Source organism: Gobio gobio (assembly GCF_949357685.1).
Source record: "Gobio gobio genome assembly, chromosome: 4".
Taxonomy (NCBI): domain Eukaryota; kingdom Metazoa; phylum Chordata; class Actinopteri; order Cypriniformes; family Gobionidae; genus Gobio; species Gobio gobio.
Genome location: NC_137100.1, coordinates 30,726,234 through 30,791,234, shown reverse-complemented (window position 1 = coordinate 30,791,234; position 65,001 = coordinate 30,726,234). Strand labels below are relative to the sequence as shown.

Sequence of the window (65,001 nt, the reverse complement as noted above, 5' to 3'; positions counted from 1 at the left end):
GTCTAATCCTTGAATAATCTGTCTGTGAAACCAGGCCACAGATTACTAGTATTCAAAAACTATTTTGACACTTTTGGTTGACAAACATAGCTGTGATAAACTTCTCTGCTGAGACACCATTGTGAATTTGAGGGGAAGAATCTAAGAAGACCCACTAAAATGACATTTGTTTTTCTTTAGCTTTTTTTATCTAACAAAGTTGGCTTTAAAAATGAATGTAGGCAATACACATTTTTCTGTGAGATTATTTACAGGATATGCTATATTTTCTGTCCTGTCAAGACTTCTTAGTACTTTTTCAGCTAAATTGTATAGAAAAATCAATGGTTTCAGGAAATGGTTGGGATTAAAAGTTTAATTACATGTAAAAAAATAAAATAAAATAAAAAGTTCCCATAATGAGGATTTCAAAATGAAATCATCACCAGCATACCAACAGTAAAACAATAGCAAACATTTGAGCCTGTCTCATTGCACCATAACAATTGCACCGGATGTAGGCCTCTTCGACATTGACATTGTGCCACATCAAAACCATCAAAGTGGCTGCCAGTGGAAAGTTATTCATCTGTCCAGAGAATGCAAAGTTCATTGACACCTTTTGAGTGCAAAAGCAGGACATGTTGGTGCATGATTTGAAGACAACTGACCAAAGAAATACAAAGTTGAGAAAGAAATTGTGTTTTGAAAGTTAATGTCAAGAGGTTCTTCTGCTTGACATATTGATGACAGCTATTAAGGGGTGATACATTTAGACCCTCGGCACAATACAGCCAATTAGTGCAATTCAGCTTTTGAACAACAAATTCTACGCTGAAGAATAAAGGGCTCTAATGAAATCAATATAACTGCAATATACCTGAATGGCTTTTGAATTGTGGATTGATTGTTGTTTCAGACAAACTATTGCCCTCCATACCAGACTAAACACTTTCAGAAACAAATAATGAAGACAGGGAATCAGTGGTCAATACACAATATGACCAGTTGGGAATGAAGCCATTTAAGTGTGTAGATTATTACTCTTTTCTAAGAGATGTGGATAATCTTGACAGTCTATATGGGCACAGGACAGAGAGAGATTTAACAAAGAAGCCCTCCTGCCTGATTTCACATTAATTTTAGGATTATACAGCAAAACTACCTTTGTTTATTTCCCAAAACGTTTTAAAAGTTTGAAGTACTGTGATTGATGTTTATCAGCCAGTCTGTTTCCTGCATCTGAATGAGGTCTGAATAATTAGGAACTGTCAAAATTTTGGCTCTATTATTAATCTCTGACACAAAGCTGTCAAGGAACTATAATGTGTCACATGCCTGTCCTGTCGCGTGTAGCACATGTGGTGTTTTTGTTATTTTCCTGTCTCTGTCTAGATCCCACCCCCCTTGTTATCTCTTTATTGGGTTCATTTGCCCCCCCCTGTGTTCCCTCATTCCCTGCTTGATTTGTCCCCTTTATAAGTTCCTTTGTGTGTTCAGTCTTCGTCTGATTGTTGTCTTGTCTACGTCTCCTGGTTTCCTATGATTCCTTTGTGGTATGTTTGAGTTTGAGTTTGAGTTTGAGTTTGAGTTTGAGTTTATGTGTTTTGCCCCCTCGTGGGTTTTGTTTTATGTTCATTTTTATGTTAAATAAATCACTTTTCTCCTGCTCATGAGTCCTCACCTCAGTTTTCATTTAAGTAACGTGACAGAACGATCAGACCAAGACAGGACTCAGCAGGAGGAGTTTTTTTTATTTTGTGTACCGTGACTATGGAGCTTGGCACAGTTACAGGTGATGCGGCAGGTAAACTCTAAATACATCCGTCAGCAGGGGGCGGGTGTAAGAGAGTTTGCCTGCCAATTCCTCAAGGAGGTGCATCACCTGTTCCTCAACGAGATGTAGAAGGAGAGGTCTTCAACCTCTGCCTTGATATGCCCCTCAGTCCGAAGGAGATCGAGAAGATGGGGACTCCGGGTTTCGGGGAGTTTGTGGACCGTCTGGACTCCAGTCCTCCAATGACCATGGTACCAATTGTTCCGGTGGTCCCCGTTGTGAAAGGGAGGAGGAGGAGGAGGAGGAGGAGGAGGAGAAGAAGAAGTAGAAGTAGAAGGTTCAACACACACAATCTGACAAAAAAATTGTTTTTAAAGGGGTCATAGAATGCCATTTTTGTACAAGTTAATATGATTCTTTAGTGTCTAGATGAAAAGTTTGTAATATACTTTAATTCAAAATTCTCATTAGTATTGTAAGAAAACAACACTAATTTTACCTGGTCAAAAACAGCTCTGTTTTCAGCAAGACATTTCAGTGCATGTGACTTTAAATGATAATGAGCTTTGCTCACCCCGCCCCTCTGCTCTGTGGGCCGTTCGGTTCGACAACACCACAACACACGTGGAGTGTTGCCTTGACAACAGTTGAGGGTATATTTTTGAGAAATAATGGCAACGGGAGTCTCTGAGGACACATCTGAGCAACCTTATCATTTTGAACCGGAGTCGGACCAGGAACAAGATGACGAACCCAACCGTTTCTGAATGGTTGGTTAACGTCATGTCACTTTGATCTATCTTTGTACTGGCAGAGTAGCGTAGTGAGATACGAATGCTATGTGTTTACTGATGTATACGTTAGTTCACTGACAGATTGATGTTATGTTATAAGATTTTTTGACATTACTTCTTAATCAGTAACAGACACCGTTATAAACCATATACAAAAGTAAGCTTAGTGTAGTGTTACCACGTTAACTTTATCACCCGCGTACAGTTTGTAATAACAACCGTAACGCGTTGTTCATTATAAACGTGGGATTATGAATTATATTGAGAACGTCATTCACAGAAAGCATGCCGTAATGTAACTTACCCTGTAAACTTTAGCCTCATTCATCGTGAAGCGTGCAAGCGATTTGCAAAGATTAATATAAAGGTTAATAAAACGTTACACTCACATCTTCTGAATGTGCAGCAGGAACACGATCCTTTTTTCAAGAGCAGCTTATTAGCAAAACCTGCTTTATACTGACCCTCGTTTATAAAGCAGTCTGCTGAGAAATGATTCGTGCAAACTTTGACGTTGATCGGGGGGAATATTCACTTCGAAAACAAAACTCAGCAGCCACTGTCTTCAGCGGTTCGGATTTAGGAACATCAAAATGACTGCTGTGTTCTTTATTACACCCAACAACACAACACCACAATCGCTTAGACGCCATTCTGCTCCAGCGTATCAACAATGGCGGACTATGATGACAGCTCGCTCAGGGCGGGTCTGTGTTGAAACGCTGCTGTCAATCAACAATCGTGGGTGGGGCGTCTGACCGTGTAACGTCAAACGGTCAGACGGCTCGATTTGAGACAGGGGAAAATATATAAGGAGATTAAAAAAAAACACTGGATGGATTTTTATCATTATAGGATGGTTGTGTATAGGCACTGCCAACACACATTTCCGTATAATCAACTTGTAAAAGTGCATGTACCATTATATGACCCCTTTAAGAGACGGACAAAAAAAATTTTTTTCTTTGCTTTTGGAGAACTGATTAGGGTATCTGGAACATTGAATTAGAAAGGATTTAAAGGGGTGGTAAAACACATTCTTTCAAAGGCTTGATTGTGTTTGTGGGGTGCACTGTAACGTGTTCATGCTTCGTTTTTAAAAAATTGCATTATTTTTCATATATTTGACCTTTATTCTACACTGCTCTGTCCCTCCTTGTAAAAACGGTCTGATGGTTTCCGGGTTGTATGAAGCCAGTCCCTCAAAAATACGCAATGGGCTCAGATTGGTAAGCTGGCCCAGTGTGTTGTGATTCGCTAACTGCAGTGCACGTTTGTCGGAAACATCACGCCCCTTACCTTTACCGGAGGCTGTGCTTTGGTCAGTATTAGAAACAATGGCATCAATAAAACCATGAACATGATTGAGCAGAACCTGTTCAGTCCTCAAGAGTAAAGACTGCGGATCTATAGTGATCGCTACTGAATGGCACTGATACTTTTGTATTTTTAGAACGATTATAGCCAAATATCTGTCGCAAGAACTATTAACCCAAAACGAACACTAAACATTGGCTTTACTAGTAGCCAAATCACACACAGAACCATGTTTAGCAAGCCTGTAGATAAACAATACATAAAAGCTCTAATCAAAGAATAATTTACACTAATGCCAAGTTCGCTGTTGAGATTTTAACGTTAGTGTTTGTAATGTTAGGTGTTCGTCGGATAACGTTAAGTATGAATGAGCATTTAACAGTCTGGTTTGCAGAACAGCGTTGTCATCTGTTTACTTCCTTGCTACAACGTACAATTAACCTATTACAGGAAAACACATCGATGAAAAATAAATCATACTTACAGGTTGTGGCCCGTAAACCGCTTCTGTTTTTAAATCCATCTTTCAGGACAAGCTGTTGTGCAAATCCTGCATTGAACTCGCGAAGATTGTGGACGCTTTCCTCTGTGAAATGTGCAGTGGGAGCCGCGTGCGCGCGTCGTGCATCCACACACTGGCAGTGTTTGTCTCACGCAGCTGACGTTGAGCAAATCCTGCATTGAACTCGCGACGATTGTGGAAGTTTTCCTCCGTGAAATGTGCAGAGGGAGCCATGCGCCCGTCGTGCATGATTCACACTGGCAGTGTTTGTCTCGCGCAGCTGAACCGCGGCTCATGAATTGCAAATACAGACGAATATTGTCCATTATGTCACATTTTCCAGTCTTCTCCTCTTACCCCTGTCTGTCTCGTGATTTATGATGGGCAGCATATATCTGTGACCTGTTCCCCTCTGTCTCAAACACACATGCATATAACATGCTGTATGTTAAACGCACTGCAACGCACCCCCGTCCCTAGGAAGGCTGAACAAAGCAAGTAATCCAGACCTGCAATACGGATGAAAATAACAGCGTTTCGTCGGCATTGCAGCAACACCACTCCAGCCTTCTAACCACAACAACGCAGCGATACAAAATGGCCTCACCCCCCTTATTTAATATTCTCGGAGGAGGGGTTTATGTAAATATTGGGGCTGGTGATGTCAGCAACCCTGGATGAATGTCTGTAGTCGCCTACTGGCCGTTTGCTGTAGTCCTTAGAAATGTTTTTCTTTAAAAGCAAATCTCTCCCTTTGCTTTAAACTTTGAACGTTGGAACTTTGCAGATGTTGTTTATGCTCAAGCAGCAACATTACACGCTAGATAAAGTTAGAATAGTGAAATCGTGGTTTACCACCCCTTTAACAGATTTTTTATTTTATTTGTTATGATCACACCATGCATTTGCCCTCTAATAAAATAACCCAATAAATTATAAAAAATAAATAAAAACGCATTTGTGAGGTCAGGCACTGATGTTGGACGAGAAGGCCTGGCCAAAGGTGTTCTATCGGGTTGAGGTCAGAACTGCAGGCCAGTCAAGTTCCTCCACACAAACTCGCTTAGAGCTTTGTGCACTGGAATTGTTGGAAGGGGCCATCCACAAACTGTTCCTACAAAGTTGAGAGCATTAAATTGTCCAAAATGTTGGTATGCTGAAGAATTCCTTTCACTGTTACTAAGGGGGCCAAGCCCAACCCCTGAAAAACAACCCCACACCATAACCCCCAATCCACCAAACTTTACACTTGGCACAATGCAGTCAGGCAAGTACCATTCTCCTGGCAACCGCCAAACCCAGACTCGTCCATCGTTTTGCCAGACAGAGAAGCGTGACTGGTCACTCCAGAGAACATGTCTCCACTGCTCTAGAGTCCAGTGGCGGCGTGCTTTACACCACTGCATCCGACGCTTTGCATTGCACTTGGTGATGTAAGGCTTGGGTGCAGCTGCTCGGTCATGGAAACCCATTCCATTAAACTCTACACACTTTTCTTGAGCTAATCTGAAGGCCACACAAAGTTTGGAGGTCTGTAGCTATACCATGCGCTCTGCAAGTTTTTTGTCAATATAGTGTATTTTGATATTAAATGTGTAACAATAATTACTTGAGATTATTTTGTATATAATTTCACTTTGATTTTAATTATTTTATTGTGCTTCTGTGCAGCATCACAACATGGTGTTTTACCATTTCATAATCTAAAATAAATTCTGTATAAAATAAAAAACATAACATAAATAATATAAAATCTTTCATTTAATTAAATTGCCATAAACTAATCCATTACTAGAAATTGCATACTCACAAACTTAGCTGACTAACTGCACTGCAGTTTTTGTCTAAATTTTACTCACTTATTTGTTTTTCACATTTTGATTAAATAAATATATAATTGTTATATATTTATAATATAATACATTTAAAACCACTAGCATGTTTTGTTTACTCAGCCTTGTGTTTGACTAACTCGCTGTCTTTCTCTTTGTATCCCCAAGGTTGACTGAAATTGCATTGCAGAATTTAAGGAGTCAAAAAAAAAAAACGCACGTACTGTATCTTACAAACTTATAGAGAATGTTTGCTGACAGCTATACTGACAGTCTTATTGGGAGTGAAGCTGCACATGATGACTAGCTTGTTATTTTCAGCTTTTCATAACACCAGTCTTTGACAAATGTCATTGAGGACTAACAAGGCTACAGTATGGGAAGACAACTGGACAGCATGAGAAAAATCAAGCATTGAAATGGTTGCCTTCAGCATTGGATGTAAAATTCACAAGGGTAAGATGTTCGATATCTGTGGAACGGAGGCGTTGAATAATAAGGGTAGATACAAAGTGTTCAAGTGTGTGAATTAATGATCTCCATAAAATGCTATATCCAATCTGTGAACATTCTCTGACAGCAACCCAAAGCAGCAAACATTTAGAGCTGTGTAAAAAAACATTTATTTACATGTGTTTTCAGTGTTATGCAAAGGTCATAAGGTCCAAGGCCACGAGAGAAAATGCTTCTATTTAGCTTTTTTCCGCATTACAAATGAGCATCTTGTAGAAATCTACCCTTTAGTTCAAAGGAGTTCACATGGTCAATGTCATATTGCTTAATGACCTTGAAATAATGCAGAATATTTCATACTTATTATTTCCCATCATAATCAAAACCCCCCAGTTAATTTTAAAGTACATTTTGAATACGAAATTTCCAGTTCCACAGTGTAATGCCGTCACTTAATTCAAAACTTCTTAGGCAAAGACACTATTTTGTTCAGTCACATTTCCTGATAAAATGTGTATTTTTGTGTGTAGAGAAATGCACAAACACATCTGAAGTCAACATGCTTTTACTGACACCTGCTGTCAACTCTCATGAGCCTCTGTGAATTTAAAGGGACAGATCACCCAAAAATGAAGATTTTGTCATCATTTAAGCACCATATAATGAAAGTCAGTGAAGTCCAAAACAACACTGGACCCTGCAGACCTTGTATGTATATGGACAAAATAACACTAAGACATTTTTCTACATTTGTTTCACAGAAGAATTAAATAATAACAGAACTTTTATTTTCGGGGAACTATCCTTTGGAGGGAAAAATAAGTGCAAAATCTTTCTTTCTAAACTGCAAGTTATGCGCTTGAACCAACTTTAGACAAAATATTAAAGGCAGCCTTTGCCGATGGGGGTTCCCGAAGACAAATCTTAAATGATGAACTGAGATGCTATTGAGAGATAATGTATTTTTGGCCAATTTTGAAACTCCAGTTTTTGACAGCCAACTCTGTAAATGACATTTCACAGCAGGTGTCGCATTCGTTTCTCTTTACGCCTCGACAGCCCTCCTCCACTGTAGTCCCACATCCACCCTCTCATTCATCTCCTCCTCCCCTCTCTGCTTAAAGGAAGGTCGCGGGTTCATCAGGCCTGTCACCAGAACTGCAAATGCTGAGGTATATGGATTGATCTGTCCTGCTGTGATGACAGTTACAGATACAGTCCCTGTTCTCACTACAAGGTGAGACACAAGGTTACCAGCCCTATACAATCCCATCCTGTCACGGTAATTCGTTAATTTGCATCCAAAGTGCACAGCAACCCTCGGTCCTTGGGTAAGATATTTAAAGGCTGAGCATGTACGGCTGGATCTGAACTGAGGGCAGCGGCAGACCTGTTTCTGCTGACAAATACAAAACAAGCGCATTGGGGATTCAGGGCTACCTCTGCAAGAGTGTGCTGAAGAATGAGGAAGAAGTTGGACAGTGTGTGTGTGTGTGTGGCAGGTGTTTGGAATGCTTTAGTTGCTTCAGGGCCTCATATCCCATCATCCGCTGCTGATTGTGACGCTCTCTGGAGAGAAAGACAGATGAAAACAAACAGAGGGGAAACAGCAATGGGAAGAAGCAAGGAGAAAATGACAAAACATATATGGCCCTTATAGACAAGCATGCCCAGTGCTATACCTGAAAGCATGACAATAAGTCATCCAGACACAAGAAAGACATTAGGTGCTCTCACACATACACCTTTTCTGCAAATGTAATAGTTTTTTGTTGTTGTTTTCTGGTGAGAGGTCTGTGAAGACTGTTATTGTCACAAAGAATGGGAATTGTTTAATTTGACAAATTTTTGCTTCAGTAATTATGTTCGATTTAAAAGACATTTATTTAAATATTTTCATGACTGAGAACAAACACACCATAAAGCAACACTGTTAAACCCAACAGTGAAATGTACTAAATGAAACCAGTTCATTTGACTCAAATCAAAGGTTATTGCACTTAATAAGTTGAGTGAACTTAATAACTGATCATGTTTAACAGAACTCAAATTGTATGAGCTAGAGTAGATCTCTAGCTCATGTTGAAAAAATGATTAAAGATATGTTGGGATTTAAAAAGAGTTTCTGTTAGAGATTTGGGGGCATATCACAGCACTGAGGAGAAGAGCCTGTGGTTACAGTAAATCGAGGATTGATCAAAAAACTGAACTCCATACTGCATGTTGCTTTATTTGAAGAGCAGTAACTGCGCATTCCAAAACAGTGGCAGTCTCATTGTTGGTTACCATAGTACTGTGACCAGTTAACTGCAAAGAGTACATTTTGTCTAATGTTATTGGTATACTTATGCCACGTTCCAGGCAACCCGTAACCCGTGTTTTTCCAACCTTCTACCCTTGAAAGTGCACTGGAACGGCAGTCAAACCCGTGACTTCCCACCCGTGAACTCGTACTAGATCGATGTACTCCCAGTTATGATCTCTAGCGGTGTTTATGAAACATTAACAAACGTTAATTAGAAGGTATAACAGGTGTTTCTTTCTCCTCCGTTTCCTTCAAATAAGCAAAAAGTAAGCACCTTTGGCGATAGAAATTATTGTAAATTAGCATAAGCCCCGTACGGTCCGCCATGCTTTGTTTACATCTAGCAACCACAATTCCTTGCGCTCAGGCAGTTTGCCGTGACTTTGCTTGGAATGCTACAAAGTCGTGAGTCGTGGTTTGAAGTTGTAATTAACAGGCTCAAAAACCTGCCTGGAACGCAGCATTAATATAATTTTAGTCACACAATGAATCCGAATAGATTTTATTGAAATAATTTTTTTGTTTCATGAACTCTAATGAAATAAGTTCACATTACTCATAAATATTTTTTTTAAACTAATTTGCACTGGATTTTGTTTATTTTCTGCTGCTTGTTCAATTTACTTTAATTAAAAGCAACACAATTTCTAAATATTTTAATTTCATTGTCTTCAATCCACTTAAATATGTAAAACTTAAGCTTACTTAATTTGTATTTGGCCTACCTACATTAAAGGGATAGTTCACCCAAAAATGAAAATTAGCCCATTCGCCCCAGTTTCACTTTCAACTTTCAACACTTTTCCACGGAAGGCGATCGGCTGGAACTTTACTTGAAAAAGTTTTAAATATGGATATTTTTCTCACACAAACGCATCGATTCGCTTCAGAAGGCCTTTATTAACACCCATGGAGCCGCGTGGAGCACGATGGACAGGTGCATTTTTTATGGACTTCAAAAATAGAGCAACTATTACTGCAATTATTATGCTTGGTTTAGCCTGGACTTTTTAAATATAACTCTGATTATATTTGTCTGAAAGAAGAATGTCATATACACCTTGGATGACTTTTTGGGTGAACTATCCCTTTACTCATTTTTGTTGCATTAACTGCATAGGTGGATTTTTAGTTTAAAGGCATTATAAGACTCAATGCTGAAACTAATTGTTATTTTATGCATTTGAGTAAAGTCAAAGACTGGTTATACGATGACTATGGTGTTGGTTGTATACACACCAGACTAAAATGTATGGTGTACATTTTGTGTAAACACTTGCCCTGAAAAATGAGTCCAAAAAGGATGTGCTTATCCACTTGGATCTTACATAATTCTGTATGTGAAATTCACTTCATGTGAAAATTGTACATGTTTATTCACTGCTGTTTAAGGCAATCTGTTTCCTCAAATGAAAAGAGTTAACCAAACTCATTAGGTTTTGTAAGTGAATTTGATCATTTCAAATCAGACACCAAAAGAGTACCCATAAAAAAAAGCTGTGGATTAAAAAGTAGTTTTAGAGATTCTCCTAAATGATATTCATGGCTAATTCCATCACAGTTTTAATGCCATGTTGGTAATGCTGATGTATTAATGGTAGCAGTATGGATAAAAGCTTGTGTTTTTTGTGTTTATTTCCTCCGTGTGTGACTTTTCCATGTCATTGTTTAAATAACTCAAGTAAAACCTAAGAAACACCAGTATATTTTGATTTTACACAGATGACTTGAAAATGCTGCTGTTATTAATATACAGAGAACACCCTGCAAACTAAAATAAAACAGTGCTCTCTAGACTGTGCAGATGGTACATTTATCACAGGCAGTTAATCCTAACCAGCGATGGCAACACCAAGCAGAATATGCATAAATGGTTCAGCTCGGAGAAGCGATCTCATAGTACAGCAGGGCACAACAAAATACTGCAGCACCGATCTCAAATGCAGGGATTTACCGGAATGGTGAAGCTCATTATTCAGCGAGGAGTTTTCATGTCAGGAGCAGCAGGGGGGCCTGGGATTGCCAGGGGCTTTTCTCTCTTGCATTCATCCTTGCTTTAATACTCTATCTTAGCCCCCCTTATTCCCTCTGAGAAGGTGTGGAGTTCATTCTTGTTATTGCTCAGGAGAGTAATGAGATCTGCGATGCCTATATGCGTGTTTGGAGAATGCATAATGATTTTGTTAAACATTGTCGATGTTGACCCTCACTGGAAAGTCACTGTTAGCATTTTTAAATGAGTATTGGTACATGAAATTGAATGTCACACTCTTCCGAACCTGACCAGACTTTCAGATCCTCTCTTTCATCTGGTTAATTGAGTTTATATGTGTGACAGAACGATTCTTGGACTGTCACGCTTTGACGAATATTTGCACTTATTAACCTTTAGCCCTGTTGGGACAGATGAAGAAATTAATATTCATAGTGAGACAGTAAATGCGTTTAAAGACAAACACTACTCTATGATTAGATAAGCCACGAGCCAGTTATTTGTACTTTGCACAACATTGCAGCTTACAATAATGTACACAAATCACATTATAGCCAATTACAAGGACAGGTAACTGCTAGGCCCGAACACCAAGGCAAAGCCTGTTGTTATTGCAAATTCAATGAACTTCTAATCATGTCACCATTAAGCCAATATACAGCCAGAATGCTAAATACCGCTGCAGGAAGAAGTGTGTGGTAAAAGTGCCACCCTACAAAGGGAACGTTCAATAAAGACTTGAGAATGTGTCATTGTTTGTACGATGTTTGATTAACCCTTCCTATGGTGTTGAAGACGGCAGCAGTTACTGCGGGTCAAACATTCAGATTTATCAAATTTCCTTCCACAGTAATATAGACAAGTCAATGACAAGTAATTTCCTATTGTATAATACACTCAGCATATAGTAAATGAAACTGTACAAATGTTACACACACAAAAAAAGACCAATGCCGTTTCCTGCAAAATGAAATATAAGGAGACTTTTATTTGTCATTAGTTGCAGCAAATACTCTAGTCTTCAGTGTCACATGATCCTTCAGAAATCATTCTAATATGCTAATTTGGTGCTCAAGAAACATTTATTATTATTAATGATGTAAACAGTTGTGCTGCTTAATATTTCTGTAGAAACCGGGTTTTTTTTCTATACAAATTTAAATTGATCGATTTAATGCATCCTTGCTGATTAAAAGCATTCAGTTCTTTAAAATAAAAGACTGACCAAAACTTTTGAATGATGGTGTACAGAGTAAGTACACATCAGCTCTAAAAGTGTTACTGAGGTGCATCTTGAGGGCTTATGGCTGGGAGAGTTGGCTGTTCTGACAGTTACGGAGTTCACTGCACCAATTCTCACATGAAACTGTCACTGTCACCACAGCTGTCAATGGCACAGTCTGCAGAGAGTGCAGACAGTGTGAGACGTGCATCCTCTGAAATATGCAAGTGTGCGATAAGAAACCAGTGACCTGTGATTATGGAGACATCTTTAAAGGGTATGCTCAAGCCAAAGCTATACCAAGAAAGAGTCCAACAACTGTCTGCAGAGGCAGTCGAGATCTGGCTCTCAAGGAAAGACCCTGTGGGCCGGATATACGAGGTGAGACTCTGCGGGAATAAATCCTTTCCACCTGACATCTCACAAAGACTGACAGCCCTCCTCTGTTGCGTGCAAACTAATGGAATGCATCACTGATCGATTAGGGCACATTCTTGGGAGTCACATCTTCTTTGTAGATCATCAGAGTAAATTTAGGAGAGGCAAGTCTTTGATGGATAATGACACTAAACATTTTTGTGATAAAGAAATTGTATCTAAACTCATTAAGATTCATTTCTTGAGCTCTTGAATCCGTGTTCAGAATCCATCATTTTAAGTTACCTTTGGGTCCAACTTGAGGTGACACAATCAAGCTCCCTGCACAAACGTAAAGACTATTACCACTAAAGAGCCAGACTGTAAAAATCAATATAAAAATCTACAAGCCAAGCAGTTGCACAATTACCATAAGGACATCACATCACAGGAAATATTCCTATTTTTTTATGTTTTATTCCTTATGTCTCAGAAGCATATCCTCTAAGGCCAGTGGATGGTTTGAAGCCTGTGTGCCATCCCTAGAATAAATTACTGACATGCACAGGGTGGATTTGCATAAGCCATTGGCCTATCCTTTGAGAGAAGCGGTTTTAATACGTAGATACAGACCCTTTGTCCCCATCCGAAATTCATTGGAGTCACCTGTTCCACTCGGTCTGCTCATGAATGAAAAACGGGTGGAATTAAACAAACAAGAGAAGGATAAACCAGACAATGTTCATGTTTCCTGAAGAAATTTCTCTTTCTTAGACTTCAAAGAGAAGGACATAGATGTCCTTGACCTTTAATGTTTTTATTTTATTTTATTTTTTTCATAATTTATTCAACTATATGATTTTAACCCTTGTTTTTTTTATTATTATTACAAAAATACTACCTCCATTTTTCCATCTGAGTGTCGTTATTACATTAGCAACCTGGTGATGTTTGTGTTGATCCATTAGTCTCAGTATTTAAAACCATTCATTAATAGCATTTGGTAAAATCACACATTCCAGCAAATGCTATGTGTAATTTCAGGGAAAATAATTATTTTCTAACCCATAAGTTCATTTCATTTAAGTGAACTGAGAACTCTAGAGTGTTATGGCTTCAAAATGCACTTTCTGGACCATGAAATTACAAGATATCTCAGGTCATTCTGACACTAGACTCATCTTCTTAAACAAGTGTAAGGGCATGAAACCTGATCTAACTTTCACCTCACTTCCTTACAGTCATATGCAGTTCAATGGGGCTCACTGGATGCTATGCATCAAAAGTAAACCGGTTTTTCTCTCCCTGAACTCTAAACAAAAGTAACCCCTGCAAAATGGGCTTTTAGGCTTGTTGCTTTCAGTACGATCAGTCTTCTGTGCTGTCTTTGTTTGTGTTATCTTGGTTTGTGCTTCAAAAATGCATGAGAGTAGGTGGACGTGACAAATGTCCTCAAAAACAGCTTTTAAAATTTAAGGAGCATAACATTTTAAGAGCTGGGGGAAAAAAAAGATACAGCTGTGCATTCAAGCAAGCAAAGTTCACAGATGACATGGTTTCATGATTCCCAACCATTGCACCAAGAGTGCAACCACAAGAGTCCATGGGGCTTATTTACACTGCATTCAAAGTCCAAAACACCCTTGAGTTTATAGGCTTTGTTTGGGCATGCTTAACAATTAGCTTTTCTAAATGAATATGTAAATCCTCCTCAATGGAGTATGAAGCAAATTTACATGCCCTGCTATTACATAGCGATAACACTGACACTGGAGCTCTGAAGAGCATGTGAATAAATAAATAATATAGGGAGTTTTAAAGTAGGGCTACTGTGTTGCTGTTGGCTTGAGTTGATGCCTACATTTTCCCCCCCTATAGTCAATAGCTACCGTCAACTGTCTGGTTAAAAACATTCGTCAAACTATCTTCTTTTGTATTCAACAGAAGAAATAAACTCATACAGATATGGAACAACTTGAAAGTGAGTAAACAATAAAAAATTGGGTGAGCCATCCCTTTAACTTTAGAGAAAAAATAAAAGTGAATAAAAAAAGGAAAGTATTTTAGCCCATACACTGTTCGGTAAGTTTATTTTAAGGTTATATGTTACATGTTTTTACTATAGTAATAACAGTACATTGTGCATAATTACAAAACACTACCCCCTATAAGCCAAACCCTACTGTTACATAGTTATTTGTCTAATTACACTGTAGCAAATCACCTTAAAATAAAGTGTTCTAGTTAACCCTGATGCTAAAAAAAAAAAAAAAACGTTGATTGATTAATTTAACTTTATTAACCACCAACCAATAAAAGCAATCATTCTCACAAAAGATGCTTAACCAGGATACCTAATTACATTCAATGTTCTAACTGCCACAAACACCTTTACTCCCCAATTGATAAAATATACACGTTCCAGTCGTTTGCTATAAATACCCGATGTAAAAAAAAAATGTATTTTGTATAAGTAGCCTCTAAGGTGTTGTTTGTATCACTATACAATTATGTTCCTATGAATATGTGCGCTTCTTATTTCCGACCACTAGGTACCACTAGAGTGCATTGCTTATTGTGTTTGAGAGCACAGTCAGTTTTTTGCTGCAGAAATCTTCGTGTTGTTATTATTATTCTGGTTAAAATTGCGCATTATATAACAATTAGCAATCGAATGGCAGATGTATAGTAAAAGACAGCCTTAATAACCGTTTATATGATGCCGTGCGCGTTGCATCATCTTACTGCGACAGAACTGGAATGTTCTAGCTGATGATTGGTTTATCATCACGTCAATCACAGTGAGTCACCAATCACGGACGACATCTCAGATTTATCATAATGTTGCATCAGCATTGGCTTCCCTTCAATATCCGGGAAACGTGTATGCCGGTGTCCTGAATAAGGACTGTACTTGAACTGTAAATTGTTGGATCGTGTTACTTGTTCGTGCTTGTGATATTTTCGTCTAATTATGGCTGATGAGAGCGTGACCGAACAGATGAAGGATCTGAAAATGGGCGAGAAGAAGGTATCAGATATACGTTACACGCAGTTAGCTGACTAGCTCGTGAAATCCTCTCTCTGAGACACTTACAGCATGTTGCTGTCAACTCAGAATCCCTCATTTTTATAGTTCTCTTGGTCATTGGTGCAAGTTTCTCGTTATTTGTTTGACTGCTTTGTAATATAGATGATTTAATTTGGTTATTTAAAGGTCTGCAGTCAGGTATTATTTCTGTATTACTTTACAGTGGGTGGAGTGACAAGTTTGAACTCTTTTGTTTGTTGACACGAACGTCACATCCTTTTTTCAGAATAGCAAAGATGGAGGAAAGAAGAAAAACAAGAATCCTGGTGGAGATGCAGGTGGCAAGGCTGAGGTTGGTGCTTTATAACGCGTGCATATTCCCATTACAGCACTGCCAGCATCACACCAGCTGTTCCAGAATGGACTTTAATTCAATTCATAACTTAATAAATGTATTTAAAAGCATGTGACTTGTATTGTAAAGCAAACATTATGTATCTAGAAAATATTTGCCATATGTGCATTTAAATATGCACCTTGCCAGAGGAGGATGTTCATGGTTTGCTTCATAATTTCAAACGCAATGCTTTTCTTGTAATGTTAAATGGTGCTATGGTTTATTATTTATATTACATGCACTGTAAAGGGCTCTTTAAACAACTGACAAAGTTTGCGTAATGATAATAAGAGTTTAGTCTCTCTCTTTATAGTTGAGTCCTCCACCACAGTACATCGATGAGCGTCTGTCTATATATAACAAGCTGAAGGCAGAACACGATTCCCTGCTTGCTGAGAAAGCAGCAAAAGACAGCAAACCCATCAAGATCATGCTGCCCGATGGAAAATTAATAGATGGGGAGTCCTGGAAGACCACACCGTACCAGGTTGCCTGTGGCATCAGGTTAGTAACTAAACTAATCTAAACAATTTGATCTGTTTTATGTATGTATTAAAACTGTTAAAATAAACGAGGCAAGCATTTTCAGCCCTAATGCTGTCAAGCTGCTTGAAACAATGACACAGTTAGCAATGACACTTGTAAAAGATTTGTAAACTTGAGGTGCATTTAAAAAAAAAAAAAAATTATATACATATAAACACAGCAGGCTTCATGGTGCAATCAAATCATTGTTTGAGCAATTCCGAATAGCAATATTGACAGCAAATGAAATTAATTTGGGTTACATTTATGCGCTGTTATCCAAAGCATCTTACAATAGAGGAACATCTGCGATTTATCATAGTGCCAACCATATTCATAGTATACAATGCCAGCTTTATTAGAAGGCTTGACAGGTAACAATCTTGAGCAGAGGAAAAATTCAAAGAAGACTACAACATGTCATATTGTTATTTACAAATGTTTTTTGTAAAAACTCCTTAAACTTCTTGTTAGTCTCAGTGAAAGGCACTTAAATTGTGTTTTCTTAGTGAATTGCTTGTTTGCATTGTGCTTCGAACTCATGCAATAACTTGTAATCACAATGTGTAATATTTATAATGTGTTTTTATTTAACAGCCAAGGCCTTGCTGATAATACTGTGATCTCCAAAGTGAACAATGGGGTATGGGATCTGGACAGGCCCTTAGAGGGAGACTGCAGTCTAGTGTTTCTCAAATTTGATGACGAAGAAGCACAAGCAGTAAGTGGAGAGTGTTCTACAAGTTTGCTTTTGAATTATTAACCCTTTCACATGTAAGTTTAAAATATTCTGGCTTACACTCCCAGCGTGAGTAACATGCCATGTTAGTTTGCAGTGAAGTCAGTTCAGAGAATCGTATCTGTCGTATTTACAACACTTCAATTCATCCACTTGTCCTGAAATTCATGAAAATAAGTGGCCAGTGAAGTGGGAGAAGAATAGAATACATTTTATAGTTGCCTAATTACCTATACAATGTGTATCTGAGATGAATTAAACATGCAATCAATTTATATAGTCTGTATGATGCACTGAACGTTCTAATCACACCGGCTTAATCGTACACGTCAAAGGGTTAATTCCCTATTTATATTAAGGTCCTATTAAGGTCTATTCAACTCTCTGTACTGTATAATGTTGCAGTTTGAGCATGAAAAAGGACTGCAAAATTGCAAAGCACTAAGTCTCTCACTCTATATCAGAAAGCACTGTTTCTAATCTCCCTGAAATGCTTCAGTTGTAGTCTTGAGTTTTCTTTCAGGTGCGCACACGTCAAAATATTACTCATTTAAATTACCGCATAAGGCCTGGTTAAGTTGCATTAGTGGTGTGTTGAAAGTCGTGGTTATGCAACACGCTCAAAGCTGCTGACCAATCACAACACACTGGTCTGACCAATCAGAGAACATTGTACTTTTCTGAAGGAGGTGCTTGATAGAGACAACTAAACGGTGTTACTGACAGACGGGGAAGAGAGGTGCTGCAACAATGTTAAAGAATTATGTGAAAAATAAGGTGAACATTCTAGCATGTAAATCTATTCTAGTAGAATCAAGACTTTGTAAAAGGGCATAATAGGTCCTCTTTAATGAACACTTGCCTGCAGTAGCAGCGAGAACACCACAAATGTACACCATAGTAGGCATGTAGACATTGTTAATATTCTAAATTATTTTGTTTAATAGGTGATTGAAAGGAGACATGTTATTTCAGAAAACAAATGTGTTCTCTTTAGGTTTATTGGCACTCCAGTGCCCACATAATGGGAGAGGCCATGGAGAGAGTCTATGGAGGCTGTCTTTGTTACGGACCACCCATTGAGAATGGCTTTTACTATGATATGTTTCTTGAAACTGAGTAAGTCAAACATAGTCTCTCTTTTTTTTGTTTTAGATTTTCTTTATTAGAATAATTTGGGTTGTTCATCAACAGAACAGTAGTATTACAGAGTAGACTACAGGTGTCAAATTAATATGCCTCTCATGACTGTGCTCATCCATGCTAATGCAAGTCATTGTTATGTTCATTTACTATCTTTTATTTAGAACTGTCAGTCAGAGCATGAAAGTCACATTAATTCATCTGTGGTTAGAAATTATGCCAACCAGCTGTTCAAGATATATATATATATATATATATATATAGAATTTTTTTTTCTTTTTTTTTTTTTCTTAATTCCTTTCAACAATTACTTGACCTTTTGTTTGACCAGGACCAGTGCAGTGGCTTTAGATGAGCAGGAAGGAGCATAATAAATGCTGTAATTTACTTGTTGAAAGGCTATTTATGCAAATGTTATTCATTTTGATGATATCACTGTCAAGCTCTGCCTTGTTTGTTAGTGTGGCTCTGTCAGGTCCAGAACAGGTAGTTTTCTGAAAAAGCATCGCTTTGTCATACAAGATGACTGCTGGTAGAAAACGTTTCTTTAGTTGGTGACAATTGTGAGATGTTTGGTTATTCTTTGCACTCTGGTTTTTATTTAAGAAGGGCTTATGTTTTTATAATGAAACCTGTGCACCTTTGTGTACTTAACTCTCTCTATCCTCTCCCTCCCTCGTCTGTCGGTTCTCAGAGGTGTATCAAGTAATGATTTCCCCTGTTTGGAGAACTTGTGTAAGAAGATCATCAAAGAGAAGCAGCCCTTTGAGAGGCTGGAGGTAAAGAAGGAGACTCTGTTGGAGATGTTCAAGGTAGGCGCTTCCTTTCAAAAAGAGAGAAATATAAACTCATGCCATGAATAAACCCTTAACACCCAGTGAAATGAAATCTGCTTCTCTTGTTCTTCTAGTACAACAAGTTCAAGTGCAGGATCCTGGATGAAAAGGTTACCACCCCAACAACTACAGTTTACAGGTCTGATTTTTGGTTGCAAAAACGTATACCTTTGCAGTGTGTTTGTTTTCATTGTTATTATTATTATTAATTATGTGCTTATCTATTTTTTTCAAGTCTTTTCACATTGACGTTCAAAAGTTTGTTTTGTACGTTTTTTTTTTTTTAAACGAAATTAATACTTTAATTTAGGGCTGGGTAAAAAATATTGATTTCTCGATTTGAATCGATTCTCACTTTTACAAAACAATATCGATTCTTAAATCCCAAGAATCGATTAGTCATCCTGTTTTCAGTTATGAATGAAATAAACATTGTTGCGCACCACCCATCCAATAAATCGCAGTAATCTTTGTGCTTTATTACTATTGATATGAAGCAAAGTCTCAGATTTCAAATTACGTCTACTTTTTTACGAAATTCAAAAACATAAATACCGTTTTGGCGCTGTGGCGTGAGATCGCTCTGGCTCAGCTCAGCTCTAGAGAAGCGGCAGCGCGGATTAAATATGAACTGATCTTCTCTTCCGCCTTATACCAGTTACAGCGCGAAATAAACATGAAAGAGCTTCTGAAAGTGTGTTAAAAGATACAGGACAACTTACCGAAATCCATATCATGTCACATAGAATAGCTCAATCAGTGTTTCAACTGCAGAAAGAAGTAAAACGGTTTGTAAACAATGTCATGTAACGTCACATTTTCCTCAGAAAAACCATATCCAGTGTCCATAAACTCATTAGTCAGCTAGAGAAATTAACTCTAGAGAGAGAAGCCTTTTGCTAATTATATGCACCATATTACATAGGCTATTCATTGTCAATGTTCTTCAATATTTAATGCATATGTATGAATAAATCTGGCAAGTTTTTATGCAGCCACCATTTAAATGTTTATATTTCAAAAACCTATTTGGAGTAGAAATATGATTATGTAATTGTAAAGTTAATATTATAACTTTAAATTATATATTATTATAATAGTGTCATTTAATGTTAATATTATAACTTTAAATTATGTTTATATATATATATATATTATTATAGTGTCATTTAAAGTTAATATTATAACTTTAAATTATATATTATTATAATAGTGTCATTTAATGTTAATATTATAACTTTAAATTATGTTTATATATATATATATATTATTATAGTGTCATTTAAAGTTAATATTATAACTTTAAATTATATATTATTATAATAGTGTCATTTAATGTTAATATTATAACTTTAAATTATGTTTATATATATATATATATTATTATAGTGTCATTTAAAGTTAATATTATAACTTTAAATCATGTTTTTTATATATATATATATATATATATATATATATATATATATAATATATAATTATATTATTATAGTGTCATTTAAGTGTTTGTATACAAATCTGTTAATTTGTAACTTCAATATTAGTAGGCTAATGTAGTATCAACTGACTCCCATAGTTTACAACATTAGTTCAGAAATTAGTTTTCCTTGAGAAAATGTTCCATGTATTATACCTGATACATATCCAAAATAATCGATATTGAATTGAATCGAAAATCGAATCGAAAGCTTCGAATTGTGAATTGTGAAATTGGTGTCAATACCCAGCCCTACTTTAATTCAACAAGGACACATTAAATTGATGAAAATGTCAGTAATTACTTTTACATTGTTTCAAAAGTTTCCTGTGGAGGGTTCTCTGGGAGTATGGGGTCGGCAGCCCCCTGCTTAGGGCTGTTCGGTCCCTGTACGACCGAAGCAAGAGCTTGGTTCGCATTGCCGGCAGTAAGTCAGACCTGTTCCCTGTGCATGTTGGACTCCGGCAGTGCTGCCCTTTGTCACCGGTTCTGTTCATAATTTTTATGGACAGAATTTCTAGGCGCAGCCAAGGACCGGAGAGTGTCCGGTTTTGGGACCATACGATTTCGTCGCTGCTTTTTGCGGATGTTGTTGTCGTGTTGGCCCCCTCAGACCAGGACCTTCAGCGCGCACTGAGGCGGTTTGCAGCCGAGTGTGAAGTGGCTGGGATGAGAATCAGCACCTCCAAGTCCGAGGCCATGGTTCTCAGTCGGAAAAGGGTGGATTGCCCACTTCAGGTTGGTGGAGAGTTCCTGCCTCAAGTGGAGGAGTTCAGGTATCTTGGGGTCTTGTTCACGAGTGAGGGAAGGATGGAACGGGAGATTGACAGACGGATCGGTGCAGCTTCTGCAGTAATGCGGTCGCTGTACCGGTCTGTTGTGGTAAAGAAGGAGCTGAGCTGTAAGGCAAAGCTCTCGATTTACCGGTCGATCTACGTTCCTACTCTCACCTATGGTCATGAGCTGTGGATCATGACCAAAAGGACAAGATCCCGGATACAGGCGGCCGAAATGAGCTTTCTCCGTAGGGTGGCTGGGCGCTCCCTTAGAGATAGGGTGAGAAGCTCGGTCACTCGGGAGGAGCTCAGAGTAGAGCCGTTGCTCCTCCACATCGAGAGGAGCCAGTTGAGGTGGCTCGGGCATCTTATTTCGGATGCCTCCTGGACGCCTTCCCAGGGAAGTGTTCCGGGCACGTCCCACCAGGAGGAGGCCCCGGGGAAGACCTAGGACACACGCTGGAGGGATTATGTCTCCCAGCGGGCCTGGGAACGCCTCGGGATTCCCCCGGAAGAGCTGGAGGAAGTGGCTAGGGAGAGGGAAGTCTGGGCGTCTCTGCTTAGACTGTTGCCCCCGCGACCCGTCCCCGGATAATTGGTAGATGATGGATGGATGGATGGACAGTCACGTGCAAACGTGTAGATGTTTTAAACCCGTGTTTAGACCCGTGATTCTCCCTTGTCCGACCTGACCCGCACCCGTATCCGACACAGTTAGGATGTTTTTCACCCGTTTCAGTAATATTCGTCACCCGTGCAGCACTCTGTATGAGACCTCTTTCAAAAACATTTGAAAAATGTACTGTCCCCAGACTTTTGAATGATAAAAGTCCCCCCACCCCCCACCCGCACCCCATTTGATGTGTAGGGTAGTTATACCTTAGTTTATTTACACGTTCATTTTGCTTCTGCTTTTGTAGGTGTGGGCCTTTGATCGATCTGTGTAGAGGTCCTCATGTAAGACATACAGGAAAGATCAAGGCCTTAAAGATCCACAAGGTGCACAATTCAGTCCTTTTCTTATTTGTTTCAATAACAGTCCTCTATGTCCTGTTATCCTGGTCTGTACATTAGGCATATTGTCTTTACAGCATGATGTATATAATCCCAAATAACACAAATTATGTACATCACAGAATTCCTCTACGTACTGGGAGGGCAAAGCTGATATGGAGAGCCTGCAAAGGATCTATGGCATCTCTTTCCCTGATCCCAAGATGCTGAAAGAATGGGAGAAATTCCAGGAAGAAGCCAAGAACAGGGATCATCGCAAACTGGGACGGGTATGAGTAGATGTATAAAAATGTATGAACAATGAAAATGTATATGAATACAGGATCAAAAAACCCATCGCTCATCGGAAATATGTAATGGATTATTACAATAAACAGATGGAGGTACTGTTTACAGATAAGCCAAATATATACATGAAATATGCAGCACATCACAAAAACATTTTTTATTCAAGCCATGGCCATGCAAAATGCTGTGTCAGTGGTAATCCCCTCATATGGATTATGTAAATCATGCTTTATTTAAACACTTGGGTGACAGGAATTAAATATACTAATGGTGCACAGTACTGGCTCATACATACAAAACTCTTAATCAAAAAGTCTTTCATACACTACCATTTAAATGTTAAGGGTCGGTTGGATTTTTAAATTTTTTTTTTTAAATAATGCTTTCAAAACCTAGGCTGCATTTATTTGATCAAACACAATAATGTTAAACATTTTTTTTAAATGAAAAATAACTTTTCTATTTTAATATATTTTGAAATGTTATTTGTGATGGCAGAGCTGAATTTTCAGCAGCACATTTTTATCTTTCAGAAATCCTTCTAATATGCTTATTTGCTGCTCAAGAAACATTTCTTATTATCAATGTTGAAAACTGTTTCAGGATTCTTTGATGAATAGACAGTTCAAAAGAACAGCATTTATTTGAAATAGAAATCTTTTGTATGATTATAAATGTTTTTACTGTCCCTTTTGATAAATTTAATGCATCCTTGCTAAATAAACATTTTCATAAAAAAAAAATGACCCCAAATTTTTTAACAGTTGAGTGCTTAAATCATAAATACATTAGTCATATATATGCTTATCCTTACTGCAAGTGAATAATTATAAAGAGATGTCAGCAGTGGACAAATAAATATAAAAAGCCCTTTTCCACCCAACATTTGAGGGACAAAACTGCTCACAATGGAGAACATGTGGACGCCTTGGTGTTCTAATGACTTGTGCCGAACCCCCCACCCCGTTTTATGTGTAGGGAGTCTCGCCGGGGTGACTGAAGACAGGTCTGATAGGTGGGCTGGGTGGGGAGCGGGGACTATGCCCATAAAGAAGGCAGATGTCTGTCTCCTTAATGTGCCATCTGTTCATGGGCATGCTGATGGGTGCACAGGGAACACTTTGTCACAACAAAAGCTAGAGCGTAATCAGCCATTTGTGCTATTTTTTGTCTCTCTTGCTCGTTTGAACTTCTCTTGTTCTTTTCCTTTGTATCCTCCTGCAATCTGTGTTAGATTTCTGACCCGTTTCATAATTGTTTCTCTAACCTTTAATGTTTTACACACTCTCTTGCTTTTGTCTTTCCAGGAGCAAGACTTGTTTTTCTTCCACGACCTGAGCCCGGGTAGCTGTTTCTTTCTCCCTAAAGGAGCCTACATCTATAATACGCTGATTGAGTTTATTAGGGTGAGTGTCCCCAATTTCAAATTCACAGTTCATTCTGTTACTACAGAGCTGATATCATGCATTTAAAAAAATTACAATGACCAACAAAACAAGGGTGTGATGTGGAGCCGGGTTTGCGGAGGTCTATTAGGATATGCTAAATTGCATTTTATGGATGTCATGGTTCAGTAGACCATGTAATGGATAGGCTGGTCCACTTCAAGGACCCCGGTAATGATTGTGGGCAAACCACTTGAATATTTATGTATTTTTACAGGCCGTTTTTATTGTACTGTGGTATATTTTATCGTGTAGAGTGAATACAGAAGGAGGGGATTCCAGGAAGTGGTCACTCCGAACATCTACAACAGCAAACTGTGGCAAACCTCAGGACACTGGCAGCACTACAGCGAAAACATGTTCTCTTTCGAGGTGGAGAAGGAGATCTTTGCTCTCAAGCCCATGAACTGCCCTGGACACTGGTACACAATCTATTTTCACTAACGTTAAGCAACAGAAGTTTGGAAGTGTTTGTTAATCATAACGGGCATTGTCAAAATGACAGGACAGTCTCCCTGAATGCAAAAAAAAATTTGGGGTAAGATTTTTCTTTATGTAAACTTTATCCTTGTTTTCCAGTCTGATGTTTGACCACCGGCCACGTTCATGGAGGGAGCTGCCTCTGCGTCTGGCTGACTTTGGGGTCTTGCACCGCAACGAGCTATCTGGAGCTCTGACTGGCCTGACAAGAGTCCGACGCTTCCAGCAAGATGACGCCCACATCTTCTGCTCTATGGACCAGGCATGTTACATGAGCAATATCACACAAGTAGCAGAGCGATATGGCTGGAGGCAGTTACAGCCTTGCTGATATAGATACGACAAGTGGGATATTACATGCTTTTACACAACAGTTTGATGGCACAAGTGTGTAAATAAATAAGAAACAACAACGGAGTGTCTTTAAAAACCCTCTTTTGTGTGGAACTACTTGTTCCCCCACGGGTTCAAATCCCAAGTTGACAGTTTAACAGTTGAGCCCAAGCCTCCGTTAATAATTCTAAAACGTCACTTTAGAACAAGCAACGAAGGAGCGCTGAGTTGCTTTATTGAAGCTTATTGAATTATGTAGAGTATTATTAGATCGACTAAGTGGGTTTATTACCTGCATTTGATAGATCTATAGCATTTATTCTTTAGGTCAGTCATACATTCATAATAAAAAAAAATCAGTTTGAATGTCCACTAGTGCCTTTCATTATAAAAGTCTTTGCTGCCATCTACAGACATTATAATGTAACTTTCACTAAAGTCAGAATCACAATCACGACCCTTTCTCATTACCAAATATGGCAAGTAAAATATAATTTATTGATCAGTATTTAAATGAACAATAATAGTGGGTTAAACCATGGAACTGATACACAGAAGGTTGCTGGTTCGATCCCAGCGGTTACCACCAGTGTGTCCTTGAGCAAGGCACTCAAGGTACTCCATGTTGCCCCAGGGGGATTGTCCCTGTAATAAGGGCACTGTAAGTCGCTTTGGATAAAAACGTCTGCCAAATGCATAAATGTAATAGCCATTGTAAAAGTTTAATTAGTTTGTACAGTAGGGGATAAACACAAGCAATTAATTTAGTCAAAAGTACAAAAGCAGAGCTCTAGTTTGTACAGGTTTGTAATTTTATAAAAATTTTAAGTTATTAAATTTAACCTTGCCCTTTGAACCAGTAGTAGATTAATAAGAACAAAGATTGCCAGTTTGATATAGCCTAAACAAATTCCTGTTTAACCACTATCTACATGAGAGCCAGCAGCAAATTTGGACTCCACCAAAGGACTGGTCGAGATAAAGCTGTTCTCGGTGGGTACATGAGCGTTGAATGGATGCTGACGGCCTGGAGCTCACTTCTCTGAAAATATCTAAACAAATTTTAAAATAGGCCATTGACGCTTGTTGTGAGCAATACTGCCAGTATAGATTCGGCAGAAACAAGCAAACTGATTCAAATTGTGAAACGGTTTCCGTGTGATTTTTGTAGAATATTGTGTGGCTGGAAAAGGCTCTTAGATTCGAGCCAATCAGATTCGAGAAACAGAACTAATTGTTGTATAATTTTAAATGCACAATGCTTTTTTGTGACTTGATATTTTCAGGGTTCCCTAACCTGAAGAAGTCATTGAAATTAATACAATTCTAATAATTTCTATTGTGAATATAAATATATCTGGTTTTGCTCTTCATGAGTGATCTCTGTAGAATTATTTTAAGAATCCTTATTTAGTAATCACAAACATCTTGGAAGAAGAGCCATGGAAAAGGGTCTGGTACCCCTTTTCCACCAAGGCAGTGCTAGAGCTAATTCAGAGCCAGAGCTAGTCCCGGTTCATAGTTGGTTCGACTGAGGAGCCTTCTAAGAACCGGTTTGCTTTTCCACGGGCTGAGAGCCACAACAGAGCCATGTCTTACGTCACTGTATACGTCTCATCTCTCTCAGCAACGCTAGCGAGGCAGCGGCAATGTTGCCAAGTATGTGGTTTTGCCGCGGGCGGTTTTTTCATGTCCGCGGGATGAAGCGACCCCAATTATGTGATATTTAGCCCCGGGAATGTGAATTTTAGTGCCAAAAAACACATATTTTACCCCCAAATGTGATTTTACTGGGGAATCCCCCCCTGGAACGCGATTGGGCTTGTTTTGAGTAGCAATTGGGCGGGTTTGTTGTGAAAACCTGGCCACCCTGGGCAGCAGGAAACACACACACACCAGGCTTGTTCGAGATGCATCGTCACTGCGCAAACCGATCCACGTATGATATAAAAAAAAAACGCATGAGTGAATCAAAAGCATAAGGAGTCATGTGCTCTCGCTGGACTCGTTATCATACGGCGATCGGTCTCTGCACAGCACCGCTGCGAACAAGCCTTCCATCAACAATGCAAACGTTGCGTTACTATTGATTCACATGGCTTTACAATCCTACATCGGCATCAAAACACAACGAAAACACAGCGAATCCAACGCATTCATGTAGGTCGCCGTAATTTGTATAGACGGAGATTACAAACGAACAGCAGCTGTTAGCTCCATTAGCTGCTATTTCAAAAATGGTGGATCTAAAGTTTGTGTTCGTCTTGTTGACCCCGCCCCCAGCGCCTGACGTAATCGGTTCTTACTTCTAGCCCTGTTCTAGCCCAGCAATGTTTTGGTGCTACTTAAGAACCACTTCTCCTGGCTCGGAGCTGGGGCTTTGTGTGTGGAAACACAAAGAACCGATTTGAAACTAGGCTCTGGCTCCGATCTAGCTCTGGCTCTGCTTTGGTGGAAAAGGGGTATGGGAGCCCTGCATTTTTCAGTGTGTTAAAGGACTGTTCGGTTCATAAGCACATTAATACTTTGTTTGTTTGAATTGCAAACAAGAGGTAATTTTTCTCCCCATCTTACCTCCTTACTTTTACTCTTATCAGATTGAGTCTGAGATAAAGGGTTGTCTCAACTTCCTGCGTACGGTGTATGATGTGTTTGGCTTCACCTTCAAATTGAACCTCTCCACCAGGCCAGAGAAATTCCTTGGAGAACCTGAAGTGTGGGATCAAGCTGAGAAGGTACATGAAACTTACCAAAAACTCAAAAAGAAACCAATGTGCATGTGAGCAAATCAATGTGCATGTATACTATTGTTCAAAAGTTTAGTGTTAGCAAGATTTTTACAATGTTTTTGAAAGAAAAACATCAAGGCTACATTTATTTTATCAGAAATCAGAAAAAATCAGTTATATTGTGAAATATTATTTAAAATAACTGGTTTCTATTTTAATATTTAATTTAAAAAAATGTAATCCTGATGTAAAAGCCGTATTTTCACCATCATTACTCCAGTCTTTAATGTCACATGAATCTTCAGAAATCATTTTAATATTGACTTGATGCTCAAGAAACAACCATTGTTGCTTAATATTTTTGTGGGCACTGTGATTATTTTTTTCCAGGATTCTTTGATGACTAGAAAGTTTAAAACAGCATTTATTTGAAATCTAAATCTTTTGTAACATTATGTATTTACTGTCGCATCTAATGCATCTTGAATAAAATATTTTTTTTTTTAATATATTATAAAATAATATCCTACTGACGCCATATTTTTTAACCATAGTGTATATAATATCATGTAATATTACCACTCTCATACCATCTCATCAATTTGTAAGAAAATGTTATTTTTATTAGTGTTTAACACAGTTCATCTCTTATGATATGCATGATAAGTCGCACATATCTTATCTACTTTGACTTCATTAAGCCCTTGTTAATTGTTTTAGCAACTGGAGAACAGCCTGAATGACTTCGGAGAGAAATGGGTTCTGAATCCTGGTGATGGAGCTTTCTACGGACCAAAGGTACACACAGATAAATAAAGCAAAATATACAAAGACTTATAAAATGACTTTACACTTAACACAAGTATTTTTTTCTGTGATTCAGATTGATATTCAGATAAAGGATGCCATCGGCAGGTATCACCAATGTGCCACCATTCAACTGGACTTCCAGTTGCCTATTCGTTTCAATCTCACTTTTGTAAGGTATGTTTACTCAAGAAGACATAACTCTTTGCCTGTATGTAATAAGGAAAATTGAAAACATGAGTAGATCCAGAGCCCTCATTTTTGTTCCTGTACAACAGTGACATTTTGTGGTAACATTTGATTACTACACTCCTGCATTTCACTTCATTTTGCTGATCTTGTAAACCAAATCCTGTCTGTCTTCAGCCATGATGGTGATGACAAGAAGAGACCTGTGATCATCCACCGAGCGATCCTGGGCTCAGTGGAGCGCATGATCGCCATCCTGACTGAAAACTATGGAGGAAAATGGTACAATTAATGAAGAGACTCTAACATGATACAGTTTAGTCTCATATGTGCTTATAACAAATTCTCCTGCTTTGGTGTCCCACAGGCCACTGTGGCTGTCCCCACGTCAGGTGATGGTAGTGCCCGTAGGACCCACTTGTGATGAGTACGCCCAGAAAGTGAGTTCTGCTCGCAATTTATGATGCGTTGATACATCTGCTAGCTCTGATAATTTGATGCTCAAGAAATATTTAATATTATCAATGCTGAAAACAGTTGTGCTGCTTAATATGTGGAAACTTCTTTTTATCAATAGTGCAAAAGAACAGCATTTAGTTTGAAATAGAAATATGTTGTATTATTATAAGTGTCTTTTAACTGTCACATTTGATCAATTTAAATGCAACTTCGCTGAATAAAAGTATTAATTTCTTTTTAAAAAATCCTACTGACCCCATACTTTTTAATGAATACCCCATACGGTATTAATCTCTTATGCTATGCACAATAAATCATGCATATATTTTCTGCTCACAATTTACGATACACTATTATCTGTTAGCTCTGATTCCAGAATAAACTACCAGGTCATAAATCGAATTAAAAAAGCCTTTGTCAATCTCAGGTACAGCTGGAGTTCCACAAGGTAGGGTTGATGACGGATGTGGACCTGGACCCAGGCTGCACACTGAACAAGAAGATCAGAAATGCACAGTTAGCGCAGTACAATTTCATTTTAGGTGAGTGTATCCAACATAACCATAACATTAGAAAATGGTTTTATTTTGATTGACACTAAAAATCATGCCTTGTTCCTGTTTACTACTGATAATTATGCGTATTATGTTTTTGCCCATATTTCTCTTTTATAGTTGCCGCTAAAATCCCTGTGTGTTTCATAAACCAAAAATAACCCAAGCACACCATGATTCTTAGCAACTTAAAGTGCACCTATTATGCTTTTTGGGCTATTATCTTTCTCAATGTTAAGTGATCAATTAATTTTTTCCAGAGCTGTAGCTGTTTTTGAATGTAAGAAGTCTGCAAAGTTTCAAAGTGCTCAAAAATGGAGTGATAGTTATTGTGACTCCCAAAAGAAAATGATTTTGATTGTAAAAGTAATCCCAGTCTTACTTCCTGCACTAACCTATATAGATTTGTAACACATTTGTATAATTCCTGTCTATGGTCTTCATTGAGTGGTGCAGGGATGACATTTTAGCATCACCCTGGTTCCCTCGACACAAGCCCAATAGGATCTTTGCATTGGCTTCTGGATTTGCAGAAAATAAGACAAAAGCTTTTGATTCTTACACATGTTTTGTTCATCATGATAATCTTCAAAAATAAACACAACGTTTATGTATTTTGAAGCCTAAATACAATTGGCAGAAGTCAAAGCTAAATGTAGGCTATAAACACACTACACTACAGTCTCATGACTTCAACGTCACCATGACTAAGCTTCCAACAGTAATTTGTTTAAAAAATTTGAGTTATAATAGTTGAACTGATGACGTTTAATGTCCCGACAATGTCTGTATGTAGTATCATTTAGCAACTAATTTGCAACCAACTTTTTCAAGACAAGTAAAAGCTTTAAAACCACAGACCTTATTTCAAGCATTCAAAAAACCCATTGAAATCAAAACAATAGTACCGGACGTGCTAAAGTGCTACATTTCTGCGTTTTGGCCTACCAAAATATGTCATCCCTGCACCACTCTATTGGCTGCCGGTGAATAACATATACTTTGACCCACTCTTAAAGGGTTGGTTCACCCAAAAATGAAAATTCTGTCATTAATTACCTACCCTCATGTCATTCGACATCCGTAAGACCTCCGTTCATCTTCGGAACATAAATGAAGATATTTTAGTTGAAATCCGATGGCTCAGAAAGGCCTCCATTGGCACAATGCACTTTACACTCTCAAGACCCATAAAAGGTACTAAAGACATTGTTACAAAGTCCATCTCACTACAGTGGTTCTACAATAACTTTATGAAGCCACGAGAATAGTTTTTATGGGGAAAAAAACCTAAAGTACAACTTATATAGTGATGACCGATTTCAAAACACAGCATCATGAAGCTTCAAAGCGTTATGAATCAGTGAGTCGAATCATGATTCGGATCGCGTGTCAAACTGCTGAAATTACGTGACTTTGGCGATCCAAATCGCTGAATCGACTCACTGATTCATAACGCTTCGAAGCTTCATGATGCAGTGTTTTGAAATCGGTCATCACTATATACAGTGAGGAAAATAAGTATTTGAACACCCTGCTATTTTGCAAGTTCTCCCACTTAGAAATCATGGAGGGGTCTGAAATTGTCATCGTAGGTGCATGTCCACTGTGAGAGACATAATCTAAAAAAAAAATCCAGAAATCCCAATGTATGATTTTGTAACTATTTATTTGTATGATACAGCTGCAAATAAGTATTTGAACACCTGTCTATCAGCTAGAATTCTGACCCTCAAAGACCTGTTAGTCTGCCTTTAAAATGTCCACCTCCTCTCCATTTATTATCCTAAATTAGATGCACCTGTTTGAGGTCGTTAGCTGCACAAAGACACCTGTCCACCCCATACAATCAGTAAGAATCCAACTACTAACATGGCCAAGACCAAAGAGCTGTCCAAAGACACTAGAGACAAAATTGTACACCTCCACAAGGCTGGAAAGGGCTATGGGGAAATTGCCAAGCAGCTTGGTGAAAAAAGGTCCACTGTTGGAGCAATCATTAGAAAATGGAAGAAGCTAAACATGACTGTCAATCTCCCTCGGACTGGGGCTCCATGCAAGATCTCACCTCGTGGGGTCTCAATGATCCTAAGAAAGGTGAGAAATCAGCCCAGAACTACACGGGAGGAGCTGGTCAATGACCTGAAAAGAGCTGGGACCACCGTTTCCAAGGTTACTGTTGGTAATACACTAAGACGTCATGGTTTGAAATCATGCATGGCACGGAAGGTTCCCCTGCTTAAACCAGCACATGTCCAGGCCCGTCTTAAGTGTGCCAATGACCATTTGGATGATCCAGAGGAGTCATGGGAGAAAGTCATGTGGTCAGAAGAGACCAAAATAGAACTTTTTGCTCATAATTCCACTAAACGTTTTTGGAGGAAGAAGAATGATGAGTACCATCCCAAGCACACCATCCCTACTGTGAAGCATGGGGGTGGTAGCATAATGCTTTGGGGGTGTTTTTCTGCACATGGGACAGGGCGACTGTACTGTATTAAGGAGAGGATGACCGGGGCCATGTATTGCGAGATTTTGGGGAACAACCTCCTTCCCTCAGTTAGAGCATTGAAGATGGATCGAGGCTGGGTCTTCCAACATGACAATGACCCGAAGCACACAGCCAGGATAACCAAGGAGTGGCTCTGTAAGAAGCATATCAAGATTCTGGCGTGGCCTAGCCAGTCTCCAGACCTAAACCCAATAGAGAATCTTTGGAGGGAGCTCAAACTCCGTGTTTCTCAGCGACAGGCCAGAAACCTGACTGATCTAGAGAAGATCTGTGTGGAGGAGTGGGCCAAAATCCCTCCTGCAGTGTGTGCAAACCTGGTGAAAAACTACAGGAAACGTTTGACCTCTGTAATTGCAAACAAAGGCTACTGTACCAAATATTAACAATGATTTTCTCATACAAATAAATAGTTAAAAAATCATACATTGTGATTTCTGGATTTTTTTTTTTTAGATTGTCTCTCACAGTGGACATGCACCTACGATGACAATTTCAGACCCCTCCATGATTTCTAAGTGGGAGAACTTGCAAAATAGCAGGGTGTTCAAATACTTATTTTCCTTACTTTAAGTCGTTATTTAGTTTTGCACACAAATATATATTAGGGATGCACCGAATATTCGGCCACCGAAAATTTTCGGCCGAAAATGCCCCAAAAGTGCATTTTCGGTTTTCGGCCGAAATACTTTTATCACCGAAACAACATGGCCGAAATGTTGTGATGACGCAAACAGAAACCGCGACCTGCACGTGCTTGTCTGAAGCAACATGTCTGCGGTGTGGACGTGTTTCAGTATATCTGAGAAACATCCACGTCTGCTCCATGCACAAGCACTGACAGCGAGAGCTCATGTTCTCGATGAGAAGAGGACCAGACTTCACTGTGAAACCGAACGCAATCTTTAACAGTGGGCATGTTTTAAGCGCGGAACACACTTCAATCTGGCGGCAGCGCGCGCGCGTGAATGCGATCATCTGTGAGCGCGATCGATCATCTCTTCCTTAAGAATAAACATGAATGAACATCTAAGGTGTGTTGAGGATACATTACAACTTACTGTCACGTATCATATATGGTGTAATCGCTCAGTCAGTGTTTCAACGGCAGAAAGACCTCAATATAACTGCTGTAAACTAAACAGTCATGTAGCATCACATTTACCTCAGGCACCTCAGTATCCACAGCTGTTAGTTCACTAGAGAAATCAACTCTTTCACTAAATATATGACCTATATTAGCCGTTATATTCATTATATTCTACTTAACCTGTTAATGATATCTTGATTATTTCATGTATGTTTAAATAAAATGAGAGACACTGTGTATAAATGATTATATTTCAACAACGAATTGGATAAAAAACTATTTTATAATTAGATTTAGAAGTTATTGCAAAAACTGCCTTATGTGAAGTGTACATGTTTGTGTACGATGTTATTTGAGTGTTGATTATTAGACCTAAAAATACATAGCAACTGAATTTAGGCTAATAGTTTGGGCTCTGTTTTTAACCTTTAATATTAATGTGCAAGTAAGGGCTCCCTATATAGTTTAGAGCAATATATTCAATAAACTTTTAGTTATAATTTAATTCATTTAAGGACAGACTTTTTTTTTCCAGTTAACCAATAAAAATAAATAAAAAGCCATTTTGTAAAACTGCTGTACCGAACCGTCAGTTTTGTGTTCCGCTACACCCCTATTCTACAGTTAACATATGAGCTATGGCAGTCTTTGCTTTGATACACTATTATGTTAAAGGCCTACAGAGAAAATAGTTGTATCTTTAAGCAGTTGCACTTGTTCTGAATGCACTTTCTTGTAGTAGTCCTACAGAGAAAATGTTTAAATGCACTAGACCTAAATGCACTTTGTTTTTATGAGAGAACATTTATTTTAAAAACCTTTCGGTAGGCCTGTACATTATTATTTAATGTACAAATGAGTGGGGTCAAGTTAAACATTTTAGTTTGAATTTTATTTTATACTGTGTATTGTTGCAATGTGCTAAATAAATATTGGCATAACTTGTAACTGATTGATTCTTTGAAACTTTAATATTAATGTATGCAATTGCAATGCCTTGATTTTAGTAAAGTTAGTACACAGTCATAGCCATAAATGCAATGGTACTAATATTTGGAATAATTTCTTTCGGTGTTTCGGTTTTCGGCTTTCGGCCTTGGTTTCCTCTTTTTCGGTTTTCGGTTTCGGCCAAGAATTTTCATTTCGGTGCATCCCTAATATATATATTTGTTTATATTCATCATTCAAAAAGGGAAAGCAAAACCAAGACTGCAGGTATGCAAATCATAAACAACGCTGTGTTTTGAATGTCAATCACGCTGATCACTTTCTTTACTCCGCTCATGTTATTATGAAAATATTTGCACAGTGTTGCTCAGGTAAGATGACGTAAAATTATAACAGCCTTCTGTCTGTTCAGTTTTGACTTGCTCGCTTTCATCACTTTTGCTCTCATTCTCGTGCAATGACTTGTTGGCTAAGCTGAACAGTCAATCAGAGTTCTCTCTCTCATCGACACCTCTAAGAAAAACAGACTGTGTCCGACTAGAGCCAACGGTCTCAAAAAGGGTCTTACGTTGGCTTGGTGTGTCTGTCTTTAAACACTGCAGTTTTCTGCTGTAGTCCAGCTAAGGCTTGGAGGAGTTTGGGTTTTATGTCAAAAAAATTCAGTTTTCTGCATGGCGAAAGCAAATTCGGTATGCCATAGTTACTGTTCATATCACTATCAAGTGCTGAGGAAGCTGAAATTCACATGGCAATGGCCTTTTCATTTCTGACACTGCTGTGAGCGGTAGACCAATCAAAACGAACTGGGCCATTTGACCAATTAGAGCAGAGTAGGCTCTAGGAAAGGAGGAGTTTAGAGAGAGATGAATCCTTGATTGAACCATTTTAATGAGACTGCTAAAAAGGAATGGTGCTACACTGTGTATTGTGAGAAAATTAAAGTGTTTTTGAGCGTGGATGCATCTAAATCTATTGTTGTAAACCTCCAAAACAAAATTAGGAGCCTTTAAAATAGCATAAAAGGGGCACTTTAAATTAAAATTGCATTTGCATTTATTTCCCTGATATTTTAATTGATAAAATGTCAGCTGCAGGTGTGTAAAGTTGTCATGAATTCGTTGTGATTCTAACTTATGGTTTATGCGATGACAGTGGTGGGTGAGAAGGAGAAAAGCAGCGACACTGTGAACGTTAGGACTCGTGACAACAAGGTGCATGGAGAGAGGAGTCTGACGGACTGCATGGAGCGCCTCAAGGAGCTGAAGGCTTCGAGAACCCGAAACGCAGAGGAGGAATTCTGAACTCCCTAAACCTCCCGCCAAACCTTTCTTAATATGTCATATGCCCAGATGCCACTGGGCAACACTGCTGCTCTTCTGTATAAATGACCCATAATCTCTGATCTATGTGGGTCAGGGGCTCTGTTTTAAAAATCGGTGACAATATTTTAAAACAAATCAGTCATTTGTATGAAAGTCTGTATACCTGATCTGCCAATGCTTTTTCAAAATAGCCTGGTAATGTTCATTCATCAGATAGCCATTATCTTTTGTTATAGGAAAGGGACTTTTCTGTCAATATATGTGAATGGGTAAATGACAATAATGTCTGAAAGAGGTCTGATATGTTGCAGATGAAATAAAATGGTGTCTTTCAACTCTTTTATTTCTCACTTTGCTGTAAAGACCTTAATGTTTAAGGCTGTTGTTAAATATTTCCTATCTACTTTAAATAGTGACATAACAGATACAACAGAAAACTTTCACTTTCACTTGCAGATCATTTAGGGGAAATCGCGTGAGTGCAGATCGTTCATCTAACCGGATAAACACGAGTAGTAAACGAGTAGCAGCAGACTTTTAAATATATATGTATATATGTTTTGCACATATTCCAGTTTATTTAATTTGCTATAGTGAAAGGATCGATTTTTCCTTCCGCAGCCGGCTGATCGAGACAGCTGATTTGTCTGCAGGTCTGGATGTTTACTCACAATTAGACTTAGCCTGTTCTGTTGTTTGACAGAAATGCTATTTAACGTCCGTTTAAACGGAGCACGGCGCTGCTTTTAACGAAAAAGGATTTTCTTCTCTTTTTTTTGCGTAGGATTTTCCTTAAGGTAAGTCAAAATTACGTTATATATAGACGACACTGTACAAAAATGTATAACGTCAGCCTGTGTAAATCTGACCTATGAAGTCGAGAGCAATTAGCAGGTACTATTTTAAAATTCAGATCTTCTCATTTAAAAGTTCGTGTGGTTATAGGACACAGTAATCAATAACATTTTAATTTGAAAGTTTCTTTATCCTTAATTGCAAACTGTTTTTTGTTTTTGCAAAGAAAAATAAGCGCTACTTTTTAATTTCACTTTCATTTGATGCACAGATATAGACCTAACCTCTTTCTACTTGTTTGCTTGTGCAATCTTTCTTTAAAAATAAAAGACTCTTCGAATGATGTTTTTTTGTCTGGTGCAGACACTTTTGCGCGTTTAAAAGCGTTTTGGGGAACTGATATGGTACGGCGAATTGGATCTTGACGTCATTGACCGTGAGACTGAGCGACACGCGTCATAATCTGAAGACCACGCCCACCGGTGGTTCCATTCGACAGGGTCCCTACGCACTGTTCACTGCTCCCTACTCCCTGAGCACGGTATATCAGTTGAAGTGGACTTTGCTGACAATTTGGAACGGCCTGCAACGTCATCAAAGAAAGGCAAAGACGGGGTCGCGCAGATTATGATATAACATAAATTAATATTGTAATTTACTTTACTTTCAAATTTAAAACCATATAATAAGCATATGCATTTACAAAACACACAGTATAAAAAAATATAATCAAAACATTGTCCATTAGTTTTATTAGTTTTCATAAGTTACCTGTATTGACTATGAACAGATTTGAAGCTGCACCTGTCATTCAATATGAAAATACATTTTGATTTGGTTAACTATGTGTTTGTAGGGTTATCTTAATCAATGGTCTTTGTAGCGGTCTCATGCGCTTTCTTTCCCAATTAAGCGCAGCTAGTAGCCTAAACATTCCTGAGGTAAATAAAGTAAAGTATAAAAAAATGACAGCCCTCAGCTGCTTCTCAAACTTTTAATTTGTTTACATATTCATAAAATATAATATGCGAATGTAACTGTCATTGCTATAACCCTTCATAAATACTCTAGTTTGTATAATAACTATGAATATGCACGGTAAACTCCTCCATCGCAGAGCTGTGTAAAAACTCTTGGTTGGGTGATTTTCGCTCTCCACTTCCTGTGAAGTGATATATCGATGTTCCCTTTTCCCCTGCGCCGTTCGCAGTAGGCCTACCCTTCGAACTGAACATGTTCGCTCCCTTTGGATTGGAATCTCACTTAAAATGGCGGAATACCCTCTGAAGTCCACTTCGCAGTCCCAGGGGCGCCGCTAGCAATTTTGGGCCCTATGAAAGAAAATGATGTTGGGCCCTCAACCACACCAACCTAGCTATCCAAAATCTTTGTCTGCTATTGAATAATACTGACCAATTAAGCTCCGCTCGCTCAACCCAGAATGCCCCAATTGGCTGATGAAACATTGATTAAAATTAAGATAAAATTTATACAAAATTAAATTAACTTTAAAGAAAGGCTTTCTACAAAACAAAACTTGATGAAGCGGTCAAAATCATGTCTGACCCACTCAGTGTCTCCTGGCATTGCGCATCTTACAATGTGTCCTTTTCTCAAAAATAAAATTATAATATTTAAACATAAATATAAAACAAAATACCTTTTCTTAATGGCTACAACAATATAGTAGCCTACAGTACCGAAAAATTTCATGTCGGAGTGGGATTTGAGCAAATGTCGTTTTACCCGTGAGCGGTTCATGAGTGGAGCGTTTTGCTGGATTTTGCCGGAAATGCAGAAATAAGCCATAATTTTGTTATATTTGTAACTGTTTGGTAGATTATACATTTATAATTTCTATTACATTACTACTAGTACTGTTACTACTAATAAAACCAATCTCTGGGGGCCCCAAAAGTGCGTGGGCCCTTAGAATCGTCCCAACTTTCCCCCCCTTAGCAGCGCCCCTGCGCAGTCCACTTACGGTCGAATGAAACGCACCCAATCAAACAGTTTCCATTGACTTTGTATTGCGTGACACGGCCGGCCTCCGTCATTTTTGACTTATAACAAAAAAACAGAACAATGTATAAAAGCTGATATGTGACAAGGTTTACAGCAAACAAGCTAAACAAAACCCAGAACCAAAAAACCCAGAAGTCTTTATAAGCTGTTGACCCAAAAAACGAGTGTTTAAGGACAAAAAAGTGGATACAGGCAATTGAGACATGCTATATTACAATGAGAACTACGCCCACTGGAGGGGAACGTAATCAGCGACAGGAAATATGATATATAAAACTGGCATTTGGATATTTGACTTAACAGTGACAATGTTTACTGCACACATAGGCATACTGAGTCACATCTTATTGCCTGTCTCCACTTTTGTCTCCTTAAACGCTCGTTTTTTTGGGTCGAAAACCTATTTCTGTGTTTTTTAGCTTGTTTTCACCTTGTCACATATCAGCTTTTAGACATTGTTCTGTTTTTTGTTATAAGTCCGAAATGACAAGAAGGCCGCTTCACGCAATGCAAAGTCAATGGAGAGCGTTGATTGACACCCCCCCCCCCCCGGTGGGCGTGCCCGTGGCCTAAATACGCTCTGTTTTTATTTTATTTTTCTAAATACGCTCTGTCTCTATAGCTCATTGACCGCTATGACGTCAAAGCATATAACATTTTACCATTAAAACTTTAAATGTCTAATTTCTTTCAGTAAAATTTGTTTGCAATCATTAATTGAGATTATTTACAGGTTCCAGTTCTGCGATGGAGTTTACAGATGAGGAGAAAATATGGCTGGAAAGAGTGTCTGCTGCAGTAAGGATTTTTTTTCTCCCTCAAATAGTGTCATCTTGTTGTTTTAATATTATCCGACGGAAAAAAAAAACCTTGTCAAAGTATACATGCTTAATAACATTGAAATGAATAATAATAATAGCCTACTAATAATAAAACATGCAGTTGTGCCATGTGGTGGCAGTATAGCACTAAAAGTTATCGGTTTAAATGAACAGTTCATCATGCCCTATATCTCATTATTTAGATACCTGAAGGAAATGAACTTACTCCAAAGGAGAAGCAATTCTGGGAGAAAGCAAAGCCAGAAACTGAATTTCAGGCCCAGTTATTCCAGGCTATGGCCTCTATACGATTCGGAATGAAGGATCCAACAAGCTCAACTATAGCACTGAAAAACCCTGTCCATCAGAGAAGCAGCGTCTCCTCACAATGTGGATGATCACTAGGTACAAAGAGGATGGCCCCGTTTACCTTTTCATTTTGGTTAACTGAATATTCAGAATAAAATAATCAAAATAATCATCTACACATAGCTAATGGTGAAGACAAGTAACTTTGGCACTTTGTAATTAGTAACAAGATTTTTCTTTTATGCATACCTTGATGGTGGGCGTCAGGTTTAGTTCATATACCACCAGATAATGTGACAACATTGTTTTGTTGACCTCAATGCAAAAGCTCATGGAATGTTTTCTCAGTTAGGCACAACGATGCTTCGCTATGCTATGCAAAGACAAACGTTGAGAAAATGAGGCTATATGGTCGGTTTCACCCACCATTAGTGTTGTGTTGTTTTATAACATCATGAGAAACCAAGTTTTTTTTTTTTTTTTTTTTCATCCATTAATTGTTTTTTAATAAAATGTCACTGGTGCTCTTTTCATGTAGCCTGCCCTACATGCTAAAGCTTTTGAAATGCTGATTTGCTTTTATCATGTTTGCAGGGATGATAACATCTCTACCTCATTCTATTTAAATACAACAACAAACAGTACAATGTCTTATACTCATATTTCGTTTAATACACATGTATATTTAATTAGACCAAGATATTTGGACAAAATTATTTTCAGATGTTTGCAAAACTGATCTTTTACAGTATATAATTTCTACCCATGGTCCAACACAAACCTTATGAAATGTAATTTCCAAAATGTCTGTGGATTCTACTACATTTCCAATTTCACCAAACGATTTAAAATGATTTTAAGGTGTATTTTTTTTTTTATGAATAAACACATGAAAATGAATCAATAGACTGTATTCTTAGCCTTTCTTTTATTCAGTAATCTTTTATTAGATTGTCACATGCTCAGCTGCTTGTGTACAAAAAGTTAGGGTAAGTTGGTGTAACATGAGTGAAATTACAATTTTCAAGATATCGCTATAATGACATATCTTCAGTTAAAATATGGGCAATTAAATATGTTAATATTCATATGCCTATAAGTCACAGACAGTGGCGGCTCAGCGGCTGGTGGAAAATTGTCTATGTAGGGCTGTGTTAAGAATAAAAAGATAACAGAAGGAAAACATATTAAGACAGAAAATATTTTGATTAAACATAATTGTTTTACAAACAAAAAAGTTCAGATTACGTTTGAGGATATTCTCACAAACTGTATTTTCAGCAAGCATTTTTTCAAGGTAACCCAAATTAGAAACACTTTTTCATTTTCATAGTTCACAATTTATGCATGCAGTGCAACAGCATGTAAGTTTACAAATGTTACGTTTATATATATATATATATATATATATATATATATATATATATATATATATATATATATATATATATATATATATATATATATATATATATATACACATATACTATACAAAATTATAAACGCAACACTTTTGTTTTTGCCCCCATTTTTCATGAGCTGAACTCAAAGATCTAAGACTTTTTCTATGTACACAAAAGGCCTATTTCTCTCAAATATTGTTCACAAATCTGTCTAAATCTGTGTTAGTGAGCACTTCTCCTTTGAGATAATCCATCCACCTCACAGGTGTGGCATATCAAGATGCGGACTAGACAGCATGATTATTGCACAGGTGTGCCTTAGGCTGGCCACAATAAAAGGCCACTCTAAAATGTGCAGTTTTATCACACAGCACAATGCCACAGATTTCGCAAGTTTTGAGGGAGCGTGCAATTGGCATGCTGACTGCAGGAATGTCCACCAGAGCTGTTGCCTGTGAATTTAATGTTAATTTCTCTACCATAAGCCATCTCCAAAGGCGTTTCTGAGAATTTGGCAGTACATCCAACCGGCCTCACAACCATAGATTACATGTAACCACACCAGTCCAGGACCTCCACATCTATCGTCTAAGACCAGCCACCCGGACAAACACTGCAACAATCGGTTTTCATAACCAAAGAATTTCTGCACAAACTGTCAGAAACTGTCTCAGGGAAGCTCATCTGCATGCTCGCCGTCCTCATCGGGGTCTTGACCTGGCTGCAGTTCATCATCGTAACCGACTTGAGTGGGCAAAGGAGAGGTGTTTAGAGAGGTGTTCTCTTCACGGATGAATCCCGGTTTTCACTGTACAGGGCAGATGGCAGACGTATGGTATGGCGTCGTGTGGGTGAGAGGTTTGTTGATGTCAACATTGTGGATCGAGTGGCCCATGGTGGCGGAGGGGTTATGTATGGGCAGGCGTATGTTATGGAAAACGAAAACAGGTGCATTTTATTTATGGCATTTTGAATTGATTGTTGTGCCATTCATCCACGACCATCACCTCATGTTGCAGCATGATAATGAACGGCCCCATGTTGCAAGGATCTGTACACAATTCCTAGAAGCTGAAAACATCCCAGTTCTTGCATGGCCAGCATACTCACCGGACATGCTCTGGATCGGTGTATACGACAGCGTGTTCCAGTTCCTGCCAATATCCAGCAACTTCGCACAGCCATTGAAGAGCAGTTGACCAACATTCCACAGGCCACAATCAACAACCTGATCATCTATGTGAAGGAGATGTGTTGCACTGCGTGAGGCAAATAGTGGTCACACCAGATACTGACTGGTCCCCCCCCCGACCCCACAATACATTAAACTGCACATTTTAGAGATGTCAGCGCCATATTCGGACCCAGGGGCGCAGCTAAGGGGGGGACAGTTAGGATGATTCTAAGGGCCCACACACTTTTGGGGCCCCCAGAGATCAGTTTTATTAGTAGTAACAGTACTAGTAGTAATGTATTATAAATGTATAATCTACCAAAGAGTTGCAAATATAAAAAAATGATGGCATTTCCGGCAAAATGCTCCACTCATGAACCACTCACTCTCACCGGTAAAACTACGTTCACTCAAATCCCACTTTGGGATTTGCAATTGTTGCAGCCATTTAGGTATTTATTTTTATATTTATGTTTAAATATTATAATGTTGTTTTTTTATGTCTATGTTGTCAATCTGTCAATCTATGTCGATTTTGAAAAGTGAACAGCATGAGATAGGACACATGAATGGAGTTGATCAGACATGATTGTGACCACTTCATTAAGTTTTGTTTTGTATAAATTGTATCTTCATTTTAATCAATGTTTCATCAGCCAATTGGGGCATTCTGGGTTGAGCGAGCAGAGCTTAATTGGTCAGTATTATTAAATTGCAGACAAAGATTTTGGATAGCTAGGTTGGTGTGGTAGAGGGCCCAACATCATATTCTTTCATAGGGCCCAAAATTGCTAGTGGCGCCCCTGTTCGGACCTCCTGAGGCTTCACTTTTCTTCAGCGTAAGCAAATGAAGTCACGTTGTCCATATTTTTTTATATGGTCTATGATTCAAACAGTCCAAAACAGCGCTAATGTAAAGAAAGCCAGGCTGATTACATCAGACATATCAGAGAGAATAGAGACTCACATTGCATTTTTGGTAATTATTCATTCATGGTGTGCGCTTTGCTTTAAAACACAAACTCTGTCATATTCTGCGATTGTTTCTAAAGAATTTGGTGACGTACAGGAGTCGTACAGTAAGCGCGTGCGAGTCTGTTATATGCACAAACCTCAAACCGTGTGTGTGCGCTCTCGATCAATGATCGTACGCTGCATTCATGTACAGACAGATACAGTACCTTTTTGCTGTTTCCACACATACTCAGGAAGGATAATGTTTGATTTATCATATGTTGTTGTCATCTGAGGTTAATGCAGTCAAAGCAGTTGATTTAGGAGTTGTTTTGCCGTCTCTGTGTGGTCCTGTTCGGTATTGCAGCTTGAGTCTCTAAAATGAAAACATTCTTGTTGTTATTGCTCTGTACACATTCTATACATTGTGAATTCTGTAACGTTTTTTTCTGTAATGTTTTTTTTTTCATGGGTGCTTTGGTATGTATACATTTATTATACACTCCTTATATTTGGTTATTTGTTGTCCTTTTGGAGTCTCCAATAATCCTTGAAGCTTGCAGAAAATACAGTTTTCTGATTGTTTACTTTGATGGATATAGCCAAATGATGACAAAATGAATGTGTTTAATGAGATAAATGGTGTATGCTTAATTTTACGATAAGTGTGCGATTAATCGAGTTTAATCACACAACAAGAGTGCGATTAAACTCGATTAATCTATTGACAGCCCTAATATATATATATATATATATATATATATATATATATATATATATATATATATATATATATATTGATCAGGCATAACATTATGACCTAATATTTTGTTGGTCCCCCTTTTGCTGCCAAAACAGCCCTGACCCGTCGAGGCATGGACTCCACTAGACCCCTGAAGGTGTGCTGTGGTATCTGGCACCAACATGTTAGCAGCAGATCCTTTAAGTCCTGTAAGTTGGGAGGTGGGGACTCCATGGATCGGACTCGTTTGTCCAGCACATCCCAAATGCTCGATTGGATTGAGATCTGGGGAATTTGGAGGCCAAGTCCACACCTCAAACTCTTTGTTGTGCTCCTCAAACCATTCCTGAACCATTTTTGCTTGAATGGGTGTACATCAGGGGTGTCCAATCCTGCTCCTGGAGGGCCTCTGTCCTGCAGAGTTTAGCTCCAAACCCAATTAAACACACCTGAACCAGCAAATCAATGTCTTACTAGGCATACCAGAAACTTCCAGGCAGGTGTGTTGAGGCAAGTTGGAGCTAAACTCTGCAGGACAGTGGCCCTCCAGGACTGACTTTGGACACCCCTGATGTACATGGTAGATAGATGACAACTGCAGACCGGGAACACCCCACAAGAGCTGCAGTTTTGGAGATGATCTGACCCAGTCGTCTAGCCATCACAATTTTGCCCTTGTTAAACTCGCTCAAATCCTTAAACTTGTTAGTGCTTCTAACACATCAACTTTGAGGACAAAATGTTCACTTGCTGCCTAATATATTCCACCCACTTACAGGAGCCGTGATGAAGAGATAATCAGTGTTATTCATAATGTCATAATGTAATGCCTGATTGATGTATGTCTGTATATATATATTTATACAAAATGTATAAATTACTTTTGATATAATATATATATATATATATATATATATAATTATATCAAAAGTAATTTATACATTTTGTAAAGGTTTAGCCATGGGGGCTTTTTAAGATGGCCTCTTTGAATAATTTAATTTTACATTTTGTTCTATAATAACTAAATTAGCAAATGTTTCTATTTATTTCCTACAATAACACATTGCCTGATGCATTATTATCCTGCACATGCTAAACTTATATCTAAATATGTTACAATTTAAAAGTAAATGCATTTATCTTTCATTTATAGTTCACCCATAAATGAAAATAATGTCATTTATTACCCTCATGCCGTTCCACACCCGTAAGACCTTTGTTCATCTTCGGAACACAAATTAAGATTTTTTTTGTTGAAATCCGATGGCTCAGTGAGGCCTCCATAGCCAACAATGACATTTCCTCTCTCAAGATCTATTAATTTACTGAAAACATATTTAAATGAGTTAATGTGAGTACAGTGGTTCAATATTAATATTATAAAGCGACGAGAATATTTTTGGGGAGCCAAAAAAACCTAAATAACGAATAATATAGTGATAACCGATTTCAAAACACTGCTTCATGAAGCTTTGAACCGTTATGAATCACTGTATCGAATCAGCGGTTTGGAGCGCCAAAGTTACGTGATTTCAGCAGTTTGACACGCGATCCAAATCATGATTCGACTCTCTGATTCGTGTTTTGAAATCGGTTATCACTATATAAGTCGTTATTTAGTTTTTTTGGGGTGCACCAAAAATATTCTCGTCGCTTTATAATATTAATATTGAACCACTGTACTTAATGAACTGATTTAAATATGTTTTTAGTACATTACCGGATATTGAGAGAAGAAATGTCATTGCTGGCTATGCAGGCCTCACTGAGCCATCTGATTTCAACAAAAATATCTTCATTTGTGTTCCGAAGATGAACGGAGGTCTTAAGGGTGTGGAACGGTGTGAGGGTGAGTAATACATTACATTATTTTCATTTTTGGGTGAACTAACCCTTTAAGGGGTGCATCTTCCCCCATGTTACTTGTTGCTATTTCTCTGACATCCACACGATGGCGTTTCTCCCCAAGACTACAAACACCACAACGCAAGAAAAAACAGCCGAAGTCAGAGAGACGGAGACAGACTGAAGTCTAATCTTCTCTTCATTTGACCCCTGGCCCCAAGTGGTATATTCCAGAGAGCCGGTGAGCACTCCATGAATCTTCATCATCTCCCTGCCTGGGGTAGATTCTCACCATATGTTCCGTCGGGCACCTGGCCATCCGGGGTTAGAATGCTCCATTGAGCTAAACAAACGGAGCTTCTTCTGCACACAAAACGCAAAGTAGGAAGACAATGAGGGGTTGCATGGGTTCGTTTTTCTGGATCAATTCTACAACACACATGAACAGAGGCATGGCTCATCAGCAAACATTTAGAGAAGCGCTGATACTACACAAATAAAACGAAATATTGCTCACACAACTAAATGCGTAATGCTCAAAATAGTTAGCATACATGAACTAGCAACGAACAATTCATTTAAAGCATAGCCTATACTTGGCAATGTACATTTCTAAATATACGAATACATTTTTAACACATCAAGTTGTACACATTAACATTAGTTAACACTATGAACAGACATATCTATCTATCTATCTATCTATCTATCTATCTATCTATCTATCTATCTATCTATCTATCTATCTATCTATCTATCTATCTATCTATCTATCTATCTATCTATCTTTCTTTCTTTCTTTACATTTCTCCCCTTCAACAAGAAATAGGAGTTAAACTCTCAATTATGCTGAGTTACCCATGGAATATTTACTTGGGAACCCAAACTGCCATCTTTAATGTCATCATGTCACAAAATTACATGGTTCTGCTTATGCACATTTGATGACATTCTGGCACATCTGGAAAGTTTGCTGGTGACCTCAAGCAAAGCCTTTTTGCAAAATCACAAGTATGACCTCTGCACATGACCCGATGTAAATTAAGCAAACCGCTTTACACAGGCAGCTTGGCTGAAGAGGCGAGTGTCACACTCCACGCATGTGCAAGCGTTTTTCAACTTTGAAGTACATAATATGGGTTAAACCCCAGATAGAACACAGTGAAACCAAATATTTGCACTCAGGCGCACCACATCATAAATTAGGCATGTATAATTGCAGGGGACTTGGCCTCAAAAAGCTTCTAAGGATATATATTGACAAAAATATAAAAAGAAAGAACATACATCCTAGATATGTATTGAAGTTATAGCTTTACCAAAACACTTATATTACATTAACATATGCTGTGAATTACTAGCGAACAAAATGAATGACCTGACCCCTTACATTGTTAAAGACTCATTGTGTAAAAAATAAGCCTAGTCTTTCTAGCCCGTGGCCTGGGCATTTTTGAAAACTACCCCTTAATTTGTGCCTTGTGGCTACAGAGGTCTGACCAATGACATGACATGAATAAATCATTTGTCAAGAAAACCTCCAATCAGAAAACACCCCAGGTGCTCAGCAACAAGCCTCCAAACTCCCCTCTCCTCACAACATGCCACATAATGACCATCTGGTGGCCAATTAGCGAGTACCCCATGCTAGTGCTAACACCTTCCTCATAATGAATAGAGAAAAGAGACATGTGTTCTTCATAGTGTTGCTGATGTTTTATATTAAGCCGTGGTGAGATCAGGGTGTTATTTTGATTGGTGATTAGGGCAGCACTGAGCGACTGAGAGTTTTGTGTTGTGCATTTTCCCACATTTGTAGTAAAGGGAGGGATGTGAAACGCGCTTCTTCTGTTGACATAGTCACTTGTTGACTATGTTAAAGGGCTACATTGTCAAAAAAAAAAAAAACAAGAATTGGTAATCATAAAAGTACTCTATATTGTATGCAGAAATTTGCACACATACATAGGGCATATGCGTTGGTTATGGCTGGCTGGAATTTATACTTTAGGCTCTAATGCGCTCTTTCACACAAATTACAGCCATCTCTCAGTCAGTTAAGTCATCTGTCAATGCAAAGTGTTTGGACTGACAAAATGTTTGAGGCCCTTTTAAAAGGGTTCCTTGACAGGTAGATCTGAAATGCTGCTTTTAGACAGACCTATGTGAGATTACAGACTGAACTATTGCTATTCGTTCAATAAAAATCTTTATACTGTACACTGACTATTGAAAGTTTGGGGCTGGTAAGATGTTTTTAAAAGTCTCATGCTCACCAATGCTGCATTTATTTGAAATATAGTAAACAAAAATACATATTATTATGAAATATTATTACAATTGAAAATAACTGATTTCTATTTGAATATTTTATAATGTAATTTATTCCTGTGATGGCAAAGCTGAATTTTTAGCATCATTACTCCAGTCTTCAGTGTCACACGATCATTCAGAAATCATACTGCTGAACATTTCTTATTATTATTCATGTTGAAAACAGTTGTGCTGCTGAATGTTTTTGTGAAAACCGTGATTTTAAAAAAAACTATTCTTTGATATATAGAAAGTAAAAATATTACTATTTTGTAACATAAATGCATTTACTATCAATTTTGATCAAGTTAATGTCTACTTACTGAATAAATGTACTAATTTCTTTTAAAGAAAAAATCTTGCTGACCACAAACTTTTGTACAGTAGTGTATATTTGCAGATATTTGTAAACTGGTAGCAGAAAAGTGAACATGAGCTGTGATTGCTAGAGGAATACCAGATTGCAGGGAAAACTGTAACACATACAGATTGCTTGTTGCATTTAGTATGTTTACAAAGTGAAACATAATGAGCATCATGGCTATGAACATGCATGGCTTTGGTTTGTTTTGCTATTATTCTTAGTTAAACAAGAAACATACTTTCCTCCACCAAAGTCTTGAATTATTAATAATAGATGCCCCAAAAAACGATATGTAATCTAGATCAGGATAATTGATTGGCTGTAAGGATTATAAGTGTGGCGCCAGAGCTCAAGTTATGCTACCTGCATGGTTTTTATATGAAGACTAGTGGATCCAACAGTGATGTCCTGTTCTGATGGCTTACAGCTGAACAACAGCATGTTATTTTTAAGAGATTTGAATTCTACACATTGCTTTTCATTTCATTTAGAAAGAGTTTTCTAAATTTTGAGTATTCTGAATTCGGCAATTGTTTTGCTTCTTCCTACATCATGGTCTACTTGCAGAAAACAAAAAAAGCTGGTCAAACTCTCTATGGGTATAATGTCAACAAGCATATACATAAACCTTCTTGGCGTCTAAACACAATTATTACGCTCAATTTCAAACATCTTTTTTTGCCCTCTCCCACTCTCTGTGCCTCTCAACAGGCCAAGCATTCAAAAGGGGACATATTTCAGAAGGGAGACTGAGCAAGACAGAGGTATGCACTAAGTATTTTCCTCTCATTTTTTCTTCCTTTTCTCGCTCTTCTTTCTCTCCCTCCCTCGGAGGAACGTTTACTTTAGCTCCTTAAGAGAGAGGCCGGGAGGCTCGGGTCCCGATTTGGGTGCCCACAACTCACCAGGGCCTGCAAGCCTGATGAAGTTCAAGCTGACGGCTGCATAAATCACAACCCACTGGAGCTAATAGGTGGCAGTATTAAAATCCAGCCCCCTGCCTCGGACCACCCAGGTGGCCTTTACAGGAATAGGAGCATCCAGTCATATCTAACACAACTGAAACTGTACAGCCATCTGAAGCACTTAGCCCCCTGCTCGCCTCCCCTCTGGCTGCTCCTCGACGGGGTGGGGGGATGGGGGGAGGCTCTCTTAGCAACACAGGAGAGGCCCGTCTGGCATCCGGACTACAATGATTCATATTTGGCACTTCCATAAAGGCTTTTCGGGCCTGTTTCAGTTTCAGGCCCATTATGGCCTAGACCTTCTCGCTCACTTTCTTTTTCTCTTCTTCTGGAAAAACCTATAAAAAATCTAAGCCAACAACCAAACAGAAGTCACTAGCTTTCCCCTGAAGAAAAACTTGTGATGTTTGTGAGCCGATTGGTAGTCTTGTTAAAGACGCAATAGTGCAAAAATAGCATGTCAATGTTAATCTACTGCAAACATTTTAGCTATTAGCTATTTAGCTATTTGTGTGGAATTTGAAAGAATATTCAAGGTAAATAAAAAGTCAAAGGGATAGTTCACACGGAAATGGGAGCCATCCACTGTTTGGTTACCAACATTCTTCAAAATATCTTCTTTTAGTTACACCGTAAACCCTAACGCTCAAAATAATTAATTGATTTGAGTAGAGCCAACTCAAATTAAACAAATTGATTCCAAAAAAAGAACTTTTATGAGTATTTAGAACTTTCTTTTTTTTAGTTCACAAAACTGACACATTTTGAGTAATCTGAATTGTTAGATTTTTTTGCGTTTTATGAACTTGTTTCTTTTAATTTAGACTTACTTAAATTTTACTGACACTGGGCTGGGGTTTCTATTTCCCAGCATGCTTTGCCATGACACTCAAACGGGACAGTAAATGCCAAAATTAAGTGTTATATTATGTTGTTGTTTTTTTTAGTAGTGTTTAATGTTTTGTTATGCTAGTTTAGAAGAGTTTCTGTTTTTTTTTTGTTTTTTTTGTAGGGTTACCATCATGGTGGAGCATGAGCTTAGTTTGAGAACAGATATATGTTACATGTATTATATTGCTGTCATCATTCAACAAGTGCTATGCTATGCTAATGCTACCTACCAAAGCATTCTGTAACCAATTAGCAAGGGGGAATATATTGAATAAAATAGTTAAAGCCAGCCAAGTTTCCACTACTACATTTTTAAGTTAAATGTATGAATTAGCTTACTCAAATATTTCAAGTTCAGATCAATTAAAATGTATGATTACAAAATAAAAATATGCAAGTTCTGCTTACTTAAACTTTAAATTTCTTTTTTCATTTTGTGAACAGAAGAAAGAAAGTAAATGAAGACAATATTTTCATTTTGGGTGAACTATCCCTTTAAGATCAATCAACAGCACTTGTGGCAAAATGTTGATTACAGCTAAAATATCCACCTGTCCCTCCTTTCTTCAAAGCAAAATGTGAGTTACAGTGAGGCACCTACAATGGAAGTGAATAGGGCCAATTCATGAGCATTACAATATTCCCTGTTTCAATAGTATAACCACAAGACAAACAATATGGGTGTTAACATGTTTTTAGTGTGAAACAAATGGCAAAGTTATATCCAATTTTACTTTTTTGACAGAAATACCATGAATCCTAAAATGATGGTTATATGATTATTTAAACAGCTTTACCGCTCAAATAATACATGTTTTAACTTAACTAGTGTTACTTGAATAAACCAACACAGTACAGCCACAAAAAGAAAGGAAGAAGAAGAAGAAGAAGAAAAAAGATTTGTGTTGCATAGTTACTGTATTGTCCAGCTACAAGCAGTGTAAAAATGGGCCTCACCTTCCCTGCGGGCCCCCCACATGGTGGCTTGGCCTAGACTCAGATCAGCTCTGTTTTCCCCAATGCAGAGGGTGAATCCCACGTCCTGTCATGCTGGATCTGAAATCAGACCTGACAGACTCACTTCTGTCCCTGCACAGTCTTCCTAATCCTCCTGCTGTTCATCAGTGCACTCCTCTCACAGATCAATTTAGATTACACTGGGGATGTATGATTGCTTAAAGACGACACCATGACTGAAGCACATGCTTTGCGGTTGTCACGGTGCATAGCTACAGTATATACTTACTGTTCACTATGATCAAATTCTGCCTTATTAAAACTAGTTTGCAAGCATAAACCACACTACAACATGTTTATTTCCTCTCATGTTGGATTGTGTGAAACGTTTAAACAACTTGAGCTGTTGTTTTGGCCTAGGGTGACCTCAGTGTAAACTGTTTTACTAGTCGGCTGTTAGGGGATTTTAGAATGATCTTGGAACATTTCAATACACATTTATCATATGACACCTGGGTTATACCACACACACACACACACAGAGAGAGAGAGAGAGAGAGAGAGAGAGAGAGAGAGACACACACACACACGTTTTTCACGTTGTTCATGTTTTATGGGGACTAGATATAATTATTTCTATATTGTGCAAACTGTATATTCTGTCCCCTAAACCTATCCAGCTGTTTTCCTCATGGGGACCAAAAAATGTCCCCACACAGGCAAGGATTTGATTTTAAAATATTGCCGTCTTTGTGAGGACATTTTGTCCTCATAACGTAGGGTTTACCTGGACCACACACACACACACACTCCCTGCCTCCACCACACACGATTATTTACCTTACAGGCAGCTTGCTCTGTTCCTGCCTTTTCACAAGATGCATCATCATCTTAAAATGATTTGTAGTTGCTCTTTTTACTGTGTGTGGGATCTGGAAGCAGTACAACTGATTGAAACAACCTTAAATTAAAAAGCCCTCAGAGATGGCGGAAGTTGCCTCTAGTAATGTGTGAAGTGGAGACAAAGAAACTACGAATGAAACCTTGTCATTGCAGACATTGCCCAAAGCTAGCAAACTTCATCACTAAAAAGCTCATGAAACACATGCCCTATTTTTGCATGAAAAACGTACCCTTCTATTAGTATTACTATAAATTATACTATTAATAAAATAAAAAAGTATATTAATCATATTTAATATTATAAATAATACAAATAAAACAAATATTATTATCCCCCTGAGTCCCAGATACTAATTTTTGTTTATTGTAGTAGACATGCTTTTGTTAATATCTCTACTATCAAATGTGTTTTAATGGGGCGCAAGGGGTGGAAGATAAAAATAATATATGATATACAGTAGTAAAGCCGTTGTTGTAATATTAATTATTAAATAATAAAAAAAATGTTCATTACGCTTTAATACATGCAGTATTAACTAATGTAAAAAATGTAAATAGGAAAACTGAGTCTCAGCAGGAGAGACAGTTATTTTAATGTCACATCCAAACAAAATTCAGCATGTATTTTTCATGCTGGTGAGTTGATGGGAGGAATGTTCCCTATATGCATGTCAAAGCCTGTCAAAGCACAGCGGTGAGTTGCATTTCAATGAGAATCTGCGTGCATTCAGCAGTCCCTTCAACTTCCATTACAGTGATGCCACTCCACCCCTTTACACCATCAATACGACTCTTGTGCCTGAAACCTGAAAAATAAAAAAATACAAATAAATAAACTCACTCAATTCTGTGGTAATGACCAGGCTCTTAGGTCATTGCTTTGGCGACCTCGGGATTTGGCCCGTTACAGGCACAGTTTGCGTGAGTTTTGCAGTCTAAAGTGTTTGAGGTCATAGCTCATTAATGACATTTACAGTAAAAGCTGTGTATGGGCGCTGATGAAGGGCGGTTTGACGCACCACTCTATTTCACGGGCCAGAGTGAAAAAGAGAAAACACAAACACTGTTCCAAACAGTGTTCACTCCAGGGGGAAATGAGACCCTCTCCCTCCTTCTGCACACATAAACACATTCAAGGGCGACAACATATCAGCAAATGTGACAGGCCAAAAGAACTGCGTTGCTGTAAATAAAGAAGAATAATAAATTCCTGTCAAGCAAACGGTTTCAAGGGAGCTCTGTTTTACTTCTCAAGAGCTTAGTTTTTGAGGTCACGCCACATGACAAATTGTTTTATGTCTTGAGGTGATGTCTTGAGATATGAAGCAACAATGATTCACCAAACCACATGCACTGGAGAAGTTTCACAGATGTTTTCATATTTTTCCAGATTGGTTTTGGTTCAATATTATGAAATAACCGAGGTATAATAAAATATTTATATATTTTAGCCAAGCATTCACATTATAATTAAGTTTTATACTACAGTTAAATCGCACCAACAGCATTAATATTCTGAACAGCAGCTATGCTAATTATTTCCCATCTGCTTTTCTGTTGTTATCTCGGGACACTAGTCCCGAGGTAACTAGTTCGTCAGCTCCAGTTTGTATCCAGCCTCTGATGGAGACTTCAGATGCCCCGACACCTGTGATGAGACGACTCGACGCCTGTGAAGAGACGACTCAACGCCAGCGTTGTTATGGCCTAAAATAATACATGATTGATTAACTTATCCTAACATTTTTTTTTTTTTTTCTTTAACATTCTCTTTTCTAACATTTTTCAATGTACATTTATGAAATGCACTTTCTGTGAAGCTGCTTTGAAACAATGTGTATTGTGAAAAGCGCTATACAAATAAATTTGAATTGAATTGAATTGAATATATTTTTTATAAAATAATATTAAAATATACTATACCATTGAAAAGTTTGAGGTCGGTATTATTTTTTAAAATAAAATAAAAGGTCTCTTACGCTTACCAAGCTGCATTTATTTGACCAAAATACAGTAAAATATTGTGAAATATTATTACAATTTTAAATAACTGATTTCTATTTGAATATATTTTCAAATGTAATTTATTTCCGCGGTGTCAATGCTGAATTTTCAGCACCAGTCTTCAGTGTCACATGATCCTTCAGAAATCATTCTAATATGCTAATTTGCAGCAAAAGAAACATTTCTAATTACAATTATTATATGTTGAAAACAGTTGTGCTGCTTAAAGGGATCCCCTGGTGTTAAGACTTGTATGGTTTAATATAACATAAATGATGTCTCTTACTGAAATATGTAGTAGAAAACCCATGAAAGATCTACGTTATTTAAAAAATCCATTATATATTTGGACAATGGGCGGCACCATTTTGTTTGCGTTCTAGGTCGATGACGTAGAATGGTTGCACTCGGCAATCAACTGGCACTACCCGTAGCTATTTTTACCACAACATAACTCGAAAATTGATTCAGAGTTAAACAAAACCAATTAATTGCTTTGTAATTGCATTTAAAACACACATGTGCACACAAACACACACACATACACCAACCAACAGATCGGCTCGCACACACACACACACACACACACACACACACACACACACACACACACACACACACACACACACACACATATCCACGCACTGTGCGCCTGCACACACACACACACACACATCCACCAAACTTGTCACCTGGTTCCGATTCGGCATGCCGACTTTAGTCCACTAATACAGTTCACTGGGAGGAGTGGATGAAAACGAGTATGTGAAGTCGGACAGCCGCTGTGTGTACATCGGCTGTACACTCATTATTGCGGTGCAATGTGGGATTGAATGAGTGCACTCAAACATGTCCACTATGGTGTCGGACACCGCTACAAATGGCTGTCCCCTCAAATAGTGCCCTATTTAAGGGTATGGGGGGGTTGAGATTGAGACAGAGCAGTCTGTCAGATGTGTGTGTGCGCGCGCTGATCTGTTTGTGTGAGTTTGTGTGCACATGAGTGTTTGAGTGTGTTTTCATGCATAGCCTGCTGAGTTTTTTACACTGTTAAAGACTTGGATTCCCAAGGTAAACATGGACTAAGTTAAAAAAAAAAAGTTAGACGTTTTAAGGAGTATTTCTGTGCCAAAAATATTCTGTGCCACTTTTCCGAGGATAGGTCTATCTGACGTCAGCAAGGGCGGAATGTCCTTGTACGGTCCCGTAGGGACTCTTCTCCCAGAGCAAATGCAGGCCCATTAACGCGCTGTGTAACCCAGCTGGTTCCGATTCGGCATGCCAGCACTCTCCCTGGCTGAATCCGAAATAGCCCCCTAAACCCTCATTCACTATTCCCTACTTTAGTCCACTAATACAGTTCACTGGGAGGAGTGGATGAACTCCGTGTTAATGGTGCTGTGGATGGAGTTTGTTTTTCCGGAGCAGCACCGGAGTTGTGCAAGTTTGTTCCCTGCATTTCGGCGACGACCGTTTTATAAACAAGGCCCAGTTCAACCCCGGATTTGTAGCTCGTCTAATGCTGAAAGATGGAGTGGTTCCAGCGATTAAGGTTCACGTTGGAAGAAGGCGGTGAGTAAAACTGCTTCAAATGTCTTTGATTTGTTAGCTATCGGCGTGTAAGTGCACCTCAAGTAAACAACATGACGTGCAAAACCGTTCCGCTTGCTACTGCTAACTTTAAGTCCTTATAAACCTGGTGTATGCCCTCATAAACCATGAGTAAACACACACTAATGTTGTAAAACTCGCGCATGACAAGCCGCTAAGCAAATATATACAGTTACAGTACATACCACATAGAGACATCCTGCTTTGGGTAGTTGCTGCTGCTGCTCCTGTTCAATTTCAGCCTCCGGATCAGAATCTGGATATCTGATTGATAGTCTGGATAACGTTTTCTTTTCCACTGTTTAGCTCTGCCCACACGACCTGCCTCCAGCCGATCGGGTTTTTTCGGAAAGACTCGGTACAGCGTATCTTTCTTTTATAAATATGATAAAACTAAAGACTTTTCGGAGATATGAAGGATGCAATACTACTCTATAGGTAATCAAGATTTACATGAGATTGACTGAAACCGAGTGTTTCACCCACCCTTTAACTCTGAAACAATTTTCGAGTTGTGTTATGGTAAAAATAGCTACGGGTAGCGCCAGTTGATTGCCGAGTGCAACCATTCTACGTCATCGACCTAGAATGCAAAAAAAAAGGTGCCACCCATTGTCCAAATATATAATGGATTTTTTAAATAACGTAGATCTTTCATGGGTTTTCTACTACATATTTCAGTAAGAGACATCATTTATGTTATATTAAGCCATACAAGTCTTAACACCAGGGGATCCCTTTAATATTTTAGTGGAAAATGTGACATTTTTTTCAGGATTCTTTAAACCTGAACAGCACGTTTATGTGTCAACCTTGATAAATTGTATGCATTCTCGCTGAATTAAAATATTAATCAAAAAATAAACAAATGGTATAAAATAGGTTTATATATAAATATATTTATAAACGCTTAAACGCATTCACAGTCCCAGATCAGTGATGACTGTAGCAGTGCGCTGGACATGAGGAGAGCTGCAGCAGCGTTGTGCCAGGGTTCTGTGGTGTTATTCTACTGTGGTTGCGGAGCAGGATGTGAAAGAAACTAAAACAGGGCTCTCCTGCAAGTGGCAAGTGAAAGCACGTACAGCTGACCAGGGTGACCACAGATGAAACCTTAAGTGTGGTAATAGTTTTGAATTTTAGGGGAGTTTTTCTTCTTCGGGTTAAGAGGTTTTGCAGCTTTTACCCACCTGCTGTCTCTTTTTAATGAGGCACAGTGTCTGTATTCAGTGTGACCAATATGCATCGGAGAGCCTTTTGAAGCGATTCCAGTCTTTGCTTCTTGAAAGCTTCAAGCTGATTACAAACCCCGTCGTCAGCGAGTGCTGGATCCAAGTATATGCCTGTCTTGAATCCTGGATTAATTAGGCTTCTGTGATACGGGCAAGAGGCCAAATTAATTTTGTAATCTGTCTTTCGAATAAACAAGAACCTTTGGAGAATGCCGCATTCCTCGGTTTTTACTTCATTAGGACCATGCAGTTCTTTTGAGATGGTTATAATGGGATTTCTATGGACTGAGAAGCACCCCGAGTGCTGTAATGTTTAGTACCGGGTACATTATCCCATTCTAAGCACTTAGAAAAATTCACTCAACTTTTTTTTCTCCCCAACACTAATGTCTGTTTTTCATGATCTCCTGTTGAATACTTATGACCCTGTGACCGAATGTTAAATTTAATGCCCAATTTAGCACGGGCTTTCTTGTCAGATGCCTCTTTGTAGTCATGGTCCTTCTAATCCGCCAGCAGGAAGCTGGGTGTTGTTGATGTCTGAGCTACACCAGCGGAGCTCCATTGTGCGGCTGTGACAGCACGTCCCTGGGTCCGGCCCCAGAGCTGTCAGGTCTCGCTGTCACACTTCTCAGTGGGCACGCCACGGCCAGCTCACAGGAGCAGTCAGGGGTCCTAAAGCCAGGTCCTGAAGCAAGATGCCAGGCTCTGCTGAGTAGCAACAGGCAGTGTCAGGGTTCAGGTTTCATGGGTGAAGTGTGGCTTTGTCTGTGTGTCAGTATATCAGTGGACATCTCAGAATCAGAGGTTAAAGAAATCTGCTGTTCATTTGGACCACACTGCATAACGCAAGTGCTACAAAAGATTTTGTGTAAAAATCAATATGAACCCCTGGTAAAATATTAATGCCAAAAATTGATTGTCAGGTGACTTGACATATCACAGCATGTGAAGAGTTCAGGGAGCTGGTTTCACAGACAGGGTTTAGATTAAGCCAGGATTAGACCTTAGTTCAAATAGGACATTTAAAGTAGTGATGAATTGAGAAATCATATATTGAGAAATATAGTTAGTTATTTTTATGTGTCACAAATTCGACCCCAAACAAGTGTGCTGAAGCAGGTTGGATACAGTGGGCCACCAGGAGCAGTGTTAAAGGCCTCCGCTTCAAATTCAGCAACATGTCTAGTTGGTAAGATGACAAAAATATCTATCCTTACATAATATTTAGACTTCATATACGCATTATATAGACTGATTTAACTATACAAACTGATTGAATAAATATAATTTACAGTTAGGGCCTACCTGCAGCGTCATAAACATTCACCAGAATAATATGTGTGAGCAAAATCCACACTGTCACATGACCGTTTTGTCACTATACATTCCCTGACTGCATACAGTAGCACACTTTTCATTCAACATAAACGACGATCCGTTTTCCTTTCCTTTCATCTTTCACCTAATCCCTTGTTTGTGCAGCTCTTAGTCTTGTCATCGTGGTTTACTTAGGTTTACAGAAGTCATCTCTCTGCACTGTTACAGTCCTTGGACAAGCCTGTTGCTGAGAGATATGAAAGGCCCAGCATTTGCAACCATAATCTTGTTTACTTTGTGGTAATGATTATGTTAAGCTTCACTTTTACATACCTGAACTAAAGGTTAAGAAAGTTCTCTTGGGCAACATGTTAGTTTACTTAAACTGCACTGTACAAATTAGATTAGATTTACAGGTGAGCTGATCAAAGAGCAAAAATAGATAGTAGAATTATAGACTCAATTTTAAATGGTTTTAATTGTTTTTAATAAAATGTCATTGGGTTGACTTTATTTGAGTAAAATTACATAATCCACCATCGCCAAACTCTTAATATGATGGACAAATTATATTGTCACATCTGGAATCATAATGGGCATTAATGATGGAATGGGCCAGGATTTGGAACTCAAAAGAAGTGGCAAGTTGACAAATTCGCCCCAAGAATATGACTTCATTTTCTCTGTCCAGAGGTATATAGACGGAGCTAGAAGGAAAGAGTTTTTATTTTCTCACAGCTGCGAAAGGGCAGTGACTCATACCAGAGCTTGTCACAAATGGTTGAGTTTTGACAGTTTAATATATGGGCTGTCAAGTCTTCAGACAGACCTGTGTAGTCAAAGGTGGGGAGCATAGGTGGGTACATGGAGAGAAAGAGTACCTTTGTTTTACCAGATGAAGCCATGGAACTTATTTCTAGGAGTGGAATTCAGTTACCTTCACCAAACAGTGACGTTAATATATATAAATTTTTTTTCTGGACAAAGACTTTAACATTTGTGTCATAGGGTTGGTCATAGACACATTTAAAATAATATTACAGTATATGTTTTACAGTTACTTTGTGTTGGCAAATGACACTGTCATTTCGCTGACAAAACAAAAGCTAAAAAACGGTAACATTTTAGTTTAGGGTCCAGTTCTCACTATTAACTATTTGCTTATTTATTGCTTATTATTTATTAGTACATATTAATGCCTTATTCAGCATGACCATATTTGACATCCCTTAATCATACCCAATACCTAAACTTAACAACTACCTTACTTAATATTAATAAGCAGTAATTAAGAGTTTATTAAGGCAAAAGTCATAGTTAATAGTTAATAGAATTGGACCCTAATCCAAAGTTTGACCAAAAAAACTAAACCAAATCAAGTAAACTAAATGTATAAAAATGTATGATCTTTTTTTCATCAGCCACATAATTGTATGTTGAAAAAAAAAAAAAAAACAATATAAAGCCATCTAGAATAAATCCTCTTTGATAATATGGAAATTTACCTCTAATTAAACATGCTAACAAACTCTAATTAGCACCCCTAAACCACTTCACAGTGGCGTCTTGCCAACTAAGAGAGTGAGGTATCTGCCGAACACTCCACCTGCCTTTCAAATGGAACCACTGGTGTGTACTGACATTTCATTTAACGACATGATTATAAGAACAGCAAAGGCCGCGGGACGGTGGAGGGGAGGGGAGGACGACGTTTAAAGCTTGGAAGTTAAAGCATAGAGGGGCGTTCCTCTATACTGCAGCCCAGAGCGCTGGAGGTGGGACTGGGTAATTACAGGGAGACAAGACCTCTGCCAGATCTGCGCTGAAATCACCACTTCCACCTGAACCATGTCATATAAGCCCAGATTTATTCAATAGAGAAAGGATTCCATGGAAGCCCTAAATAAATTTTAATTGCAGTAAGCTGGTTAACACAGCAGCTTTAACGTTCTCACTGTCTCCTCCCCTTCTTCCCTCTTCTTTGGCTGGGAACTTTGAGGGGATTAGGAATTGGTGGCGGTGTCGGAGGGGGTTGTTGGGAAAAACTGAGCGCAGCGTGTCTCCTATAAGTTGCAGAAAACTCGGGCCGGATTGTTCTAGCTTTCAATGCAGCTGTCGGGAAAATCGCCATTAGCGTACTCTATGCTTCCTGTATAATGGAGAACAAATGCAAAAGCAAATTTGTCACACGCATACCAACAAATTCTCTCTTTAACACTTTTGTCAGTCAAAAAGCTCACATTATTGCAAAACTGATTCACCTAAAGTTGTATGTGTTCAGACACTACAGGGACTCAACAAAGTCATCATCTAATTTGTGACTAATTAACTGTTAAATTAGAGTATGTAGAAGTGTGGCTTTGACAAAACTAATCACTGATCAACATACTTAGCAGATATACATTTCCTCTGTTGTACCCTTAAGGTAAACTGCATTCTCAAGGTTCTTGTCTCACTTGTTAGGTCATGTTGCGGCATTTATGGGTTTGGTGTCTTTGTTTTGTTCCTATGGGGAATGGGGTTGAAACTGCTTAGCATCCCAGCTATTTCTGATGTCAATGGTAACCTTAATTGAAGTGGAAAGGGGATATTACAATGACTCAAATCTACCATGATCAGAAAGAACCCATGATCTCACATCTAAAGATCAAATCTCAGTTTAGATTATTTGTTTTGATTATGAATGTGACAGTATTCTAAATATATTATTATTATAACTGGAATCAATATGTCATGATGACTGCAATGTGCAATGAGGTTAGTATTTATTTTCATATGATGCTTTATGTCTTTGCATAGCATGAGAATTTCAATTTAGTTCAGTATAGGATTTGAGCAGAAGTTGCAAGAGCAATAACAGCCATTAACGATAAGTGAATAGCAACATGAACCCAGATTTCAGCTTGTACTGTGCAGATCTTTAAATTCCCAAATGATTCTGAGGGTGAGAAAGAGCATTTGGTTTCTGAGAAAGCATGTTTTTGGCTGGCCTGAAGAAGGATGCATTTCAAAGAGCTTCAGTGCATGTCTAGGCCTGATGGAGGGAGAGAGAGAGAGAGAGAGAGAGAGAGAGAGAGAGAGAGAGAGAGAGAGAGAGAGAGAGAGAGAGAGAGAGAGAGAGAGAGAGAGAGAGAGAGAGAGAGAGAGAGAGAGACCCAATTACTGACCTCGGGAGGGAGTCAGAATTCTTCAGATTAGAGTCACTAGCAGTTTGCTTCACAGATGCATTTCTTGTAATTGAGTAAGCAACCTGGCTTCATTAATCCCATCTTCTGCCTATTGGTGAGATCAATCAATCCAAGCAGCCTAAAGTTATTAACGAGGATATTAGATTCACTGCTAATTTGGTAAAATTTTTGAAGTAAGAAAAAAAAAAAAGCTGTTGTGTTCAGTGGGTTTCAGGCATGATTGGATCATGTGGACCTCCTTTAAATGCTGGAGGCATTGGTTATTTTTTTTGTTGAAGTTAAGGCTTGGCCTTTTGTGAGGCATTTATAGCCTAACGTTTTAATTATGTGACTCTCAGCATAAATGGTGCCAACTTATTTTCATTTAATACATCTACTTCACCTTATACAGGAAGGGGTTTACTGGCATCTGCTTCCAGTTTAAATCAAAGAGCTTTTTTTCTACAGCATATACATTGTATACGTTCAGGCCATATTAACAGGGTTCCCTGTGTTGCAGAGCCGGCAGAAATATTAATGTCTGACTTCACCACGAAAAAGTAGTAAAAATAGAAAAAAGCAAATCCTTATTCTACTCAGCATTGCGTAATGTAATATAAAATGACACATGAGAAATAGAAGCATCATAGAAGCATCATTTAACATTATAAAAAGCCTAGCCCTGCAAGTTGGGTAAAAAGCATTTATTATCAGATCTGAAATGGTAAACTGCCCTGAGCTACCACAACACAGAATGTGCACAACCAGAATCCATTCGGACATCAGTCAGCACTGTGACCCATGCCATCATGACATATGGCCCAGGCATTAACCTTGGCTCGTATAAAGGTGGGATAGTGTCGTGCAGGGTCTCTACGTGGCTCTCTGACATTCTGAGATGAAGCCATCGATCCGTGCCTTTTCAAAGCTTCTTCTTTCAGCCAGACCCTCAGGCCACAGTCTTTAACAGATGGGCCATTCTTCAGAGGCAGCCTTCCCTCAGATGGTGATACAGACACATATTTGGGTGTGAGCAACTGGCTATACCCTCTAATTAGGCAGCTTGATGGCTTCTTTCACTGATAAAGAGCTTGAGAAACCCAGAGGAGAAGACAATAGGAGCAGGTATTTAGTTCGTGTCACTATTAAATTCATGGGAATGTCAGAGTGACTATGATTGAAACATAAGCCCCTTTAGGCTAACCACCCAATACCCAGCTCACAAAAATATGTTCTAAGACTGTTTTGCTAACATTCCCATTAAGTTATTTCAGTGTTCTCTAAATGTTCAAAATTTTTCGTTTTTTAAATGTTTTAAAAAAAAATCTTGGTTATGCGAATGTTAGAGAAAACATTAAGGGAACATTCTGAAATAAATAGTAAGTCATATAATTTTTAAAATGTAAGACAAGTATCAAACTAAACCGTTTTAGAAAAAAAGCATTCCATGAACAATGTAGAAATTATGTTTTTGTGCTACTGTTTTGTGAACGTTATTAAAGATCAGACAAATTTTAATAATGTTGTATTAATGTTACTGGAAGAGCATTTGTTCATAACTTTGAGAGGAACATTAGCCAAAGATCTGAGAATGTTCCATGTTAGCTGGGTGTGAGCTCAATAGATTTCATTAACATTCCGACAACCTTTTCTTTCTTTTTTACTTTCCACATTTACTATGGTAAAACGTTACAATGCGGGTGCACTAATATGCATTAATTCATGCTTAACTAATGCACAGATAATCATGAGTTAATGTATGACTCATGAAGAACTAAACCATTTATTAATGATAACTGCATCAGCAACTAATGACCATTCTATATGATAAATAGATTAAGTAATCATTAACTTGTTATTAGTTAAATGTGTCATATTGTATTAATTTCCTAATAACATTAGCCTGACAAGCCAGACCCACATCAAGATGTCTGGGAACACACCATTGGCAGGGCTCAATCCGAGGGGCGGGATAAACGGTTGTCTTTCAAATTTCCTCTGCACGCTAGCGCTACAACCAACCAGAGCAACGAAGAAGGTGAAGCGGAGCTAGTTGAGATAAAACTTTTGCCGTATCCGGTCGGCAAAACTCCAAACACATCTTCCTTTTATAAGAATGATTTCAGTGCCGTTCTTTGTTCTTTTCTCAAAGAAAAGCTTAACTCAAAGTCTTCCAGAGTCGCGGCCAAAGCCGATTCGAAAGACCGCTGTTCGCCAGCTTCTTTGTTCTTCAAGTAGCACGCAGAACCGTCGCAACTCTGCCGTCAAGATGTTAAGCCCGCCCACCGACTCTATACAAGATGTGATTGGCCTGACAAAAGTTTGGTTTTTCCAGCTCGCAAGCCAATGGAGAGTTGCTAGACGCCCTGGCTGCAAATTAGATTTGCTGCCGCTAGGGTGCATCTAGATTTCTAAGCTATAAAAACATATTATATTAACTAATAGTGTAAATTCATATGTTTATTACTACAATGGTTGAAGCCATGCATTTCAACTTTCAGTTGTATGCTTTAATTAATCATTAGCTAACGATTTATGTATCATTATGTTATGACTTTACTTGTTGAGGCACATGACTATTAACTAATTCAAAATTAATTCAAAAGCCATAACCACAATGACATATTACTTAACAATTAGTTAATAGTCATGTGCCTCATCAAGTAAAGTCATAACATAATGATATCTTTGCAAATCGTTTGCTAATGATTAAAAGTTGAAATGCATGGCTTTGACCCATTGTGGTAATTAACGCATTAATTTACATTATTAGTTAATATAATATGTTATTATGGAATTAATACATGATGTCTTATGTAATTAATAGCAATTCATATATTACTTAATCTATTAATCATATAGAACGGTCATTAGTTGCTGATGCAGTTATCATTAATAAATGGTTTAGTTCTTCATGAGTCACACATTAACTCATGATTATCTGTGCATTAGTTAAGCATGAATTAATGCATATTAGTGCATCCGTATTGTAAAGTTTTACCTTTATTTGTTCTCACCTTCCTTTTCTATATAGGTCTTCGTTTAGTTTTGCATTCTGATTTGTAATCATATGAACACGAATATTGTTTACATCTTGTTACTAGACTATACAAACATTGAGGGTTTAACGGTTTCAGATTGGTCTCATTCGCTTCCATTGTAAGTGCTAAACTGTAACCCAGATTATTGCTTTTTTAAGTAAAATATGTCAGTGTCTGTGTAAAAGTCTGATGAATTGTGTATTGCAAAAAAAAAAAAAAAAAAAAAGAAAGAAACTGTAGCCTGTACTTGTCTAAATGCTAAGAGAAATCTGCATGACATCTTTATGATAGATAATTACTGGACAGTATGTATCAGTGATATGCATGTAGAAACAAAGACAGGTTTGTGCTTTTTAGATGATCAAGACTAAAACAAGCCAGAAGGAAAAGTTTTTGCCAGCCAAGCGATTCATTTCAGATACCTCAAAATTCACTGAGACACAAGAGATGCAGTGTACCCTGAAAAGTATGTCTGAACAAAAAAATAATGTCAAGAAGTGATTGCATTCTTACAATGTAACCTAAGGCCTACCCGATGCACGG

The 65,001-nt window shown here is 38.2% G+C and overlaps 1 protein-coding gene and 1 long non-coding RNA gene across 3 annotated transcripts; both read left to right on the top strand.

The window, feature by feature from the left end:
- The first annotated feature begins 15,348 nt into the window (after nt 1–15,348).
- tars1 (threonyl-tRNA synthetase 1) lies at nt 15,349–35,971 on the top strand. Of its 2 annotated transcripts, none has more exons than XM_079816154.1 (19): nt 15,349–15,562; nt 15,849–15,914; nt 16,273–16,463; nt 17,082–17,205; nt 18,221–18,342; nt 19,061–19,178; nt 19,277–19,341; nt 22,376–22,454; nt 22,592–22,738; nt 24,065–24,163; nt 24,458–24,624; nt 24,782–24,944; nt 27,613–27,750; nt 28,465–28,542; nt 28,628–28,728; nt 28,918–29,022; nt 29,108–29,180; nt 29,627–29,741; nt 35,453–35,971. In XM_079816154.1, exons 1-19 carry the CDS (start codon nt 15,506–15,508, stop codon nt 35,599–35,601), a joined length of 2,157 nt encoding a protein of 718 aa, XP_079672280.1. In that variant the 5' UTR covers nt 15,349–15,505; the 3' UTR covers nt 35,602–35,971. The 2 variants fall into 2 exon arrangements, with proteins under 2 accessions (XP_079672280.1, XP_079672281.1); XM_079816155.1 differs by having other exon boundaries at nt 15,394–15,562; nt 16,258–16,463.
- A 99-nt stretch (nt 35,972–36,070) lies between these two features.
- LOC307124721 lies at nt 36,071–40,474 on the top strand. The gene is made up of 3 exons (XR_013816292.1): nt 36,071–36,419; nt 39,176–39,240; nt 39,467–40,474. It is a non-coding gene; the product is annotated as an uncharacterized lncRNA (long non-coding RNA).
- Nucleotides 40,475–65,001: the final 24,527 nt, after the last annotated feature.

Excerpts from the sequence above, each read along its gene's own strand:
- tars1 (XM_079816154.1), top strand. The coding sequence starts at position 15,506 with ATGGCTGATGAGAGCGTGACCGAACAGATGAAGGATCTGAAAATGGGC. Across the intron at positions 18,343-19,060 it reads GATATGTTTCTTGAAACTGA|AGGTGTATCAAGTAATGATT; the intron begins GTAAGTCAAACA and ends GTCGGTTCTCAG. Across the intron at positions 27,751-28,464 it reads TGTGGGATCAAGCTGAGAAG|CAACTGGAGAACAGCCTGAA; the intron begins GTACATGAAACT and ends TAATTGTTTTAG.